This window comes from Ambystoma mexicanum, chromosome 4q, assembly GCF_040938575.1.
Source record: "Ambystoma mexicanum isolate Mex_15411 chromosome 4q, UKY_AmexF1_1, whole genome shotgun sequence".
Taxonomy (NCBI): domain Eukaryota; kingdom Metazoa; phylum Chordata; class Amphibia; order Caudata; family Ambystomatidae; genus Ambystoma; species Ambystoma mexicanum.
In genome coordinates this window covers 1122122834-1122193981 of record NC_090928.1, presented here as the reverse complement: position 1 = coordinate 1122193981, position 71148 = coordinate 1122122834, and the positions used below count along the sequence as shown (strand labels likewise).

Genomic DNA, 71148 nt, shown 5'->3' with positions numbered 1-71148 from the left:
ATGCTATGAAAAATCCCTTACAGGCTAGAGGTGTCTTGGAGCCGTAGGGGAATATGAGTGCTCGGGCTTGCTGTAGGCAAGGGGCATGGGATATGCGATTGTACACCTCTTTGCTGATCACATTTACGGTGGCCCCCGTGTCTATAAGAAATTCTGCCGCCGTTTGGCTGACTTGGATCATCAATATTAGGCTATGTTCCTTCGCCGTGGGATTTCCTAGAGCGTAGAGGTAACCTTTTTTCCGTGGTTCATCCTTGTGTCTCTCGCTTCTTCGGGCGTTGTCCTCCAATGATGCGCTTGATGCACTGTCGGATTGTGATTGTTCAACTAGGTACCTGACGTACCGGCGGGGGTTCTTCTCCTTTGCTTGGATGTTGGAGTTTTGTTATCTCTCCATTCACTTCTGTCTTCTGTCTGGGTGCTCGTCTCGATGTCTGCGACGTGCGGGGTAGTGTGTGTGGTGTGCTGCGAGGAATGGGCTCTGTTGTCCTCGCTCCTGTTCCAGAGTTGACCGTCCATTTCTTCCAGCTCCCCGCATTTTGCTGCGAAGGATGAGGCAAACCGCTTTGTAGTGGTTCTCTCCTCCGCAGGCAGAGCAAGTTTGGCCCATGGCAGGGCATTGGCCCTCATGAGGATATGTGTGTCCACACCTGTAGCAGAAGGGGTCACTGTGGTTTTTCGAAGTTCCTTCCAGTTTGTTGAGATTTTCATGTTTCGCGTGTGTGATTTTGATCTCCTCAAGACCTTCTACTTGCGCTGCCAGCGCAGCGTCCGAGCGGGCCAGGCGTAGAATTTCCTCCAGATTCCGTGGCTTCTGTAATAGTCGTCTTCTGAAGTCTGCGCGTTCACACCCTACTATGATCTGTGAGCGTAGCGTTTCATTTGAGTATTTGTTGAAGTCACAGTGTTTCATTTTTAGTCTTAGCCTCATTACAAAAGCATCCATGGTTTCGCCCTTGTTTTGTTTTGTGGTGTGGAAGATATGTCTTTCATAGTCCACGTTTGTGTGTGGCATGAAATAGTCAGTGAGGATTGTTTTTAGGTTAGCGTATGTGTCTGTCACCTTCTGGGATTTCATCCAGTACGTCTCTCACATTTGAGCCCACTGCATGGGTAAGTAGGCTGTGGTTTTGTTCATCTTCTATGGGTCGACTGCTTTAAGACATACCTCGAAGTCTCTCAACCACCTCTTCCAACGTGGTGCTAAAGTGCTGGTGTCACTGAGGTCGAAATTTGGGGGCAGTTGTGATAGTATGCTGTCAGACATTTTCTGTTGAAGCACTCGTGCAGGGGTTATTGGTACGGTTACTGACATGTTCCCCTGGGACTGCAGGTTGGGTACAGCCTCCTGGCCGGGGTGTAGGTGGGTGATTTGGTTTGCTCAGGTTCAGTCCTTTTTCCCCTATTTGGTTTATCTGGAATGTATTATATTTCTTTCACTGTCAGGTGTGAGTGGTGTGGGCTTGATTTTTCCTGTGGTTCCCTACGTGGGTGTGCGAGTGTTTCTTTAACTGTGAGGCCCAGTTGGGGGTGGATGGTTGTGTCCTTTCTAGAGGACTCACCAGCGGGAGCGTTTGTGCTCCCACCTGTTAGTGTGGGTCGTTTTCTCGGTGGGCAGGCATTTTCCCACCTTATCAGCTGGCCTCCTACGGCCGCTGTGATCTCCCGTGGGCGGGAGATGATTTCTCCGACCGCACGGAAGTGTGGAAACGGGGAGCGTGTGCACTCACTTACCTGCTGTTTGTTTTCGCCGGCAGTGCTGAACGAGAGGGCAGCTCCTCCACCGCTCGCAGAGTTGTACTTCTTGCAGGGCCCTCGGCCCTCACTGTGGTCTACCGCGTAACTCTTCGCTGGGGCCTGCGACACAGTCGCTAGCAACGCCGTTCCAGCTGGCACTGCGGGTAGCGTGTGGATTCTCATACACAACTCGTCGCCAGTGTTGTGTATTGCGTGGACCACCTTACGTTCATTCGTACCAAGAAGAGACGGACACCGGAGCTGGGGTGCAACACTTCTTTATTCTTCTTCACCATAGCTGGAACTGCTATTCCTTTCCTTTAGTTGCCCCTCCCCTTCCCACTGCCCCGTGTCCCTCCCCACGTGACATGAGGCGGTGACAACACCACAGTGTCCAAGTAAACAGAAACACTCTGTTCCCTAGTAGATAAAAGAAACCTGAGGATTGTTTATTGTCCGTGGTCTGTCTCGGAAGGTAATCTGTTCTTAACGAGCATATAGAGATCTGCCATCTCGGTTAAAGGTGTTAGTAAACTGGCAGCAGAGAAGAAGGGAACCCGAATGCTCAATGTCTGCTTTATTTCAGTGCTTTGCATTTGACAACTGGTGCAGTTTTGCTCCTATGTATAAAATCTTTCATGGCAGAGACCAACTCCCGTCAGTCGAGCTCAGTGGGCATTGATAGTACCCATGGCACTTTATAGGCAAAGGGCATTGGGGTTGAAACCTCCAAGGTTATTTTTTTTACTTTTGTCAACATTGTAGGGTGTCTGGTTATTGTGGTTGTCTTGTTTGTTTGTGAGAATTGTGTCTGTAGTGGTAGACTGCAGATACTAGGGTTTTACAGTGAGACTGCTGGAACTAGGCAGTGTTCCTAAAAAAAAAACAACTATCAACTATAAATCATATGTCATTTATGACATGCACTAATATGTCTAGTTATTCATCTAACAAGCACCTGGCACCATAGTCATTTAAAAAATGTATTAACTAGGCAGTGTTTATGCTAGTATTCGAAGAGCATTATGTGTTGTTTATTTCTCCTTTATGACTGGCATTTTCATGTGTTTCTGCTATATTTATTTATTTAATAATTATGGTATAAAACTACCCTGTCACAGGGCTGACAAGCTCACGAGTACAGTACCTTTATTACCTTTATAGAGAACATATAAGTGTATTCAGTCCACATGTAGATTATTGAAATGTGTTCTTCTCACAGAGGAATAAGGGGTCTGGAGCTGGCACCTGGCTATTGGGCCCAGTGGGGGCATGTTTGTTCATCCGACATAGATAGGGTTGAGGTACATGCCCACAGATCTCTCTAACCCGCGCATGTGCGCTGCATGGTGTGTGCCCACTCGCTGATGTACGTACAGGTCGCTGATCACTTATACATGCCCTTAGATGTTCTACATGCATGTGTCAGTGGGCACAATACAACTTACATTTCTCTCAGAATAAACGGGGTTTATCTATTACTTCAACGAAGCAGCTGGTCTGTGTCAGCTCGGAAGAGGGACCCGTTATCGGGCTCACGAGAGGCGCTCAGACTTATTGCAGCCAATCAGCGATGAGAAAGTAGGGGCCCAACACAGACGAAGAATGGGGTATACGGATGGTAGCGACTAGTTCCCATCCGAGAAAAGGACCATAGCAACGGCCCGCCCACTCTTCAACACGTGGTCTGTGATGTCATCCCTGCGATTTCCGTCGGAGCAATGAAGCGGTTCCGGGGCACTTTATTGCTCGGGATGCAGCGGGATTCGGGATTCGGGAAGCGGGAAAGCTGTGGCTGCTGGTGCAAGGGCACTGAATGGTTTCGGCTTGTAGTGGGCATTTTATTTTGAATACCGGAACGTTTCTATGAGATCCTGGAGCGTCGGACTTCGTCTGGGCAAGGCTCAGGCTGCAGGAGCAGCTGCAATCCGTGTGCTGTTGGCTGGCTGCAAATACAATTAGCATTTTCTTTCGAGATACCATGAACGTTCCTGCAAACCACCAGATTTCCACAGGGAAGCGGGAAATTGCATTTATTTTAAAAATCACGTTCAGCTATTCACCATGGAAGGTATGGAGGGCTAAGGAAAGGAACAGGGAGACAGTGGATTGTGGTGTTTAACTAATCAAAGGGGACTAATAGAGTAATTTAATCTTTCATGAGGGTGTGTTTAGGATGGGTGGTTTTAGAGGGGTCGACTGCGGCTGAGCATCTGTTGTAAGGGGAAGGAGCATCTTGTTATGAAGGGAGGATGGGGCATTATGGTATTGGTCCAGACTAGAGGGAGGGATGGGGCATCTTGGTTGGGCCTGAATGGTTGGATAGGGCACGCTGGTGTAGGTCTGGTGGGATGGGGCACATTGTTGTGGTTCTGGAGGAAGGGGGCACATTGGTGTGTGTCTGGAGTGAGGGATAGGAACATAGTGGTGTGGATCTGGGGGGAGGGATAGGGACAGTGGTATGGGTTTGCAGGGAGGGTTGGGGTACATTGGTGTGTGTCTGAGGAGGGATGGGGGACATGGGTGTGGGTCTGGAGGGTGGTATTGTTCATCTAGGTGTGGGTTGGGAGGGTGGCATGGGGCATCTTGGTGTGGCTCTAGAGGGAGGGGGTGGGGGAACATTGGTATGGGTTTGATGGGAGGGATTGAGCACATTGGTGTGGGTCTGGGGGTAGGGACTGGGCACCTGGGTGTGTTTCCGGAGGGAGAGATGGGGCACAGTGGGTCTGGAGGGTGGGATGGGTCATCTAGGTGTGGCTCTGGAGGGAGGGGGTGGGGCCACATTGGTGTGGGTTTGATGGGAGGGATGGGGCACATTGGTGTGGGCTAGGGGCAGGGATGGGGCACATGGGTATGTTTCCGAGGGAGAGATGGGGGACAGTGGATATGTTTCCGAGGGAGAGATGGGGCACAGTGGGTCTGGAGGGTGGCATGGGTCATCTAGGTGTGGGTTGGACGGGGCATCTTGGTGTGGCTTTGGATGGGGACACATTGTGGGATTGGGGGGGTGGGTCATCTAGGTGTAGGTCTGGTGGGCAGGATGGGGGCATCTTGCTGTGTGAATGGAGGGATGGTGGCATCTTGGTGGGGTCTGCAATGCATAGGGGCACGTTGGTGTTTGTCTTGTGGCACATTGGTGTGGGTTTGATGTGGGGGCTGGGCACATTTTTTTTGGGTTTGATGGGAGGGACGGGGACATTGGTCTGGGGAGGGATGGCCGCATATTGGTGTGGGTCTGGAAGGAGAGGATGGGGCACATTGGTCTGGGGCATACTAGGATGGGTGGTTTTAGAGGGGGTTGGCTGGGGCTATCTGCGTGTGATTCAGTATCGGCACATGGGCATCTGTTGCAAGGGGAAGGGGCATCTTGCTATGTTGTCGGGAGGATGCGGCATTATGGTATTGGTATAGAGGGAGGGATGGGGCATCTTGGGGTCTGGATGGATAGGGGCATGCTTGTGTGGGTCTGGCAGGAAGCGGCACATTGGTGTGGGTCTGGTGGAAGGGGCACATTGGTGTAGGGCTGGAGGGATAGGAACGTGTGGGTCTGAGCAGAGGGATAGGGACAGTAGTGTGGGTTTGGGGGACATGGGTGTGGGTCTGGAGGGAGAGATGGGGCTCAGTGTGTCTGGAGGGTGTCATGGTCATCTAGGGTTGGGAGGGTAGGATAGGGCATATTGGTGTGGCTCTGGAGGGAGTTGGTGGGGGGCACATTCGTATGGGTTTGATGGGAGGGATGAGGCACATTGGTGTGGGTCTGGGGGGATGGATGGGGCACATGGGCGGGTTTCAGAAGGGAGAGATGGGGCACAGTGGGTCTGGATGTGGCATGGGTAATCTAGGTGAGGGGAGGGTGGGATGGTGCATCTTGGTGTGGCTCTGGAGGGAGGTGGTGGGGGCACATTGGTGTGGCTCTGGAGGGAGGTGGTGGGGGCACATTGGTGTGGCTCTGGAGGGAGGTGGTGGGGGCACATTGGTGTGGCTCTGGAGGGAGGTGGTGGGGCACATTGGTTTGGATCTTGGCGGAAGGATGGTGCACATGGGTGTGTTTCTGGAGGGATAGATGGGGCACAGTGGGTCTGGTGGGTAGCATGGGTCATCTAGGTGTAGGTTAGGATGTTGGGCGGGGCATCTTGGTGTGGCTCTGGAGGGAGGTGGTGGGGCACATGGGTTTGTTTCTGGAGGGAGAGATGGGGCACAGTGTGTCTGGAGGATGGCATGGGTCATCTAGGTGTGGGTTGGGAAGTGGGACGGGGTATTTTGGTGTGGCTCTGGAGGGAGGTGATGGGGGCACATTGGTGTGGCTCTCGAGGGAGGTGGTCGGGCACATTGGTGTGGATCTTGGCGGAGGGATGGTGCACATGGGTGTGTTTCTGGAGGGAGAGATGGGGCACAGTGTGTCTGGCGGGTGGCATGGGTCATCTAGGTGTGGGTTGGGAAGTGGGACGGGGTATTTTGGTGTGGCTCTGGAGGGAGGTGGTGGGGGCACATTGGTGTGGCTCTCGAGGGAGGTGGTCGGGCACATTGGTGTGGATCTTGGCGGAAGGATGGTGCACATGGGTGTGTTTCTGGAGGGAGAGATGGGGCACAGTGGGTCTGGTGGGTAGCATGGGTCATCTAGGTGTGGGTTAGGAAGTTGGACGGGGCACATTGGTGTGGCTCTGGAGGGAGGTGATGGGGCACATTGGTGTGGATCTTGGCGGAGGGATGGTGCACATGGGTGTGTTTCTGGAGGGAGAGATGGGGGAACAGTGTGTCTGGAGGGTGGCATGGGTCATCTAGGTGTGGGTTGGGAAGTGGAGCGGGGCATTTTGGTGTGGCTCTGGAGGGAGGTGGTGGGGGCACATTGGTGTGGCTCTGGAGGGAGGTGATGGGGCACATTGGTGTGGATCTTGGCGGAGGGATGGTGCACATGGGTGTGTTTCTGGAGGGAGAGATGGGGGGGGGAACAGTGTGTCTGGTGGGTAGCATGGGTCATCTAGGTGTGGGTTAGGAAGTTGGACGGGGCATCTTGGTGTGGCTCTGGAGGGAGGTAGTGGGGGCACATGGGTGTGTTTTTGGAGGGAGAGATGGGGCACAGCGGGTCTGGAGGGTGGCATGGGTCATCTAGGTGTGGGTTGCGAAGTTTGATGGGGCATCTTGGTGTGGCTCTGGGGGGAGGTGGTGGGGGCACATTGGCGTGGATCTGGGCGGAGAGGGATGGTGCACATGCGTGTTTCTGGAGGGAGAGATGGGGCACAGTGGGTCTGGAGGGTGGCATGGGTCATCTAGGTGTGTGTTGGGAAGTAGGATGGGGCATCTTGGTGTGGCTCTGGAGGGAGGTGGTGGGGGCACATTGGTGTGGATCTGGGTGGAGGGATGGTACACATGGGTGTGTTTCTGGAGGGAGAGATGGGGCACAGTGGGTCTGGACGGTGGCATGGGTCATCTAGGTGTGGGTTGGGAAGTAGGACGGGCATCTTGGTGTGGCTCTGGAGGGAGGTGGTCGGGTCCCATTGGTGTGGCTCTGGAGGGAGGTGGTGGGGGCACATTGGTGTGTTTCTGGAGGGAGGTGGTGGGGCACATTGGTATGGCTCTGGAGGGAGGTGGATGGGGCACATGGGCGTTTTTCTGGAGGGAGAGATGGGGCACAGTGGGTCTGGAGGGTGGCATGGGTCATCTAGGTGTGGGTTGGGAAGTTGGACTGGGCATCTTGGTGTGGCTCTGTAGGGAGGTGTTGGGGGCACATTGGTGCGGGTTTGATGGGAGGGATGGGGACATTGGTCTGGGGAGGGATGACCGCATATTGGTGTGGGTCTGGAAGGAGGGGACGGGGCACATTGGTGTGGGTCTGGGCGGATGGGGGCATACTAGGATGGGTGGTTTTAGAGCGGTTTGGCTGGGGCTATCTGCATGTGATTCAGGATCGGCACATGGGCATCTGATGCAAGGGGCATCTTGCTATGTGGAGGGAGGATGGTGCATTATGGTATTGGTCTAGAGGGAGGGATGGGGCATCTTGGTGTGGTTCTGAGAGGAAGCGATGGTGCACATGGGTGTGGGTCTGTAGGGAGGGATGGGGACATTGCTTTGGGTATGAAGGGAGGCACAGGACACATTGATGTGCATCTGGAGGGAGGGATGGGGCACATTGGTGTGGGTCTGGAGGGAAGGATTGGGGCTCATTGGTCGGAGGACGGATAGGGGCATCTTTCTGTGTGGAGGGAGCACGGGCCATCATGGTATGGGTCTTGAGGAAGGGATTGTGCATCATGGAGTCTGGATCGGAGGGGGCATTGTTGATATGGAATGGGCATATGATGGGGGCATGCGAGGGAATGGTGGAGCATGTGGGCCAGGGCTGGAGCGCTCTGGTGGGAAGGAAGGGGGCATCTGGGTGTGAATGGAGGGATGGGGTATGTTTGTCTGGAGAGAAGGATGTTGGTTTATTGGAGTGGTGGGAGCATGTGTGTGTCGAAGGGATGGGGTAATCGGGTGTGGGTATAGAGAGAGGGCGAATGGCGCCATCTGAGTGTGGAGGTAGAGATGAAGCATATGGGTGTGGCTCTGAGGGGTGGAGCATCTTGGTGTAGGTATGGAGGGACGGATGTTGGTGTCTTTGTGTGGGTTCGGATGGAGGGATGGTGGCATGTAGGTCAGGAGGGAGGTGGCATTTGAATCTGGAACGTGTTTGGAAGGAGAAATGGGGCATTTGAGTGTGAATGGTTTCTGCTTGTGGGTGGGGGCATAAAGGATCATTAACAGCGGAGCAGCGGGAGGGAGAGCCGTGGGCCCGACCTCGGTTGCATCCCAGACGTGCACACCCACAGCCCGGGGCACCTCTCGCAGAGCGGTCCGGTGCGCGTGGTCAACCAGCCCCCTCTCCTCACTGAGCCCGCATCTGCGCTGGCCGGGGGGCGCACACTCCTCTCTCTGACCTGCCAGCGGCTGGGCATTGGTGGGCACACCCCGGTCACCAGGGAAGCCCTGACTGGGGGCAGCCGGGAGCCGAGGGAAACCTGACTGCTCTCGAGGGGTGCCTCCCCAGGCAGACAGGCACCCGGGCAAGCCAGGCATGAGCCATGGTGCAGCTGGCTCACTTGACGGTGGGCGCCAAGGTTCCAACCGCCCACATCTGTGTGTGAGCAATGGCCAGGCCCGCTGGCACAGTGGGTGACCTTCCCTCTTGCCCAGGTACCTGGAGCTGGGTCCTATGCGGCCGGGCTGGGGTTTGAAGACTCTAGTGGTCCCACCCGACCCCCTGTCTGTGCTGTCTCTGGCCTGCCTCGTTGTCCATCTCCCAGCCCCCCCTCCCAAAAGGGAAGGGGTCGGGGAAGGATGAGTGGATCGGGCCGTGTGGGCAGGTGGCGGAGCGGCCTACCTCCACCCCCCTGGGAAGCGCTGTGCTGCTGCAGCTGGCGGTCAGGCTGAGCACCTGGATTATTATTTTTTATTTTTTTGAAACCACAATGGTTTCGGCCGAGCTAGACAGGGAGCTGGGCTGTCCTGCCACAGCCAGCGCTGCCTCCCCCAACCTCTCCTGCACCGGCAGGGTCAGGCCGACGTCTAGGACAAAAAAAGTTGCCTGTGGCTCTTGGCGGTGGATCACTCGACTCGTGCATCGATGAAGAACGCAGCTAGCTGCGAGAATTAGTGTGAATTGCAGGACACATTGATCAACACTTCGAACGCACCATGTGGCCCTGGGTTTTTCCCGGGACTACGCCTGTCTGAGGGTCGCTTGTACATCAATCGCCCTGGGGTTCACTCCCAGGGGCGTGGCTGGGGCTGTCGCAGGGACCCCATTCCATTCATCCCCCTAAGGTCAGACCCCGATCAGCACCGTCGCTGGATCCTTGGATCTGGCGCGCAAGCTCATTGCCGACGCATCCTGGTTTCCCCAGTTTCCCCACCTCATGCTGGTTTCGGGAGGGCCAGGTGGCCGACGCGCCCCGGATGTGGTGGCAGCAGGCTTTAAAAAAGCCTGGTGCACCTTCACCCTACCCCGGGGCACCTGGTCGTGCTGTGTGTGGCTGTCTTTGGTGTCCCACGGCTGCCGGCGCAGGATGACCGTGGAGCACGGACCTTGTGACCATGTGGGCTTCGGTCACAGATTGGGACAGAATACACTTGCCTGCGCCAAGGGCTGGGGCAACCCCCCATACGGGCCCGAGGCCAGCTACCCTGAGCTTTGTGCTCCCCGACCACGGCCTCAGATCAGACATGGTGACCTGCTGAATTTAAGCATATTACTAAGCAGAGGAAAGGAACTAACCAAGATTCCCTCAGTAACGGCCAGTGAAAAGGGAAGAGCCCAGCGCCGAATCCCCATTCAGCAGCAGGCGTGGGAAATGTGGCGTACAGAAGACCGACTCCCCGGCATCACTCAGGGGGCTCAAGTCCTTCTGATCGTCTCCCCACGCAGATGGTGTTAGGCCGATAGCGGCCTCTTGCCCACCGGGATCAGGTCTTCTTGGAGTCAGGTTACTTGGGAATGCAGCCCAAAGCGTGTGGTAAACTCTGTCTAAGGCTAAATACGGGCGCGAGACTGGTGACCAGCAAGTACCGTAAGGGAAAGTTGAAGAGAGTTCAAGAGGGTGTGAAACGGTTGAGCGGTAAACTGGTGGGGTCTGTGCAGTCCACCCACAGGATTCAACACGGCAGGCAGGTTGGTCACCTGGAACGGTGGAGGCCCTTGTGGGTCTGCAGCGCGGGCACATCCAGCCCCAGCAGGGTGCATTTGGGAAGGCCCCAGGGGGCAGGTGGCTCTCTGCTCCAGCAGAGAGTGTTACAGCCCCCTGACAGCAGTTTTGCTGTGTCCACGGAGCTGAGGGAGATAGACCACCACCGGGCCCTTATCCGGCAACTGTCCTGGCCCCTCTTGGGGGTTGCTAGAGTGGCCACGGGAGACGGGGCTCCTGATGTGACTGTGGTGGACTGCCCTCAATACACCCCAACCACGTCGTGCTGCCGGGCGGGGAGGCCCACAAAGGGCGCCAGGGGTCGGTTAACCACCCGACCTGTCTGGAAACACTGACTAAGAATATAATGCCTGCCCGAGTCAGAGGGATGAATGAAACCCTGTGATGTAATGATGTTGAGGGCCGGTGCCCGGCGATTGCAGTGGCATCCTGTTGCGGTGGGCTCTCCACCGACCCGTCTCCCCCGCTCTGTCAGAGATGATGCATGAGCGTGTGTGATAGGACCCGAAAGATGGTGAACTCGGCCTGGTGGAGGTCCGTAGCGGTCCTGATGTGTAAATCGGTCATCCGACCTCGGTATAGGGGCAAAAGACTAATCGAATGATATAGTAGCTGGTTCTCTCCGAAGTTTCACTCAAGATAGCTGGCGCACAGAAACCCCAGTTTTATCTAGCAAAGCGAATGATTAGAGGTCTTGGGGCCAAAATTATCTCAACCTGCTCTCAAGCTTTAAAAGGGTATGAAGCCCGGCTTGCTGGCGTGGAGCCGGGTATTGTATGAATGTGCTCAGTGGGCAACTTTTGGTAAGCAGAACAGGCGCTGCGGGATGAACCGCACCCGGGGTTAAGGCGCATGATGCAGATGCTCATCAGTCCCCAGAAACGGTGTTGGTTGATCTAGACAGCAGGACGGTGGCCATGGTAGTCGGAATCCGCTAAGGAGTGTGTAACAACTCACCTGTCGAATCAACTAGCCCTGAAAATGGATGGCCCTGGAGCATCAGGCCCATACCAGGCCAGCGTTTAGAGAGCCGCGGGGGGCTAAGTCAGGCGAGTAGGAGGGCTGCTGCAGTACGCACAGTAGCCCGGGGCGAGGGCCCGAGTGGAGCCGCCGCAGGTGCAGATCTTGGTTGTAGTAGCAAATATTAAAACGGGAACTTTGAAGAATAAAGTGGAGAAGGGTTCCATGTGAACAGAAGTTGAACATGGGTCAGTCAGTCCTAAGGGATGGGCGAGCGCCGTTCGGAAGGGATGGGCTATGGCCTCCATTGCCGTCAGCCGATCGACAGGAAGTCGGGTTTAGATCCCCAAATCCAGAGTGGCAGGGACGGGCGCCCTTGCGGCGTCCAGTGCGGCAATGCAAATGATCCCAGAGAAGCAGGCGGGAGCCGCACCGTTTTTTTTTTTTTTTCTTTTTTTTGGGAAAAAACAATGTTTATTTTATATAACACACAATTCTTGGGACTTCCATCATCAGATTCAGCGTCAGAGTGTTACAATCAGCATTGTCCAGTCCCATGAAACTCCCTCCCCCCTAACTTGAGCCAATATGTCCATGTCATCATCCTGTGATTTTTCAGGCGGGTTTATCGTCGTCTCTTTATCCGTTTTATCATCGCTCTGATCAGACTGGGGGGGCCACTCATTTGATCCTTCGATGTCGACTCTTCCTATCATTGTGAAACAGATTTCACCAAGCATCGGATTGTTTACCCACTAATAGGGAACGTGAGGTGGATTTAGACCGTTGTGAGACAGGTTAGTTTTACCCTACTGATGATGTGTTGTTGCAATAGTAATCCTGTTCAGTACGAGAGGAACCGCAGGTTCAGACATTTGGTGTGCATGCTTGGCTGAGGAGCCAATGGGGTGAAGCTACCATCTGTGGGATTATGACTGAACGCCTCTACGCCCAAAATCCCCCCCTCCACCCCAGACCGTGATACTGCAGCGCTGTCGAGCATCAGTTAGCTTAGGACAGCTGGCCTTGGGGCTGGTGTGTAGAGCCGCTTGCCTCAGGACTTGAGTGTGGACAGAATGGGGGCCACCTCTCTCACCCATAGTGCACCGCATGTTTGTGGGAATCTGGTGCTAAATCATTAATCGACAACCTGATTCTGGTTCAGGATTTCGTAAGTAGCAGAGCAGCTACGTCGCTGCGATCTATTGGAAGTCATCCTCTGAGCCAAGCTTTTGTTGCAAGGCGGCAGCACCGCCAAGGTTCTCCATCCTTCCTCCTGGGGCATGCGGGGTACACAGGAAAATACCACCCACCACAGGGGCGCACCTGCGGGGGTGTGCGGGCTGGGCGGGGAGCACTCTTCTCACCTTTCCTGGTCAGCCTGGCAGACCAGATGGCCTTGGGCCCGGGCCTTCGAGGTGGTGCCTTAAGCCCCCGAACAGGGCAGGGGAAGAGAGGGTGCAGCCACCCCAGGGCGCGGGGTTGTAGCTAAAGCATGTGCCCCTGGAAAGTGGGGTTGGGGCAGGCCCGGCTGGCCACTGGACCACCTGGCCTGGTAGTAGGCCCAGATGGCCCAAGTTGTGGCTGGTGGACCAGATGCCCGAGTTGCGGCTGACTCCTGCATTTGTCTCCGGTCGGGTTCCGTAAGCTTAATAGTCGACGTTGAAGTGTCTCCTCGGCCCGAGAGCGCTGAGTTGGTGCCTTAAACCCAGGGCGGGGAAGAGAGGCAGCAGCTTAAGCACCCACCCCAGAGCACGCGGGGTGGTACCTTAAGCCTGTGCCCCTGGGCGGTGGGGGCAGGTACGGCCGCTGGGCCATCTGGCCCGGGGAGTAGGCCCAGATGGCCCGAGTTGTGGTTGCCACGGCTGACTCCTGCATTTGTCTACGGTTGGCATGGAAGTGCCACCTTGCGGCCTTCAGGGCAGCCATGGCGCAATTACCGGCTTTAGTTCAATGGCGTTCGTGGGTTGCTCCCGGTCCTCTGGCAAGTATCAACCAGTTGTGGTCAGGTCCAAGACGAGGTGCGTGTGTCAAGGGGCGCCCTGAGCGGGTCCCTTTCCTCCGCATGGGGGTAAATGCTCTCGCAGTGGCCGGCCCTGAGTTCCACAGTGTTTGTGGGTTAGTCCTGGAGGGAAAGGCTCTAATGTTGTGGGAGCAGCTCAGGTCAGAGCTCCAGGGTGAAAGCCCCCGGACCCAGTGGTAGTCGCATCGCTCCCCACAGGGAAAAGCTCTAAAGGGGCCCTGCTAAAGCTCCAGGGTGGCTGGCGGCGGGGGTGTCCTGGCCTTGGGTGCCTGTCTCACGTCTGGGTTGACTGTCCCCAAGCCTGGTGGTGATCGTGGGGAGCCCTGTCCCTCTCTGGAGGGTAAAGCTCTAATGTGGCGGGCGAAGCTCTAAGGCGGCCCGGGCCAGAGCTCCACGGTGACTGGGGCTGCTGCCTCCACTGGCCTTGGGTGCCAGCCTTGTGCGTGTGGGTGGAGTCCCCAAGCCTTGCGGTAGTTGCGGGGAGCCCTGGAAGGGGAAGCTCTAAATGGGCCCTGCTAAAGCTCCAGGATGGCTGGGGGGGGTGCCGGTCCCCCCCCAAGCACCCAGCCTTGGGTACCTGTCTCACATGTGGGGCGACTGTCCCTCCCCAGAGGGATAAGCTCCAGGGTGGATCAAAAACCTCTTATGTGGAGGGGGGGAGAAAAACTCTAAGGTGGCCTTGCCAGAGCTCGAGGATGACGATTGGTGTTGGCCCATGCCTTTGGGCACCTGCCGGTGCCTTGTCTTTTGTCAGGTGGGGGGGCCAAAGGCCCTTCCCATCCAGGCCCATTGGAATGCTTTGACCTACCAGATGGCCGCTCTCTGAGCCCGGCCATCTGGTTATTGGCCAGAGGAATGTCTGCAAGGACCAGGCGGCTTGGCTGCTCTGGAAGTTCTGATGGGCGTCAGTTTAAAATGTTTCTCCAGTTGGGTCTCTAAGGAGCCAGAGGCTTTTGCCGAGAGGTCCCGCTCTGTCACTCTGGGTACACAGATGACGAAACTTAGTCTCCTTCCTCCGGATTACTATAGACTGGGTGAGAGGGACCTGTCTGCGCTCCTCTTGGTTCTCGTTGCCCAACCCGGGCTCTATGGTGAAAACCCGGGCCAGCCGGGGGGCGTGCCCCACGCAATGCCCCAGCAGAGACTGGCCTGCTGGGGGTGCTCTTCCGAGCACTCCATGGGATCGATTTGGTGCACTTGGTCTGTCTAGGGTTGGACTGCTTGGCCATCCTCGGCTGTTTCAAGCAATTTGCTTCCACCCGCCTTGGGACCGTGTCATGGGTTTGCTTCCCTCGGGGAGGGCCCCCTCGTTTGGGCAGCTCTAGAGCGAAGGCTAAGCAGCCCGGCAGCTCCCCAGTGGTCAGATCAGACGGGTTCCCTCGCAAGCCACGACGCGGCCCCTCCTCCACCAAGCACGTTTCTCCAGCAGTTCGGAACACACGTTGGCTGCTGACCCCCTCTGTCACCATACCAGTGGCAGCGTGCTGGCAAACCCCACTACCGGTTCAAGTTGTGCCTGGCCTCTCCCTCCCACCCACCCTGTGGCATGGCTGAGCAGGCCCGGGCGCCTGCGTGACCAACCTGTCCACCCGACACGCACACGTCTAGGGATGCTCTTTGGCGCTCGGGTCCTGCAGACAGCCCAAGAGGGTGCGCAGGTTGGCTCTGAGGCAGTCGCGCGGCTCCTCCCGTTGCCACCCTCCATCAGGTGCGGCTACCTCATTGATCCTGCCAGTAGCATATGCGTGTCTGAAAGATTAAGCCATGCACGTGTAAGTACAAACGACTGGTACAGTGAAACTGCAAATGGCTCATTAAATCAGTTATGGTTCCATTGATCGTGCCATCTGTTACTTGGATAACTGGTAATTCTAGAGCTAATACATGCCGACGAGTGCGGACCTCCCGGGATGCATGCATTTATCAGACCAAGACCAATCCGGGCTCGCCCGGCCGCTTTGGTGACTCTAAATAACCTCAGGCCGATCGCACATCCATGTGACCGTGACGATGCATTCAGATCAACTTTCGATGGTTCTTTGGTGACCACGGGCAATGGGGAATCGGGGTTTGATTCTGGAGAGGGAGCCTGAGAAACGGCTAGAACATCAAGGAATGCAGCAGGCGCCGAAATTACCCAATCCCGACTCCGGGAGTTAGTGACGAAAAATAACAGTACAGGACTCTTTCGAGGCACTGTAATTGGAATGAGTACAATGTTTAAATCCTTTAACGAGTACCCATTGGAGGGCAAGTCTGGTGCCAGCAGCCACGGTAACTCCAGCTCCAATAGCATATATTAAAGTTGCTGCAGTTAAAAAGCTTGTAGTTGGATTTTGGGATTGAGCTGGCGGTCCGCCGTGAGGTGAGCTACCACTGCCTGTCCCAGCCCCTGCCTGAGCGTCCTGGGGGTCTGAAGCTTTTACTTTGAAAAAAGTACAGTGTTCAAAGCAGGCTGGTCACCTGAATACTTGAGCTAGGAATAATGTAATAGGACACTGGTTCTATTTTGTTTTTTTTCGGAACTGGGGCCATGATTAAGAGGGACAGCCGGGGGCATTCGTATTGTGCCGCTAGAGGTAACATTCTTGGACCAGCGCAAGACGAACCAAAGTGAAGGCATTAGCCAATAATGTTTTCATTAATCTACTGTTGTTTTTGGTTGTTGGTCTTCAGGTCTGCCACTCTGCCAAATTCCCCTAGGAGTGCGGTTAACTTCCCGAGGGAAGTGTCCATGTCTGTTAGCACGACTAGGAGGTCGTCGGCAAAGGCCATTGCCTTATGGTCTTCCCCACCGAATGTAATCTCCTTTATTCCCCTCTCCTGTCTAATTCTAGCTAGGAAGGGTTCGAGAAAGTTTGCGTACAGGAATGGTGACATGGGCAGCCCTGCTTAGTACCCCTAGTGATCCTTATCGCCTGGGAGACATGCCTATTGATAGCCAGCCTGATAAGTGGTGCCCCATAGTTGACTTTGACCAGGTGGACAAGTTCCGGGCCAAACCCCATAACCATCATCGTAGCAAACAAGAATGACCATTTGACTCGGCCAAATGCCTTCTCTGCATCTAGTGCTAACACTCCCTGCCCTCAGGACTGCCCTGTTTTGACTTCTCTATCAGGTGGGATATTCGCCTAATTTTGACAAACGTTTGTCGCCCCTTGACAAAGCCTGCTTGATCCGGGTGGATCAGGTCAGTGATTACTTTATCCATTCTAGATGTTAGAATTTTTTGGCATCAAGGTTTATTAGGGCGGTAGGCTACAGAGGGTTTGTTTCTTGTTTGGCTTAGGGAAGAGGATTACCTTGGCCTCCTCCATGGACTGGGAGATGCGGCCCGGATCGGAGAAGGAATTGAACAGGGATGCCATTAACGGGACTAATGTGGTATGGAATGCTTTATAGAATGTGGCGGGGTACCCGTCCTGGCCTAGGGCTTTATTTGGTTGTAGCGATTTGATCGCTGCACGCACCTCGTCTTAGGTAATCGTCCAATCTAAAGCGTCACGCTGGCTCTGTTCTAATCTTTTTAGCCAGCAAGATTTTAAGAAGACCTTTTGGAGGTCACTCTCCGGTGCCTCCGCAGAGTAGAGGCTTGTATAGAACTCTGTGAACGCCTGAAGGAACTCTTCTGTACGTGTGGTTTCCTGTCCCTCCACCATCTGAATGTGGCGTATTGTACGTGCCGCCTCCTTCTGCTTAACCTACCTGGCTAAGAGCCGGCCTGTCTTGTTTGCTGGAGGTAATACTTCTGCCTCAAGAATCTGAGCGATTTTACTGCTTGTTTAGCTAGAAGGATATTGATTTGCCCTTTGATATGCCTATACTCCCTCCTGATCATTACCCCCCTATCTGTCTCCGTTAACCCCTGTTCTAGGTCCACCTGGAGGGCCTTCTCCTGTTTGGCTCGAGATGCCTGCTTTGCTATGAGCACCCCCCGCATGGTTGCCTTAAAGGCGTCCCATACTACATGTTCCTGCACCTCCGGGGTCTTATTTTCCCCAAAGAAGTTGCGGATGGACTTGTGTATCTCGTAGCAAATTACTGCATCAACAGATGTCAGGGGAACCGCCACTTCCAGAGGCCCCCCCCTCCCATTGGATTTCTAGCTGCAGGGGAGTGTGGTCGGGCAGGGCTATGGTTTCCCTTTCTATGATCCGTACTTGGCAGAGCAGTGACTCCGAAATCAATATGTAATCAATTCTTGAGAATGTTCGGTGCACATGTGAGTAGTATACCCCTTGGAGTCCCCTTTTAGTTGATGCCATGTATCTGCTAATGCTATTCTGTTATGCTAGCCTGTAGTTTACTAGATGGGCCTTCAGATGTGGGTGTCCTGTCTGCGCTTCTGTCCGTGGATGGGCGCCATGCCAAGTTAAAATCCCGTCAGTATTAGCTGGCTCGTTGTTAACTGGTTTAGCTTCTCCAAAACCCCCTGCAAGTATTCTTCCTGCCCTGAGTTGGGGGCGTACACTGTGGCGATTGTGAGAGGCCACCCCCCATTGTAGCTGGACGAAGAGGAATCTACCTTCCTTGTCGACTTTTGTGCCTATTATTTCGAAGTCATGTAGGTGTCTAAATGCTATGAGGACCCCTCAAGCTTTGCTCTTGTCATTGGCCTGCAGAACCTGGGGTTATCCTCAGCTTCATTCTGTATCTGTCTTGCTTACGGATATCGGTCCCCTGGAGCGTCACAATGTCGGGTTTGGTATCCTGGAGGAGGTTCTCCAGTTTCTGTCTCTTTAGTCAGTGTGTTTAGTCCTCTAACATTGAGTTTTAGTATTTGGATCCCTACCCATACCCCGTTACGTTCTGAGAGTAACCATGTCGAAACGATCCCCCTCCGGCTGGACTCGGCTGAACTTCCCCAAGCCGTAACGTCGTCCTAGGTTGCTTGATCTCGTTCCCATCCCAGAGAATAACTGTGCAGGAAGAGCCATTCCTCTGCTCTCCCCTGTTTCCAAGATCCGTCACCCCCTAACCCCCCGTCTCCCGGAGCCGACCCTTAGGCTGACATTCCCTGTGTAACCCCACCGGGTCTTAACCCTTGTCTCGTGATTTCCCCCCCCCCTTGCTGCTGTTAAGCGGACAGCCTATTCAGCCTGGGGCTTTGGTTGCTATCCCCCCGGACCCTGCAATTCTTTGTGTCTCTGCTCTGACCCCTCTACTCTTCTCCACTCCCATGGCTTCTCTTGGTGGCTTTCATGTTCTGGCCTCCTATTAGGTCCTCCCCCTGCATCCCCTTCTTCTTCAATATTCAGGATCTTGGGTCCCTCATCCAACGTAGTGATGTGGTGTTGGCACCCTTCCCACTTGAAGACCATTCCAAAGGGGAATGTCCACCTGGATCTTATTTGGGCTTTGGTCACCGGGCCCATTTGCCTCCTCATTGATAGTATGGATTTGGCCAGGTCCTGGAAAAGTTCTGACGGCGCTGTTCACTTTTATCAGGGTTGCTTTCCTTGCCGCTTGGAGGATCCATTTGTTTCGGTCGTATCGCTGTAAAGCCATCGCCACTTCTCTTGGCCTGGCCCCGGGTCCTTCTAGCTGCGGACCTTCTATCTGAGAATTTCTCCCCCAGACATGCCCAGCAAATCTTTGAACACATGCTGCATTGTTTCCCTGAGGTCAGCATCGCTCACACTTACTGGCAGCCCCTTCACCCTGATGTTGGACCTTCCGAGCGGTTCTCCAAGTCCTTGGCTTGGTGCTCCAGGTTGTGTCGCTACCGCCTGCAGCTTCGCTAATACATCTATCTTCCGGGTGTTTTAAGTGAGTTCTTGAATTGCGTTTCATTTGTATCAATTCAACTGTCGCCTTTGATTTCCTGCAGGGATTGCGCAAGTTCTGTGTGTATTAGGCTTAATTGTGTCTGAAGGGTAGCAGTCATTTGGTCACTGAATGCCTTAAAGCACTGTTGCAGCCCCTTGCTCGTGACCTCTTGCCCCTGTGGTAGCGTCGGGGGCTCCTCCAACTGCTGCCTCTCTCACCCATGGATCCTCTTCCTCCGGGGCTTCCCCCTCATTTCTACATAGCTTTTGGAGGGTCCCTTCTGTTTTCTTGAGATCTTGGTCCTTGAGGGGCCTTTTTTGGCCTCCTTGGCCTTGTTGCGCAACATTGCCTGCTGATGGCGAGTGCCTGCCTGCACCTTACTGTAGGGGGCTTCTTCCCAGGCCTCTGAGGTTCCTCTTGACCCCGGGGTATTGGCCAGTTGTTCTGTAGGAAGGGGATGCTTTTCTCTCCCTCCTGTGCGCAGCGGGGGTCTAGCTCCCCTTTAGAGCCTGGGTTGGTTGCCCCCTGGGGGCTGTGGGGCTAATACGCTCAAAGGTGAAAGTGGTTATGGTCGCAGTGTCACACTGGCCTGGAGCCCAGGAGCTTCTTGAATTTCTTCCCGGGGGGCCCCCGTGCTCCCACCACTCCTGAGCCTCTAAGTATGCTCTTGAACCCATGGAGGTTCCTTCTCGGTTAATCTTGCATGGCAGGGTTAGTTTTCATAAGGGTGGGTGGTGGAGCGAAGCAGCGCTCTCCTGCAGAGTCAAATGCTGAGGGTTGGGGGCACGTGCCGTCCCCACCCCTCGCCCCGGGTTCCTTCCCTGGCCGTTAGCGGGGGGGATGCTGCAGGAGACTTAGTGCTGTCACCCTTCTATTACTGCAGTTTGCCTCTGATGTTGCTGAATGGTATGGGCATGGGCCTTTGCTGGGGTCCGGGTATGCTGCGGGTCTCCTGCCATAGGGGGGGTCTCCTTCCAAGTGTAGGTTATGGTGCGCTGGGGCAGATGCTTTCATAAACCTCCATGTCCGTTGTTTGGGAGAGGAGCGTCTTGTGTGCGCCTGCTTCATGGCTGCCAACTCCCTTAATTATGCCTACTTACCCTGCGCCAGCTGGGGCGCATCACAGCTCATGGGGGCCCTGTGCCGCGTGGTTCGTGGAGGCACTGCGCTGCGTGGAGCCGGGCTTGCTGTATGGGGCAGAGGCAGGCGCAGGATTTCAGGGGAATACTACCCGCTCCCTCTCATTTGTAGCTGGGTGTCCTGGCTGCGCCGGCTCTACTGTATTGCCAGTGGATCCGCGGTGGTCCGCTCGCACTCCCCAGTCTCGCCTATGTTGCCTTGGCTGAATGGGCACCCTGCGTCTTCTGCACCACCCGCGTGGGTTCTCTGATCTCCTCCGGCTTGACTGCCAGTCCCCACACAGGCATCGCTGCTGGCGGTCTCAGGTCCACTAACTCTGCCCCCAAACGCTGCAGTTGAAGTTTTCTTGGGGACCGCTCGCTTCACGGGTCGTCCCCTTTGCTTTTGCTGCCCTGGGGTCTTGTAACGCCGCTTATTGCTCCTTTTTCGGATGGCCGGGGAGGAGCGCGCTCCTCACGGTGGGGTGGTCGCGGGGGCCCTTTTGGAATGTTCTTATGAAGCTTTTTGAACCTTTGTCTGCCCTTTCTTGAGTAATCTTTCTTCCACACTTCTCAATCCATTTTTCGTCCAGGATGTGGCACAGAGGGGGTGCTGGTCTCCAACGCTGATGATGTGGCTTGGATGCACAACTCTGGCAGCGTCGGTGCTTATTACTAGACTTATCTGCCGCCTTGCTCGTCTGGGCCGGCCTTTCTGGTGCCGTACTTTCCTGGTTTTCTTTGCTTTCCTCTTACCGAACAGTCAATTTCCACCCCCCACCCCCCTTTCCACTCTGTACCATCTGCCTTGAGATGTGGATTCCCTCAGGTTTCCTCCATCTTCTAGGTTTTGTTTAACATGTACATGTAACCTCTTACCAAGCTTATCTGCTCTGACGGCTTCCACTGTTATTCTTAACAGATCACACAGATCCTGGTCCGTTTAGATCCCTCTCTTGTCGAGACAGCGACCAGATTTAGGTCCTGTCTCGAAGCTGTGGGTGCATGGATGTGTAATAGCTGCTTCAAGGGGAAAAAATGAGGAGTTGGTGGTGGGCGCTCCTTCCTCTACTGCCTTTTGGACCCCCTCTTTTTGGCCATCTTTAGGGGGTAAATATGACATCTGAGATTCCGCAGACAGAAAAGCTAAGTCTAGTATGTCAAAGGGGCCATCTTCAACTGAAAACCCCATAGCAAGGTTGTTTGTTTACTCCTTTCTCAGTTACGTGCCTCTGTGGTGTCCTTACTTGTTATGTCCTCCATGGAACACTGCAACGCCCCATTTCTGGCACAAACTGGCTACTTCTTATGGCACCTTCAGGTCCTGCAGAACTCTGCAGCCAGAGTAGCCACTTTCACACCTAGTTGTGCTCACATTACTCCATTTGTGCACCATCTTCATTGGCTACCCATGGCCAAGCCCATTCAGGTCAAGGGCTAATGTCTAGTACATCATGCCTTTTATGGAACTGGGGCAGAATGTCTACAGGCTAAATTCTGTTTGTACATTCGTGCTCGGCCACTCCGCTTGGAATGCCTGATATTAAATACTGACAAAATGCCTTGTACATATAAATCCATTATACATCCATATAAAAGTGCTGTGTGCAAATGTGTCATAAAGTCAAAGCAGAACCATATTACTTCAAGGCAAATCGTAACTATTGCAAATGCCTGACTAAAGTGCCAAGAGTATAACGGATTCAAAAAGTGCCAGGTGCGCTTGAGAAACGTGTCAAGTGTTTCTGAGTTCCTTCCACTCTAATCGCATTTTTAATTTTAGGCAGTGTGAGTTGCTTTTCATGTTATTTTAACTCACTGGGCCGCATTACGAGTTTGGAGGTAGCCATGGTGCTATTAGCGCCATGGCTGCCTCCAAACTCTGGTCCGGGTTCCTTGAATGAGGAATTACCAGGCCATTCCAACCTTGGAGGATCCGGTAATTCCTCATTCAAAAAACCCATCCCCATTTCCATTTGAGCCCCCACAGGGCTCAATGGGAATGGTCCCCGTGCGGGACCCGCAAAGGACGTCTGGTCTGACCAGACGTTCCGAGGGGGGTCCCGCAAGGGAACCTCGTAATAGGGTGGATTGGGTTTACCGGCGCTGTTAAACCCATTCCGCCCACCTTGTAATGAGGCCCACTGTCCTATAAATCCATATTTCGAGTGACATTTTTTACTTGCAAATATTCTGAGACCTTTAGTTGTCTATAGTTTACCTGTACTTATTCACACTACAGCACCATTATGAAAAGCAAATAATGTATAGATCGATAATTGCGTCACAAACCTCCGGCACTGTGTATCATCGTTCCCCTGCTGAAGGTGTGAAGTCGTAATATCTGTTGAGCCCTTACAGGAAATATTGTGACAAAAGATTGTGAACATTTGCAATAATAAAGTTTACTTTTTCTTTTATCCAATTCTTGCAGCGACTCATGTGCAGTTATGAGAACTGTTTTTCCATAAATGTTTCACTATTCGGCTTCTTTTTCCTTCCAATCCCCCAGGTAAAGCAGGTTCACTCCATATGGCTCCACCAATTTGATCTTTGGATTACACATGTATATGTATTATTTGTTGCTTTACAGTGTAAGCACTTGTCATAATAAAAACACTTCAGTTACCCAATTGTCTATTTCTTTAAGCTAATGTGTTATTTGTTTTTAACCCCTTAACTGCCAATGCCTCCCACCCCCCCGCGCGCCAAGCCCTTTTTTGGTGGTTTCGGTATGTCGCCATTCAATCCCTTGTAATGCTTTATTTACATGTGATATCTCCCTCAAATTTGGCCCCCTTTCTTCCCACATGTAGGTGATCCTAACGCCACCTAGGAATCCTAGTTTGCTGTATGGGGGTGAGAGAAAATAACCGAAAACGGAGCACATTTCGTGTTTTTTCAGACAATGCCAATAAAATTATGCACAAAGAAGCCTGTGGGTGTTTCCTTGTAAGAGCTAGGAACAAATGATTTGCTGTGCTAAATTTGCCATTTTCCAGGCTTTCAAGAACAGGTTGAGTGAAAACCAAAAAAATAAGGTTACCATCAATTTTGTGAGAGCTATGCAGGTTTACCCCCCAAACCCCCCCCCCCCCAATAGTCCATGCGGGGACGGAATGGAAGAGGAGGGTAGGAAAGCTGAAAGGGAAGACCAAGGCATACATTTCTGAAAAGTAGACAAAATTCCAAGTTTAGGAAAGGGTGATTTGTGCAGGTGAGGCAACATCTATGTAGGGAAAATGCCCATAGTTTGGGGAAAGATTTGAAAAATTACAGTTAAAAAAGGTATGTGCTGGACATGGTTGGACCTGTAAGGTAATGGCTTCTATGAATATTTAGAAAAGCAGTGCCCCGCTACATTCCCCTGACTTTTCCAGTTAGGAAATCGCATGTACCATAAGCCAAAAATTGAGCCATAGTACACAGGAATTTTATGCTGACGGCCTAAACAGACATACTTAGTATGTGTAAATAAGGAAAATAAATGTGAGGAATGGCAAGCATACCATTTTTGAAAGAGCACAGGCAGCCCTTTTGAAGGGTAGGTGACTTGAGCAGGTTACAAAAGCATACCGTGCTTAAATCGGCAACTACATGTAGTTCACATTTGGGAAATTAAAGGGTTGTGTAACAAAGTGCAATAGCAAATGTATGAAAATGTTAAACCAAGAGAAAACAACAAATGTCCTACTATCCTACATACCCACACATGTCCTGACGAAAACTGTACCTCATGTGTCGGTGCAAGTACCTCGGTGCAAATGGAAAGGGCTAAACCACTGGTAACCCAAGTGTTTCAGGAGAGCAGACTCCCGTAGGAACCCACAGAGGTCTGACTTGTGCCAATTGCCCTAGAATTTATTACCCAAAAGCCCGGCAAAGTCTGAAATTTAGGGAAAATAAACACAATTTTCAGACATTTCCAACCTGGAAACTACTGAAACATACCGCCAACACATGGCCTACCTTCCCAAAGGTGTCTGGATGAAAACAGTACCTCGTGCGGGTGTACCTACCTGGGTGAAAAAGTGTTAACCATCACCAAGTCCAACGGCACTCCCAAGGAGCACCAGCAGGGTCTCCATCCGTTCCCGGAGGGGAAATTCTGTAATGCTGCCTACCCAGAGCTCCAGGATGGTCTGCGGTGATGTCACCGGCCTTGGATGACTCTACCATGTGGGTCCACCATCCCCAAGTGCAGCAGGACTCCCAGGGATCCCCGGCAGGTTCCCCGACCTTTCTCAGAGGGAGAAGCTGTAACACAGGCCAGCCAGAACTCCAGGATAGTTTGTTCCTGGCCTTGGGCAGCTGTCTCCCATATGGAGTGACCATCTCCAAGTGCAGCGGCTGTCCCAGGGAGCACTGATAGGGTCACCTACCCTGAGGGAGTGGCACCCTTCTGGTGCTTCCTGGAACCGCTGCTGGGCTGCGGGATGGTCAACCCACATGGGAGACAGCCGCCCAAGGCTGGGCACTTTACCTGCAACCATCTTGGAGCTCTGGCTGGCCTATGTTACAGCTTTCCCCCACCAGGGAGCCCCGGCAGTGTGCCAAAACCTCCACGAAGGGAAAAGCTGTAATGTAGCCCAGCCAAAACTCAAGGACGGCTGGAGGTGATGTCCCCGGCCTTCGGCATCTGTCTCCCATGTGAGTCCACCATCCTCAAGTGCAGTGAGAGCGACCTACCCCAAAATCTGATATTTAAAAAAATGGGTACAAAACATTTGGAAAAAATGCAACTACTTCAGGTTCAATTTAAACACATAGACCCATAATTATGCCAACGGCTAAGATATTTCACACTTTGGTCCAATTAAATGGTTATAATAAATCTTGAATATGATAAATATGTAAGAGCCATGAACTGATAACTCGAGTAATAAAATAAATGAAAATAAGGCCTACTTTAACAATATACTTTCATGGAATATAAACGACTTAAAATATGAAACTGTCAATGAAAAGAATTACATATTAAGTACAACAATGAACTGAGTGACAGCATAAAAAAGGAGAGAACTGTGACCATGTTTCTAGGTGGACATATGGGAATGGAGCTACGAGACTCTGGAGGGGCCTGTACTTTGAGAAAGATAATAGCCAGTATATAAGGTATTCCCAAGGCGTATACCCTATACACTTTATCCTTTGCCAGGTACCAGTCTGTAATTCAAGACCTGGTAGAGTTTTGAAGAATGAACAACTCTGCATTAGAAGGTCAAAAGTTTTGTGGGTATCGTCTTTGATCCCACTAAAAGTACATTTGAATACACTCTGCAGGATGGACTGTGGAAAAGACCTGCTTGGGTATGCAATGAAGTTGGCATATGAGGAGGTTCAAGGTTGGCAGAGTTATTGCGCAGCTGCCTGCAGGAGGCACCATGGTGGGGTCAGGCAGCTACCATGACAGCGCTGCTTGACTTCAAGTTGGCAGCTGACAATTTATAACTGATAAGAATCACTAGATCTGAAGATGGCGAGTTACTCAGAAGAGCCAATCACTTTGTCACGTACACACAAGGAGTTGGGCACATGAATTAACACCTTTCCTTTTCCAGTATAAAAAGGGGCAGGACTATACAGGGAGGCTTTGGTAGAAGGCCTAGTATGGGAGTTTAGAAACAAGCTTTGCAGTAAAGAGCGGAGTAAAAGAGGAAGAAGGAAGGCGAAGGGAGTTGAAGGAGAGTAAGACTTGAGGTGGATGGGAGAGGAAGGTGAAGATGCGACAAAAGAAGGGAAAGTGGAGAGCAGCGTAAAAAGGGGAAAACTAGCAATGGGGGAAAAGCAGAGTTGGAAGGTGAGACACAAGAGAAAGGAAGAAATTACTTGGAGAACAGTTTAAAAGGTACAGACAAAATCGGTGTAGGAAGAGGGCCACCGATGGAGGAACATTTTTGGAAAGGTACTGAGGAAGAAAAGGAAGGTGGAGGAAGGAAGAAGTGCAGAAGGTGGACCCTGAAAATAGGGTAAATGCTGTGAACGAAAGCCTGTGTCCATTAAGTATTATGCTAGCTGGTGCCTGGTTGTACATCTTAACCTAATACCTAGCCCATCAAAAGTAGAGAGGGGTATTGGAAAGATGAGGAGGAGTGCAGTACCCTGGGTAAACCAACTTGACCATGGTTTAACTCTCAACACCAAGCTGAGTGGGCCTGTCTTCGGTTTTTGGCCCTGCCGATGCATCACATCATCAGTTTCTGGCCCCTGGAAGGGCCTATCTTTGTCTTCAAGCCCAGGAGTGCCAGCGCATCTTCAAGCCCGGGACAAACAAATGGTCTTTTTGGCCAGGAGAGCAAACAAATCTTCATGCCCAATAGGGCCAATTCGTCGTCAATCCGAGGCGGATCAACCCATGCTCATATAGAGCACTAGAGGGGGACTAACTGAAGCATTCCCACTTGGCAATACAACTCTAGTTGAGTAATATTAGAATACGGAAAGTGGCCATGGGATTAAAGTCCTCTAGAAGAAAGGGGGACTCCTTACAGTGTTAGGAATGTCAGCAGACGGAATCTTATGGGTGTGGAATGTGAACAGAGAACACTAAAAGAGAATGCAAGGCAAGTTGTATGGTGGTTGGTGTAAGGGGGAGGACAGAGAGAGTTGTTACAGCATAAAAATGAACTTAAAAGAAATTAAGTCACACATACTGGCTGTGTTCTGGTTCACTTCCTTAACAGGTGATGAGTTGCGGCAATGACAAAGAGCCTGCACTTGCCATTGAGTGTGGTTGCCCTGGCTGAACAGGTACAGGGTTAGTTGCACAGTCAAAATGGTAGCTCAGTGGGACTCTCCAGGCATGTATTGGGGATTATCTGGGCTGTGCGTGAGCCTATGAGGACACAGGAAGCACCCTAGCAGCATAGCCGTGCATGCAGACGACAGAACACGTGATCCAAGGACGCATTGTCCGGTGTTGCAAGTTGTTACCTGACAATTTTAGACATGATAAGGAGTTGACATGTCTGTTGCTTAGCTATGTAACAAGCTGAAGGCCTTCACTGCAGACACTGCGCTCCGTGCCGTGCCTGTCCCACGTGCACTGTAGCGACCGAAAGAAACACTTGCACACATAAAGAAGGGAGCATGCCGTAGCACAATTGGCTGTTACTCTTGAGAGGTGTTTTTTCATTGCACTTTAAAAGGGAGATTACAGACATTTGTCCCTGTGAACAAGGTGACAAATACCAAGAGCACAAAAATAGGGAAGCAACAGAAATGAATTCAAAGATTATGGGAAATATACCAGGCACTGGGTTATTCCTAGGTTATTAAATCGAAAGATAGATTCCAGAAGCATATGTTAGCAGTATATGGTCCTAATTATTTGAGTAAAAAGAAAGAGGCACTGTTTCTTTGTCGAGGTCGGGCTGGACAACAATTTCTTAAAACTAGCTGAATGCATCAAGATGGGCAACCAGCTTGATGTATGCATAGCTAAGATGGACAAGCATTACGAGGTGAAGGGGAATAACATTTTGGCTTGTTATCAATTTTCCATCAGACAACAGAAATGTTGTGAGACCATTGAGGAGTTTGTTACAGCACTGTGAGGGTTGGCTATAAAGTGTTGTTTTGAACATTATCAGAAAGAGGACATTCGGGACAAGTTGATGATCAACAGGAGATCAATTGGTCCCCTCGTCTAATGGGAACTAGCCCACTCACACTGAAGTAGCTATTTCCCATTAGAGAAACGGCCCTCTGACCTGGAGAGGCAGAAAAGTCGTAGGGCCATTTCTCTAATGGGAAATAGCTGCTTCAGTGTGAGTGGGCTAGTTCCCATTAGCCGAGAGGACCTTTCTACCTTTCCAGGTCGGAGGGCCGCTTCTCTAATGGGAAATAGCTGCTTCAGTGTGAGTGGCCTAGTTCCCATTAGACGAGAGGACCTTTCTGCCTCTGCAGGTCGGAGGGCCGCTTCTCTAATGGGAAATAGCTGCTTCAGTGTGAGTGGGCTAGTTCCCATTAGCCGAGAGGACCTTTCTGCCTTTCCAGGTCGGAGGGCCCTTTCTCTAATGGGAAATAGCTGCTTCAGTCTGAGTGGGCTAGTTCCCATTAGCCGAGAGGACCTTTCTGCCTCTGCAGGTCGGAGGGCCGCTTCTCTAATGGGAAATAGCTGCTTCAGTGTGAGTGGCCTAGTTCCCATTAGCCGAGAGGACCTTTCTGCCTCTGCAGGTCGGAGGGCCGCTTCTCTAATGGGAAATAGCTGCTTCAGTGTGAGTGGCCTAGTTCCCATTAGACGAGAGGACCTTTCTGCCTCTGCAGGTCGGAGGGCCGCTTCTCTAATGGGAAATAGCTGCTTCAGTGTGAGTGGGCTAGTTCCCATTAGCCGAGAGGACCTTTTTGCCTTTCCAGGTCGGAGGGCCCTTTCTCTAATGGGAAATAGCTGCTTCAGTGTGAGTGGGCTTGTTCCCATTAGACGAGAGGACCTTTCTGCCTTTCCAGGTCGGAGGGCCGTTTCTCTAATGGGAAATAGCTGCTTCAGTGTAAGTGGGCTAGTTCCCATTAGCCGAGAGGACCTTTCTACCTTTCCAGGTCGGAGGGCCCTTTCTCTAATGGGAAATAGCTGCTTCAGTCTGAGGGGGCTAGTTCCCATTAGACGAGAGGACCTTTCTGCCTCTGCAGGTCGGAGGGCCGCTTCTCTAATGGGAAATAGCTGCTTCAGTGTGAATGGGCTGGTTCCCATTAGACGAGAGGACCTTTTTGCCTTTCCAGGTCGGAGGGCCGTTACTCTAATGGGAAATAGCTGCTTCAGTGTGAATGGGCTAGTTCCCATTAGACGAGAGGACCTTTTTGCCTTTCCAGGTCGGAGGGCCGTTTCTCTAATGGGAAATAGCTGCTTCAGTGTGAGTGGGCTAGTTCCCATTAGCCGAGAGGACCTTTCTGCCTTTCCAGGTCGGAGGGCCGTTTCTCTAATGGGAAATAGCTGCTTCAGTGTGAGTGGGCTAGTTCCCATTAGCCGAGAGGACCTTTCTACCTTTCCAGGTCGAAGGGCCCTTTCTCTAATGGGAAATAGCTGTTTCAGTGTGAGTGGGCTAGTTCCCATTAGACGAGAGGACCTTTTTGCCTTTTCAGGTCGGAGGGCCGTTTCTCTAATGGGAAATAGCTGCTTCAGTCTGAGGGGGCTAGTTCCCATTAGACGAGAGGACCTTTCTGCCTCTGCAGGTCGGAGGGCCGCTTCTCTAATGGGAAATAGCTGCTTCAGTGTGAGTGGGCTAGTTCCCATTAGCCGAGAGGACCTTTTTGCCTTTCCAGGTCGGAGGGCCGCTTCTCTAATGGGAAATAGCTGCTTCAGTGTGAGTGGGCTAGTTCCCATTAGCCGAGAGGACCTTTCTGCCTTTCCAGGTCGGAGGGCCCTTTCTCTAATGGGAAATAGCTGCTTCAGTCTGAGTGGGCTAGTTCCCATTAGACGAGAGGACCTTTCTGCCTCTGCAGGTCGGAGGGCCGCTTCTCTAATGGGAAATAGCTGCTTCAGTGTGAGTGGGCTTGTTCCCATTAGACGAGAGGACCTTTCTGCCTCTGCAGGTCGGAGGGCCGCTTCTCTAATGGGAAATAGCTGCTTCAGTGTGAATGGGCTAGTTCCCATTAGCCGAGAGGACCTTTCTGCCTTTCCAGGTCGGAGGGCCGTTTCTCTAATGGGAAATAGCTGCTTCAGTGTGAGTGGGCTAGTTCCCATTAGACGAGAGGACCTTTTTGCCTTTCCAGGTCGGAGGGCCGTTTCTCTAATGGGAAATAGCTGCTTCAGTGTGAGTGGGCTAGTTCCCATTAGCCGAGAGGACCTTTCTGCCTTTCCAGGTCGGAGGGCCGTTTCTCTAATGGGAAATAGCTGCTTCAGTCTGAGTGGGCTAGTTCCCATTAGCCGAGAGGACCTTTCTGCCTTTCCAGGTCGGAGGGCCCTTTCTCTAATGGGAAATAGCTGCTTCAGTCTGAGTGGGCTAGTTCCCATTAGACGAGAGGACCTTTCTGCCTCTGCAGGTCGGAGGGACGCTTCTCTAATGGGAAATAGCTGCTTCAGTGTGAATGGGCTAGTTCCCATTAGCCGAGAGGACCTTTCTGCCTTTCCAGGTCGGAGGGCCGTTTCTCTAATGGGAAATAGCTGCTTCAGTGTGAGTGGGCTAGTTCCCATTAGCCGAGAGGACCTTTCTGCCTTTCCAGGTCGGAGGGCCGTTTCTCTAATGGGAAATAGCTGTTTCAGTGTGAGTGGGCTAGTTCCCATTAGCCGAGAGGACCTTTCTGCCTTTCCAGGTCGGAGGGCCCTTTCTCTAATGGGAAATAGCTGCTTCAGTGTGAGTGGGCTAGTTCCCATTAGACCAGAGGACCTTTTTGCCTTTCCAGGTCGGAGGGCCCTTTCTCTAATGGGAAATAGCTGCTTCAGTGTGAGTGGGCTAGTTCCCATTAGCCGAGAGGACCTTTCTGCCTTTCCAGGTCGGAGGGCCCTTTCTCTAATGGGAAATAGCTGCTTCAGTCTGAGGGGGCTAGTTCCCATTAGACGAGAGGACCTTTCTGCCTCTGCAGGTCGGAGGGCCGCTTCTCTAATGGGAAATAGCTGCTTCAGTGTGAATGGGCTAGTTCCCATTAGACGAGAGGACCTTTTTGCCTTTCCAGGTCGGAGGGCCGTTACTCTAATGGGAAATAGCTGCTTCAGTCTGAGTGGGCTAGTTCCCATTAGACGAGAGGACCTTTTTGCCTTTCCAGGTCGGAGGGCCGTTTCTCTAATGGGAAATAGCTGCTTCAGTCTGAGTGGGCTAGTTCCCATTAGCCGAGAGGACCTTTCTGCCTCTGCAGGTCGGAGGGCCGCTTCTCTAATGGGAAATAGCTGCTTCAGTGTGAGTGGCCTAGTTCCCATTAGACGAGAGGACCTTTCTGCCTCTGCAGGTCGGAGGGCCGCTTCTCTAATGGGAAATAGCTGCTTCAGTGTGAGTGGGCTAGTTCCCATTAGCCGAGAGGACCTTTTTGCCTTTCCAGGTCGGAGGGCCGTTTCTCTAATGGGAAATAGCTGCTTCAGTGTGAGTGGGCTAGTTCCCATTAGCCGAGAGGACCTTTCTGCCTTTCCAGGTCGGAGGGCCCTTTCTCTAATGGGAAATAGCTGCTTCAGTCTGAGTGGGCTAGTTCCCATTAGACGAGAGGACCTTTCTGCCTCTGCAGGTCGGAGGGCCGCTTCTCTAATGGGAAATAGCTGCTTCAGTGTGAGTGGGCTAGTTCCCATTAGCCGAGAGGACCTTTCTGCCTTTCCAGGTCGGAGGGCCCTTTCTCTAATGGGAAATAGCTGCTTTAGTCTGAGTGGGCTAGTTCCCATTAGACGAGAGGACCTTTCTGCCTCTGCAGGTCGGAGGGCCGCTTCTCTAATGGGAAATAGCTGCTTCAGTCTGAGTGGGCTAGTTCCCATTAGACGAGAGGGCCTTTCTGCCTCTGCAGGTCGGAGGGCCGCTTCTGTAATGGGGAAATAGCTGCTTCAGTGTGAATGGGCTAGTTCCCATTAGACGAGAGGACCTTTTTGCCTTTCCAGGTCGGAGGGCCCTTTCTCTAATGGGAAATAGCTGCTTCAGTCTGAGTGGGCTAGTTCCCATTAGACGAGAGGACCTTTCTGCCTGCAGGTCGGAGGGCCGCTTCTCTAATGGGAAATAGCTGCTTCAGTGTGAGTGGGCTAGTTCCCATTAGCCGAGAGGACCTTTCTGCCTTTCCAGGTCGGAGGGCCCTTTCTCTAATGGGAAATAGCTGCTTCAGTCTGAGTGGGCTAGTTCCCATTAGCCGAGAGGACCTTTCTGCCTCTGCAGGTCGGAGGGCCGCTTCTCTAATGGGAAATAGCTGCTTCAGTGTGAGTGGCCTAGTTCCCATTAGACGAGAGGACCTTTCTGCCTCTGCAGGTCGGAGGGCCGCTTCTCTAATGGGAAATAGCTGCTTCAGTGTGAGTGGGCTAGTTCCCATTAGCCGAGAGGACCTTTCTGCCTTTCCAGGTCGGAGGGCCCTTTCTCTAATGGGAAATAGCTGCTTCAGTCTGAGTGGGCTAGTTCCCATTAGCCGAGAGGACCTTTCTGCCTCTGCAGGTCGGAGGGCCGCTTCTCTAATGGGAAATAGCTGCTTCAGTGTGAGTGGCCTAGTTCCCATTAGCCGAGAGGACCTTTCTGCCTCTGCAGGTCGGAGGGCCGCTTCTCTAATGGGAAATAGCTGCTTCAGTGTGAGTGGCCTAGTTCCCATTAGACGAGAGGACCTTTCTGCCTCTGCAGGTCGGAGGGCCGCTTCTCTAATGGGAAATAGCTGCTTCAGTGTGAGTGGGCTAGTTCCCATTAGCCGAGAGGACCTTTTTGCCTTTCCAGGTCGGAGGGCCCTTTCTCTAATGGGAAATAGCTGCTTCAGTGTGAGTGGGCTTGTTCCCATTAGACGAGAGGACCTTTCTGCCTTTCCAGGTCGGAGGGCCGTTTCTCTAATGGGAAATAGCTGCTTCAGTGTAAGTGGGCTAGTTCCCATTAGCCGAGAGGACCTTTCTACCTTTCCAGGTCGGAGGGCCCTTTCTCTAATGGGAAATAGCTGCTTCAGTCTGAGGGGGCTAGTTCCCATTAGACGAGAGGACCTTTCTGCCTCTGCAGGTCGGAGGGCCGCTTCTCTAATGGGAAATAGCTGCTTCAGTGTGAATGGGCTGGTTCCCATTAGACGAGAGGACCTTTTTGCCTTTCCAGGTCGGAGGGCCGTTACTCTAATGGGAAATAGCTGCTTCAGTGTGAATGGGCTAGTTCCCATTAGACGAGAGGACCTTTTTGCCTTTCCAGGTCGGAGGGCCGTTTCTCTAATGGGAAATAGCTGCTTCAGTGTGAGTGGGCTAGTTCCCATTAGCCGAGAGGACCTTTCTGCCTTTCCAGGTCGGAGGGCCGTTTCTCTAATGGGAAATAGCTGCTTCAGTGTGAGTGGGCTAGTTCCCATTAGCCGAGAGGACCTTTCTACCTTTCCAGGTCGAAGGGCCCTTTCTCTAATGGGAAATAGCTGTTTCAGTGTGAGTGGGCTAGTTCCCATTAGACGAGAGGACCTTTTTGCCTTTTCAGGTCGGAGGGCCGTTTCTCTAATGGGAAATAGCTGCTTCAGTCTGAGGGGGCTAGTTCCCATTAGACGAGAGGACCTTTCTGCCTCTGCAGGTCGGAGGGCCGCTTCTCTAATGGGAAATAGCTGCTTCAGTGTGAGTGGGCTAGTTCCCATTAGCCGAGAGGACCTTTTTGCCTTTCCAGGTCGGAGGGCCGCTTCTCTAATGGGAAATAGCTGCTTCAGTGTGAGTGGGCTAGTTCCCATTAGCCGAGAGGACCTTTCTGCCTTTCCAGGTCGGAGGGCCCTTTCTCTAATGGGAAATAGCTGCTTCAGTCTGAGTGGGCTAGTTCCCATTAGACGAGAGGACCTTTCTGCCTCTGCAGGTCGGAGGGCCGCTTCTCTAATGGGAAATAGCTGCTTCAGTGTGAGTGGGCTTGTTCCCATTAGACGAGAGGACCTTTCTGCCTCTGCAGGTCGGAGGGCCGCTTCTCTAATGGGAAATAGCTGCTTCAGTGTGAATGGGCTAGTTCCCATTAGCCGAGAGGACCTTTCTGCCTTTCCAGGTCGGAGGGCCGTTTCTCTAATGGGAAATAGCTGCTTCAGTGTGAGTGGGCTAGTTCCCATTAGACGAGAGGACCTTTTTGCCTTTCCAGGTCGGAGGGCCGTTTCTCTAATGGGAAATAGCTGCTTCAGTGTGAGTGGGCTAGTTCCCATTAGCCGAGAGGACCTTTCTGCCTTTCCAGGTCGGAGGGCCGTTTCTCTAATGGGAAATAGCTGCTTCAGTCTGAGTGGGCTAGTTCCCATTAGCCGAGAGGACCTTTCTGCCTTTCCAGGTCGGAGGGCCCTTTCTCTAATGGGAAATAGCTGCTTCAGTCTGAGTGGGCTAGTTCCCATTAGACGAGAGGACCTTTCTGCCTCTGCAGGTCGGAGGGACGCTTCTCTAATGGGAAATAGCTGCTTCAGTGTGAATGGGCTAGTTCCCATTAGCCGAGAGGACCTTTCTGCCTTTCCAGGTCGGAGGGCCGTTTCTCTAATGGGAAATAGCTGCTTCAGTGTGAGTGGGCTAGTTCCCATTAGCCGAGAGGACCTTTCTGCCTTTCCAGGTCGGAGGGCCGTTTCTCTAATGGGAAATAGCTGCTTCAGTGTGAGTGGGCTAGTTCCCATTAGCCGAGAGGACCTTTCTGCCTTTCCAGGTCGGAGGGCCCTTTCTCTAATGGGAAATAGCTGCTTCAGTGTGAGTGGGCTAGTTCCCATTAGACCAGAGGACCTTTTTGCCTTTCCAGGTCGGAGGGCCCTTTCTCTAATGGGAAATAGCTGCTTCAGTGTGAGTGGGCTAGTTCCCATTAGCCGAGAGGACCTTTCTGCCTTTCCAGGTCGGAGGGCCCTTTCTCTAATGGGAAATAGCTGCTTCAGTCTGAGGGGGCTAGTTCCCATTAGACGAGAGGACCTTTCTGCCTCTGCAGGTCGGAGGGCCGCTTCTCTAATGGGAAATAGCTGCTTCAGTGTGAATGGGCTAGTTCCCATTAGACGAGAGGACCTTTTTGCCTTTCCAGGTCGGAGGGCCGTTACTCTAATGGGAAATAGCTGCTTCAGTCTGAGTGGGCTAGTTCCCATTAGACGAGAGGACCTTTTTGCCTTTCCAGGTCGGAGGGCCGTTTCTCTAATGGGAAATAGCTGCTTCAGTCTGAGTGGGCTAGTTCCCATTAGCCGAGAGGACCTTTCTGCCTCTGCAGGTCGGAGGGCCGCTTCTCTAATGGGAAATAGCTGCTTCAGTGTGAGTGGCCTAGTTCCCATTAGACGAGAGGACCTTTCTGCCTCTGCAGGTCGGAGGGCCGCTTCTCTAATGGGAAATAGCTGCTTCAGTGTGAGTGGGCTAGTTCCCATTAGCCGAGAGGACCTTTTTGCCTTTCCAGGTCGGAGGGCCGTTTCTCTAATGGGAAATAGCTGCTTCAGTGTGAGTGGGCTAGTTCCCATTAGCCGAGAGGACCTTTCTGCCTTTCCAGGTCGGAGGGCCCTTTCTCTAATGGGAAATAGCTGCTTCAGTCTGAGTGGGCTAGTTCCCATTAGACGAGAGGACCTTTCTGCCTCTGCAGGTCGGAGGGCCGCTTCTCTAATGGGAAATAGCTGCTTCAGTGTGAGTGGGCTAGTTCCCATTAGCCGAGAGGACCTTTCTGCCTTTCCAGGTCGGAGGGCCCTTTCTCTAATGGGAAATAGCTGCTTTAGTCTGAGTGGGCTAGTTCCCATTAGACGAGAGGACCTTTCTGCCTCTGCAGGTCGGAGGGCCGCTTCTCTAATGGGAAATAGCTGCTTCAGTCTGAGTGGGCTAGTTCCCATTAGACGAGAGGGCCTTTCTGCCTCTGCAGGTCGGAGGGCCGCTTCTGTAATGGGGAAATAGCTGCTTCAGTGTGAATGGGCTAGTTCCCATTAGACGAGAGGACCTTTTTGCCTTTCCAGGTCGGAGGGCCCTTTCTCTAATGGGAAATAGCTGCTTCAGTCTGAGTGGGCTAGTTCCCATTAGACGAGAGGACCTTTCTGCCTCTGCAGGTCGGAGGGCCGCTTCTCTAATGGGAAATAGCTGCTTCAGTGTGAGTGGGCTAGTTCCCATTAGCCGAGAGGACCTTTCTGCCTTTCCAGGTCGGAGGGCCCTTTCTCTAATGGGAAATAGCTGCTTCAGTCTGAGTGGGCTAGTTCCCATTAGCCGAGAGGACCTTTCTGCCTCTGCAGGTCGGAGGGCCGCTTCTCTAATGGGAAATAGCTGCTTCAGTGTGAGTGGCCTAGTTCCCATTAGACGAGAGGACCTTTCTGCCTCTGCAGGTCGGAGGGCCGCTTCTCTAATGGGAAATAGCTGCTTCAGTGTGAGTGGGCTAGTTCCCATTAGCCGAGAGGACCTTTCTGCCTTTCCAGGTCGGAGGGCCCTTTCTCTAATGGGAAATAGCTGCTTCAGTCTGAGTGGGCTAGTTCCCATTAGACGAGAGGACCTTTCTGCCTCTGCAGGTCGGAGGGCCGTTTCTCTAATGGGAAATAGCTGCTTCAGTCTGAGTGGGCTAGTTCCCATTAGCCGAGAGGACCTTTCTGCCTTTCCAGGTCGGAGGGACGTTTCTCTAATGGGAAATAGCTGCTTCAGTCTGAGTGGGCTAGTTCCCATTAGACGAGAGGACCTTTCTGCCTCTGCAGGTCGGAGGGCCGCTTCTCTAATGGGAAATAGCTGCTTCAGTGTGAATGGGCTAGTTCCCATTAGCCGAGAGGACCTTTCTGCCTTTCCAGGTCGGAGGGCCGTTTCTCTAATGGGAAATAGCTGCTTCAGTGTGAGTGGGCTAGTTCCCATTAGCCGAGAGGACCTTTCTGCCTTTCCAGGTCGGAGGGCCCTTTCTCTAATGGGAAATAGCTGCTTCTGTGTGAGTGGGCTAGTTCCCATTAGACGAGAGGACCTTTCTGCCTTTCCAGGTCGGAGGGCACTTTCTCTAATGGGAAATAGCTGCTTTAGTGTGAGTGGGCTAGTTCCCACTATTATGCAGGACTTGGCCACTAGGGGCAAAAAGGGCCATTTTTCTAATGGGAACTAGCCTTCTCAGTGTGAGTAGGTTAGTTCCCATTATTATGCAGGACTTGGCCACTAGGGCCAAAAAGGGCCACTTCTCTAATGGGAAATAGCAGGACTTGGCCACTAGGGGCAAAAAGGGCCATTTCTCTAATGGGAACTAGCCTTCTCTGTGTGAGTGGGCTAGTTCCCATTATTATGCAGGACTTGGCCACTAGGGGAGCAAAAAGGGCCATTTGTCTAATGGGAACTAGCTTTCTCTGTGTGAGTGGGCTAGTTCCCATTATTATGCAGAACTTGGCCACTAGGGGCAAAAAGGGCCATTTCTCTAATGGGAACTAGCCTTCTCAGTGTGAGTAGGCTAGTTCGCATTAGTATGCAGGACTTGGCCACTAGGGGAGCAAAAAGGGCCATTTCTCTAATGGGAACTAGCCTTCTCAGTTTGAGTAGGCTAGTTCCCATTATTATGCAGGACTTGGCCACTAGGGGCAAAAGGGCCATTTCTCTAATGGGAACTAGCCTTCTCTGTGTGAGTGGGCTAGTTCCCATTATTATGCAGGACTTGGCCACTAGGGGAGCAAAAAGGGCCATTTGTCTAATGGGAACTAGCCTTCTCTGTGTGAGTGGGCTAGTTCCCATTATTATGCAGGACTTAGCCACTAGGGGGCAAAAAAGGGCCATTTCTCTAATGGGAACTAGCTCACTCACACTGAAGCAGCTATTTCCCATCTGAGAAATGGCCCTAACAACCGATGGTCCGTTTCTCGGATGGGAACTAGTATCAACCGTATACGGATACCGGAAAGGTTTGGGTAACAATATTTCATCATAATGATTTCTCGAAGAGCATGCCCATTTGGCCTTCCAGGTTCACAATTAGGGACACGATGACGACTATAAGTGCATGGCAGGGAAGGAAACGTGGCCAAAGTCACGTGAAGAGGGGGGCGGGGCACGTTGTCATGGTCCGTTTCTCGGATGAGAACTAGACACCCATCCTACCAGTAGTCAGTGCTGGCACTCTGAGGCGGAAATGAATACCGGAAGCGTGCGCGCGTGTGACACGCAGCGCTGGCGGAGCGTAGGACGCGTAATGTTGTTGCGTGCCTGACGCCGTTTCGCTTCTCTTTCATTTCCTTTGATGATAGGTGACTACAGCGGCTGTGGAGCACCGTCTGTCACCTTTAGAAATGCCTTTCTATCAGACTTGGGAGGAATTCTCGAGAAAGGCTGAGAAGCTTTACCAGACCGACCCCATGAAGGTAAGAACGCCAACATCCACGAGCAGCATGAGTGCTGCAGCCGAGCACGGAGTTTTAGTCTGGAAAGCGCAGGTGATCACGACAAAAGCACACAACCGGGCGACCCACACGACCCGTTGATTTTCCTCATTGCATCCGACAAAGCACCCATTCTGCCTACCAATTTAAGCTTCCAAAACTGCTGTCATTCCAGAGTCTCATAGCAGCTTTTTTCACTAACCATCCGTGCACATATTATTGTACAGCATAGTCTATGCCGTGCACCACTCGCCATTGGTTATTTTTCACACCGCACACAAGTGCATGCCCCTTTTTCACTGCCTATCATTGGCAATTTTTCTTAATGCTCTCCTCTTTATGACTCTCAATGCCCACCATTGAAAGTATCTCCCACTACCGAACAGTAGCTGTTCATCATAGAATGCCAGCATTTCACACCGTGCACCATTGCATTCCTTGTGCATTGTTCACCGGCACGCATGCCTCATTCTTATGGCTATTAGCAAGAACTTTCCCTGCTGCCCACTGCTTTTAGCAAATTCCCCTTGCCCAACTGTCGCTAAAAGACCACATGGGCAATGTCTTGTTAACCACCAGTGACTACTTTTACGTTGCCAATCAATATCTACTTCTCTCGTTTATATACCTTTTCAGGCTGGGCTGTCTTCAAATACTGCTCGCATCTTGCATAGACACACTGACTTCTGACTAGGGACAGCTTTTTCGTTGGGTTCCTCTTCTCACACAGCCCACCTGGTTCAAGCTCATGGCACAGTCCACCAGATGTCTGCTTTATTGCGTCCTGGGGGGATAGCTCGGCGGCAACATGCTTGCCTTGGAAGCAAGACGACACGAAGCAACACAGGTTTGATCCCTGGGTCCGCGCTTAGAAACCTCTGGGTAATTAAGTGTGTTTATAAATACGCAACTAAAACAAACCATTCCTGTAACAGTGCCTCAATGCCCATGGGCTGTGTGAGCGCTTTAAAAAATGCAAAAAAAAAATGCTTATTACCTAAAACGGCCCTCATTTCTCACACTGCCAAAAAGCAACCTGAAGGTAAAGTCTGACTGGGTATGAAGAACGTTGACTAGTACAGCTCTGATCTGATTAGGTGTCTTTACTAAATTGTAGTAGATATCCATTGGGGTATAGAATATAAGCACACCTAGACTACTGGCTACTAAAATAGGTCTGGCCAGAAGCAGTCTGGTGTAACCTTATCAGCCCCTTTTGATATATAGTTGGGATGCAGAAAGTCTTTGTCGGGCGAATGAAGTGAGTTACTATTATGAAGTGTGTGGTTATACTTTTTAAACAAATTAACAAGAACAACTTAGTGCTCGTCCTGTTCTTCTATCCACTTTTAGATAGGCAGCACATAAGCGCAGCCTAAGGAAACTCAGACAGGTACGGACAGCTAGACCACCTCTATCCTCCCCTTGGCACTGTTGTCCAGTACCTAGGACGTATGCACTCCAGTCAAACCTTCTTAACTTAATTCTGATTGTGCAGTGTGTTGCACCAAACATCAGGTGTTAGCCCTTATTGTGTTACAGTATCTATGCCTCTTTTTTTCCTGTGTTGTTGTGACCCCAGTATCATTGTGTAAAAGACTGGGCTTCTATTTAAGGCATGGCAAATACAAAAAGAGTGGTGGTAGGATCTGCTGTGTGAGTGAGGTGCAGTCCTGCATTATGCGTTGCTGAGTGGACGCACGTGGTTGAACAACTGGATGAGCAAAAGGGGGCAATTCTTGGAGGCTGCCACATGCATCTTCAATACCCTTCAAACAGTTTCACAGGTGCCTGTAATGCAGTAAGCTAGACCAGTGTCATCTTGCTTGTTGAGAGCCCTTTATAAGACAGACCTTCACTGACCAAACTCATAGGTATTTGGTAGAACTAACAAGAACGCCATCTTGTAACTGTGCTGGAGGAGGAAATCCACAGAATCTCCTTGCCAGCAGGTTTCTATGCAGTTGGCCCTCTCGGGCCGATTCTGGGTAGAAAACCACAGTAGAGTCCTAAAACATGGGACTGGGGCATGTAGAAAAAACAGAATGAAGTATCCAACTCTGACATGCCCTTCTGCTTCTTCCACTCTCTTCGCCAACCCCAACAGATCAAAGTATATTCATGATTTGCATATGCAGTGACAGAACAGCCTTCTTTTTGTAAACCTGTATTTCACTTGGGGGTTGTCAAGGAATGGGTGTTTCCAGCTCAGTGCTGGCGTATGCTATGGGCCAGGTCAGCTAGATTATGCGTTTCGCCGGTGTGAGTGTCCTTTCGTGTGGTTTCTCCCCTTCCGTGTCTTGATGCTGTTCATTTGTGTGTGTATATATGTATGTGTGTGTATATATATATATATATATATATATATATATATATATATATATAAAAAATCAGGTTTTACATGTTTGTTTTGGCAGGATATTCCGCGCTTTGAGCTTCCAGCGCAATGAAAGATGTTGGTACGCTCCACCAGCAGGGGGAGCGGGTGTGTCTGTGATGTGATTTCACCTCAGTTACTGACACGCAGGTGTGAAGGACCAAGGTCAAATAAGACTCCTTGAGTGGTGGCTTCAGGGGCTCTCTCTCCTGGAAACGCGCAGTGTGTCCAGGCCCTCGGCTGGGGGGGGACGTCCCTGAAGGGCCGTTTTGTTGTGCCGGTGGCCCACTCTCCCCTTCCCAGGGTTGAGGAAGTGCGCCGGGCTGGTGGACGTGTGCAGTGTCCCTATCGTGGTTGGCAGCCATCATCCCCTTTCCTGATCTCAACTCATGAGGTAGGAATGTAATGTAATAGAATTTATAAAGCGCAACAAAGCCTGGAGGCATCAAGGCGATAGCGGGAAAAGAATCACTGAGAGGAGAGGGGAACAAAGCCCTTTAAAACAAGAAAGTTTTCAACTGCTTGCGAAAGATGGACAGGGTGTAAACTCCTAATGTGAAAGGGGAGAGTATTCCACAGAGAGGGAGCCAGTACAGAAAAAGATCTACCTCCAGCATGACAGCGGCAGAAACGTGGAACGTCCAACAAGAATTGGTTAGAAGAACAAAGTTGTCATGGGCTGATAACGAGAGAGCTCAGTCTGCAAAAACTCGGCCCCCACAGAGTGAACGGACCGTACACAGGACCTTGAATTTTCCCCCAGTTCTCACGGGTAGACAATGGAGGCGCTGGAGGAGGTTGAGGGAGAGTATCGGGGCGCCAAGAGCGAGCCTAGCTGCTGAATTCTGCAGGAGTGCTTCAGGTTGGCCAAGATAAATGCCATTACAATAATCAGTTGTACCTATGATGGCTGCAGTGACAATTTTGCACCTATCCTCAGTAGGGAGGAACGGAAGCACCTTCCTCAAAACCCTCCGCTTGCAAACACGCTCTGGCAGACCGCTGAGATCTGTGCCTCTCTAGTGCCTGAGGACATGATCTTAATCCCGAGGCTCTTCACCACAGTGCAGGGTTTCCAGCAAGGTCCCAAGCAGACCGGTCAGAACTCAGGGGTCCAGCTACCGAGATCCTGGCCAATAACCAGTATCTCGTTCATTTTCCCCATTCAGCTTTAGCCAGTTGGCTAACATCTACTGGTGCACAGCTGAGACAATCTCTCAAAAGCTTGGTGGGGTAATCCCTAGGGGCATTTAGACGAAAAAATAATCAGAATGTCGTCTGCATATATAAAGAAATGCACACCAAAAGTAGCAATGAGCTTGGCAAGTGCCACCATGTAAAGATTAAAAAGCTGAGCCCAGAGGAACTCCACAGTCCAACACCATTGAAGGCAAGGTCAAAGGGGGGAGAGACACCACCTGCTTACAATCCGCTAAAAATGATGCAAACCATTTAAAAGGCGTTCTAGAGACTCCAGCCTCCAAGAGACCTTGCAGAAGCCTTTGGTGGTCAATAGTATCAAAGGCCGCTGAGAGATCAAGTAGAATAAGAACACTCGTCTCTCCGCAGTCCTGGGCCAAAGCAATGTCATCATGAAGTGCAATCACGACTGACTCCGTACCCATCCCTGGACGGAAACTGGCCTGAAAAGGGTGGAAAACATTATTGGCCTCAAAAAAGGCTGACGGCTGAGAGGTGATGCTAGATTCCAACATCTTAGTCATGGCCGGAAGGAACGAAATGGGGTGGTAGTTTTCAGCCACTGCAGGATCGAGGGAGGGCTTCTTAAGCAATGGAGAAACCACAGAATGCTTAAGAGGGGCAGCAATAAATCCTGTAGCACAAGAGTGTTGAAGTGCCTCAGTGAGCAAAGGGACCAGGTTCATAGATGGGTCCTTCAAGGATATGTAGAGGGATGGGATCTGCGGAGGAAGCAGATTTAAGCTTCAGTAGTGCGTCCGCCACAATAGTTTTGTGACGGTCACAAAGCTGAAGGAACAAGTACTGTGGTCAGGCGAGCAACTCGCAGGTGTGACAGACAACAGAGATGGGTCGCTACACTCTAAATCTTCTCCATCTGGTCACAGTGCTCTTGAGTGCGAGCGACCGTGGAGGGAGCTAGAGCCGGAGCAGAAAGCTCTTTTGAACAGCAAGGGGCCTTCAGAATACAGTCAGCATAGTGCTGAGCTTTGGCTACTTTTATGATCGTTGATGGTGATGCTGAGCTTGCGCATAAGCCACCTTGGTGAGGGAATCTGACTACAGGAGCCATTTCTGCTCCAGGCTGCTTTAGTTCTGGAGAATTCCATGGAGCTGAGGGCACTATGCGAGTAGGGAGCAGCTGGAGAGGGGCCAAAGCATCAGCTGTCTGTTTCAGAGCAGGAGGGTCTGGTCTGGAGGGTTGCCCAGAGCATTGCCAGTGGTTAAGATTAAGTCTAAACCTTCCAGCCATCACCTCTTTGTTTTTGCTATGTCACCCCGAGTGGGACGGGTATGCCCAGACGTGGGTCCCGTGCCTGCTGGGCCTAGAGACCCAAGCTACTCCTCACTGATGAGCCCCAACAAGGGCGAAACATGTTTGGGGATGCTTGTGGTCTCGTGCAGAGGGGATGTGGCCTAGCAGTTCGGGCTGGACTGCCCCTTTTGGGGTGGGGCCAAGCCTGATTTGCATATGGTCTTTCCCTTCTGTAATGGCTTGGCAGGCGAAGAACGGTGGTCTGGAGGGTTGCCCAGAGCATTGCCAGTGGTTAAGATTAAGTCTAAACCTTCCAGCCATCACCTCTTTGTTTTTGCTGTTTCAGAGCAGAGACCAGAGCATCGCAAATATTCATACCATTGTTTCTACACCTTTGGGTGACAGCAATAACTGAGTTAGAAATGTTGTCAGTAGGAACCTTGGACCAAGGACGTGACATCGGGGGTGCAGACTTAGTTTTTGGAGAAATATAAGGGAGAAAAAAAGGATCAGAAAATGATCTGACCATAACATAGGGCGGGGATTTGAAACATGGAGATCCCTAATTTTGGAAAAATCAAATCAAGCTGGTTGCCCCCCACATGATTGGGACCATGGTTACAAAGAAAAGCTGTAATCTTCAAGAGAGGCTACACGGCTCTGCGCATGAGGGTCAGCGGATTGCAAAAGATGGAGATTAAAGTCATCCAACAAAACGTAAGTTAGGGTAGGAAAGTCCAAGATCCGCAATAACTTGCGTGAAATCAGCCACAAATTGAGCGGTGACATAGCCTGATGGGTGGTACACTGCCAAAAAGTAAGCAGCAAATTCTAAAGAAACCTGTGCTTTACTGAGGAGCAGCTCACAAGGAAGTTTATGGTCAAAGTGAACTAACTGGCCATTAAGAAACTTCTCAACAACAAAGGCAACCCCACCTCCACTTCTAGGAGGTATTCAATCTAATTGCAGGATCACATAATTAGCTGGTAAAAGCTGAACAATATCCCGACCGGGATGTTCATTAAACCATGTCTCGTTAATAGAGTATATTAGGAGCATGTGTATCTAAAATATCTCTCAAATCATCCCGGTGTGCAAGTGCAGACCGGAATGGGAATGTTTGGGGGTAGGGCAGTTTTATACAGCGTTATGCTGGTCGGTTAATACATATTGTTGATAGACCGGCTTGCCTGTGTTTGTTGATTTCGCTGTCGGGAGTGGGAGCAGGGGGAAAAGTTGTCTCTGACCCGGATTTGTAGTTTCTGTTCTGCTCCAGAGCTTCACATCAGCCCAGTAGTTTCCCCTGTCAGGGGTCCAGGGGGATGAGGAGCCAAGACTGACTGCCAGTTGGGGTCGCTGTTATAACAGTGCTTTAACCAAGTTATTACCCACCCCTGTCGTGGGCTCAACTCATGAGGGAAAAGTACTGTTTGGCCCGAGCAAGCCCGGATTCAGGATTACACAGAACCCTGTTGGTCCATATCGTGTGGCGTCAGGCAGAGTTTCTTAAGCCTACCCTTGTGTCTGGCTTAGAGAATTAGTAGGTTCTGTTAGGGCATGGAAGACTCGCTTTAGGTTATCTTCTGCCTCCTGCACCTCCCACGGGAAAGGAGTCGTGTGTGGCTGTTTAACCATTTTAGTCTGTCTGGGCTTGTTGGTCTTTGTCCTAGGTGTTTGTCTTTTGGTAGTCTGCAGCTACCATTAGTTCAGGGGTCCTGGTGCTACCTCCTGGTTATTACCAGGTCTAGGGAGGCATGTACTCGGGCAGCACAGTTGACATTGAGTTGCTTGGTGACAGTAAAGGGTAACTAGGAGGCCCATTATTTAATTATTTATTATCAGATGTCAATGAACTTGTGCTACTGAGCTACTTATTTATTTAATGTATGAAATATACCAATTCAATCACCCCTCTGCCCAGGTTACTGAATTGATGCTATTAAATTATTTATCAGATACCGATGAACTCGCGCTACCTAGCTATTTATTTTATTTATGAAATATGCCCATGCAAATACTGAATTGATGCTATTTACTTATTATCAAATGTAACGAAATGACTGCATTTATTTATGCCATTGAATGAAATGCGAGTGCCCCCTATAGGGGCACAAAGGTGTAAAGTTACTAATGCTGTTCTATGCATTAATTCATATAAAAAGGCTGTCCGAGCATTGTCACATAAATGATGCTACGTCTGTTGCTTTGTACAGGTTCTTAGATGTAGCAGTCAGTCATCCGGTCCGATGACCATAGTATCGGGTCAAATTCCACGCAGGGTACCCGGCCAATAGTAGGGGTCTGAAATAGCCCAGTACAAGGGTTTCACAAGTTATCCCCCTTGGTGTCATTTGCACATGTGTGCAGTAAGGTGTAAGTATCCAGACTCGGGTCCCATCCAGATTACTTCATTCCTTCCTGCAGAATCAAAGGGCAAAACACTTTGAACTATTGGGGGCACTGCTGAGATCCCAGGGGGCATTCACACGATTTAGAAAGAGCTCTAGTTTATCAGACAGGAGCACTGTATAATACATTGGTGGTTTATGACAGTAAAAAAAAGAAAATGGCACAGGAATGTGTTGCATTTGGTACGAGCTGAAGGGCTCAGACCAGAGGCCTGCTTCATAGTGGGCAAGGCCCCCTTACATATCACAACTGATTAAGTACTAGCTATGACTGGTCCCTTGGAACGCCTCACTAGGAAAGTGAAAAGTGTGGGGCGCATACCTGGTCAAGATACAAAATGTTATGTTGTGATGGTATTTCTCTTACAGGTAAAACCCTGCCCACTGAGATCCGAGGTGAGGAGCCTGTGATTACCTGCCCCGTCTGGACCTTAGACACTTGGCCCGGAATACCTAGGTGCCCAGAAGCTACTACATACACCAAGATGCCATAGTCATTGCTGCTGCGGTGGCTGAGGCTGTTAGAGTAACTATGGAGCTGCAATCCCGTCCCCTTTGGTTACTGCACATGGGACTTACACCCGGGACTTACACCCGGCTACAACTCTTATCAGGCACGAAGCCTTTGCCTATAGGAGATGACGGCTATGAACTATGGGCAGTTCTCACTCCGCTTATGCTACACGACTGGAAAGGGTTTGCTCAAGAGAAGAGACGACGACTAATGAAGGTACTGGGAGGACCCGCACTGCAGATGGGACAGTCCCTCAGAGCATTGAGTCCTAACTTCCCAGCAAGTGATGGGTGCACTGGAGGGAACTTTTAGCACTACAGAGCCAGGAGAGAACCTAATGATGAGGTTTCATGCCACCTCTCTGAAACTGGGAGAGAAGTTGTCAGATTACCTGGTGAGGATTGGGCAAATTTTACGCCCAGCCCACCATAGAGTAGAGACTTCCCGATTGAACCGGTGTCTATTGAACCAACTACCTGGAGGGGTCAAGGAAGCCGCTATACCGATACTGCAATGGAGGCTGCGGGGGAAACTGGATACACCGCCATCCTATGAAGAGCTACAAGGTCCTTTAGGGCCCTGGAAGAAGAAACGGGCGATATAATTGTACAGAGCCGCCCAGTACAAGGCAGGATCCCAACGCGCAACAATACAATTTCTCAGCAGAAGCAGATTGAGGAGCTGCAACAGCTAGTTGGGGGAAACTTCAGACCCAGTTGCTGATCGGGGAAAGCCTTAGTGTGAATCCAAATCGAGGTATAGATGTTTTCCCATCATCCCGAGAAAGAGCGCATTAGGTTTTTTCGAAGAGCACAAGAGAGCCCAGAGGATCTCCCACCCCCCCCCCCCCCGCAATCCTCTGCACCGTTGCCACCATGGTGATTTTGCCATCGATGTGGGGATGGTAGCCACTCAACTAGACTGTATGTATTACCAAGACCCAGATTATGCCCGAGTAGCTGCTCGCCTTATTGCTCTTAAACCCACACCAGCCCGGGCATTGCCAGGAAACGCACAGGAGGTCTGAGCGGAGGAGCAGCTAAAACATAAACTACAGGAATGAGCTCTGCGGAAACTTAACACCAGCCAATCAACAAGGACATTTCACACAAAGCTGCAGACTATCCCGTATCAAATGAAGGCTCGGGGGGGGGGGGGGGAGGGTCCAATGGCTGACCATCTCCGTCTAGTTCATGAGCTCTGTAACACCAAGGATGTGCTGTCAGCCAACTGTAATGGACTTAAGCCTGTCTCCACCGTGGCATTTCAGCTGGCCTCATTGGGCCCACCATGACCATCCCAGTTGATCTTGAGGGGCGAAGGACCACATCATTACTGAACATTGGCTCCCAGGTCACCATCATGTATGAGCCCTACTATCGTCAACATATGTTGCATCTGCCATTAGAATCGTTGGAGGGACTAAATCTTATGGGAGTGGGAGATGCCGCCTGTCAATGCCCGAGATATGCCTTTATGAAAATCCAAGTGGCTGGAGTGAACACCACCTTGGCATTGTGCACCACAAGTAACCAGAATCCAGAGGTACCCCTAGTCCTGGGCACCAACTCAGCCCTGTTTGGCACGCTAGCCAAGACGTGTATGGAGATGGCTGGTCCACAGTTTGCACAATCTTTGAGGATGCACCCGGCTTGCCAACAGGCCTACCTCCAGAAAGGCATAGAGAAGGCAGATCAACCTGACTGGCCAATGGGAGACTCAACCACCACCATCCACGGTCAAGCTGACATACCACCCGGCCAGAAGGTGATGGTGCAGGGCCACATGCGCCTACAAGAGATTGGCGATAGTCTCCCGAGGGTGAAGAACTGCCTGGAGGTCTAATGGTGCAACACACTCTGATCAGTGACCATGGCCAATTAGCGAAAAACATCAGGGTCCCTATCACTAATATTACAGACAAGATCGTGCACATCCCTGGAGGTCTGATGGTACAGTGTTACCTTGCCGACTCCGTGGCCCAGACTGATTGTACCAGAAGCGTATGTCCTCCCTTAGATATTCAAAAGCTAAAACTTTGGGGAGTCACCATTGTCGGCCGTGCTAAAGGTCTACGAGACCAGCTGTCCATGCAGGCGGATGTTTTTTCCACCAGTGACTGGGACTTAGGAGAAGCCAAGGGAGTGAAGCATCACATCTGGTTGAATGTCACCCCGTTCCGAGACAGGTCATGGAGACTAGCGCCCGCTGATGTGGACGATGTTGGGAACATCTTGCGGAATTGCTGCAGGCAGGTAGCATCCAGAAGCCCTCATGCTCCACCCACAGTGGTGGCACGAAAGAACAATGATTTGTGGCTGTGCATTGATTACAGGCGCCACAGCAGAACTGTTCCTGATCGATACACCACACTCTGGGTGGATGAGGCTCTTGACTGTCTGGTTGGGAGCAACTGGTTCTCGGTCTTGGATCTACAGAGTGAATACTACCAAATTCCCATGTTGCCTGAAGACAAAGAGAAGACTGTATTCATCTGCCCCCGGGGGTTTTACCAGTTCACCCGAATTCCAGAGGGGATATCGGGAGGTCCGGACACTTCAACGCCTGATGGAAAGAACTGGGGGTGACATGAATTTACTCGGTTCTGGTCTACCTGGATGATGTGATCATTTTTGGAAATAACTTGGAAGAACATCACCAAAGGCTACTGAAGGTTTTGGATCGACTTCCAACAGCAAGGGCTGAAGGTGTCCTTGGAACAGTGCCAGTTTTGTTGAACCAGTGTAAAGTATATTGGCCATGTGGTGTCAAATGAAGGTGTGTGGATCCCGCCAAGGTGGGAGCTCTCGAAACTTACTCTGCGGAAAATGAGAAGTTTCCTGGCGTTCTGCAATTATGGAAGGTTTGTGCCAGGTTTCGCCAACATAGCCAGACCACTCACTGAATTGACCATGGGTCATCCATCCCCACAGAAGACTGCGACTAGCGGTGGAACTCATTCCACTGCGTTGTACCATCCTAAAGAGCATTTTGGTCTACGATGGAGTGATGAGTGTGAGCAAGCCTTTGCCTGGCTTAAAAATAAAGCTCTCAAGAACAGCAGGGCGCAGTCAGACCTGTGGCCTTCGGCAGCCGTCGATTGAGTTCCTCCAAAATACACTATCCCACACCCTACACTATCCCACACCCAAGTTGGAATTCTCAGCCCTACCTTATTGAGCGACAGTTAACAGGGTTGCCAGAGTTCAGACTAAAAGGAAGGCAGCCCGAGGGATGTAAAGACTCCACCGGAATAACCTCCTACCCATAGGGGGTGATGTGAAAATGGATCTGGCGGTTACCGAAGTTCCTCTTTCACCCAGTAAGAGGATCACATGAAATCAACAGGAGTCGCTTCACGGGGAAGTCTTCCACCCTGCCAAGCCAAGTACTGTACCGTTTGTAGTCTCCAGCTCAAAAGAAAAGGATAATGATGTGGATGGTGAGCCTCCGAACCAAGAAGTGGTCCAGAGGCCCTTGGAAACTCAGGCAAGTCCCGACAAGAAGGACTAAGATGACGATTCTGAGAGCTTAACTAGAGCATACTGGCATGAAAGTGAGGATACAACTCCTGATTCCTCAGGACATATAGGACAATCTGAGAACAGGAGAGGGGTACAGGCATTTGGGAACACTGACCTTTGCTTCCCATTACAAGGGAATCACATACAGAGTTCAGACTCGGTAACTATGGACAGGCCTCTTGCATCAATAGATAAACAAGAATCTGCATCTGAAGATCATTCGGAGGCCGAGGGAGTAGGAGATCTCAACAGGAAGTCAAACCTGTCAAGATACTGAGCTATGATGCTTTTGGGGAACAATACGAGACTACCAGAAGGGGAATAACAGTTCCAGTTTCCCCATGTGCAAAGGCAACTTCACCAACGCAAGCTCCCACTACTCGGCCATGGTGGAACGTACCGTTGTCATGGAATGAGATGTTTACGTTTGTGGTGTCTTTACCGGTTTGAATAAAATGCACCCTAAGGGACAAGGGGTTTGAAGGACAGAGGGGTGAGTGTAAACCCTTATTTAATTTGGGGTTTGTCAAGGAATCTGTGTTTCCTGCTCAGTGCTGGGCTATGCTATGGGTCAGGTCCGCTAGATTAGGCATTTCTATGGTGTGAGTGTCCTTTCGTGTGGTTTCTTCTCTTTCCGGGTCTGGGTGCTGTTCATTTGTATTTACGTATCCGGTTTTACATGTCTGTTTTGGCAGGATATTCCGAGCTTTGTTGTGCTTTCATGTGATGATGGATGTTGGTACACTTCACCAGCAGGGGGAATTGGTGCGTCTGTGAGGTGATTTCACCTCAGTTCCTGATGGAGCTCCTGGGCAGAGAGACACAGGTGGGAAGGGCCGAGGTTAAATAAGACTCCTCGAGTGGCGGCTTCGGGGGCTCTCTCGCCCGGGCAAACAGGTGGTGTGTCCATGCCCTCGGCTGTGGAGGGGGATGTCCCCCAAGGGCTGTTTTGTTTGGGCCTGCAGCCCACTCTCCCCTTCCCACGGTTGAGGAAGTGTGCCGGGCTGGTGCACGTGTGCAGTGTCCCTAGCGTGGGTGGCAGTTGGCAGCCACCATCCCTTTTCCTGATCTCAACTCATGCGGTAGGAGCAGGAACGTTTGTGGTTAGGGCAGTTTTATACAGAGGTATGCTGGTAGGTTAATACATATTGTTGACAGACCGGCTTGACTGTGTTTGTCAATTTAGCTGCTGTTGCCGTCGGGAGCATGGGGAGAGTTCTCTGACCCGGCTTTGGAGTTTCTGTTCCACCCCAGCGCCTCACGTCTGCCTGGTAGTTTGTTTCTTCCCCTGTCGAGCCCGGAGGGAAGAGAGGAGCCGGGAATAACTGCCAGTTGGGTCGCTGTTATAACAACGCTCCATTTCAGTAAGTTATTCCCTTCCTCCCTCCCTTCCCTCCCCCCCCCCCCCCCGTTGTGGGTTCAACTTATGAGGGAAGAGTACTTTTGGCCCGAGGCAGCCCGGATTCAGGATTACACTGAACCCTGTTGGTCAGTATCGTGTGGCGTCGGGCAGGGTTTCTTAAGGGTACCCTTGTGTCTGGCTTGGGGGAAATGGGGGTTCCTGTTACGGCACGGGAGACTCCCTTTTGGTTGTCTTCTGCCCCCCCACCCACCCCTTAAACGGATAAGGAGTAGTGTGCGGCTATCTAAACATTTCAGGCTGTCTGGGCTTGTTGGTCTTTGTCCTAGGTGTTGTATGTCTTGTGGTAGTCAGCAACTACCATTAGTTAAGGGGTCCTGGTGCTATCTCTGGTTATTACTAGGTGAAGGGAACTCCTAAAGCAGCACGGATGACATTACGAATTGCTTGGTGACAGTAAAGGTTAACTAGGAGGCCCATTATTTTATTTATTATCAGATGTCAATGAACTCATGCTACCTAGATATATTATTTATGGAATATGCCCATTTAAACACCCCTCCTTCCAGGTTGCTGAATTGATGCTATTTACTTAACTATTATCAAATGGAATACAATGGCACTATTTATTCACGCCATGTATGAAATGCGAGCGCCCCTCTAGGGGCACAGAGGTGTAAAGTTACTAATGTTGTAAAGAGAAGCTGATCTATGCATTCATTCATTTAAAAAAAAGGCTGTCCGAGCATTGTCACATAAATGACGCTACGTCTGTTGATTTGTGCAGGTTCTTAGATGCAACAGCCAGTCTTCCGGACTGACCGACCCTAGGACCAGGTCAAATCCCACGCAGGATACCCGGCCAATACTAGGGGTCTGAAATAGGCCAGTACAAGGGTTTCACAAGTTATCCCCCTGGTGTCATTTGCACATGGATGCAGTAAGGTGTAAGTATCCAGACTCTGGTCCCATACAGGTTGCTGTTCATTCCTTCCTACAGAATCAAGGGGAGAAACGCCTTACGTTTTGAACCATGGGTGGTGACTGCTTCTCTTAATGGAGCTAGAGAACAGTCTCATGATATGCATTGCTTGTCCCTGGCGCTACCATTGGGGTTGACCTTGACAAATGATCACTGTTAATTAGAAATTCACATTCTTGTATAGGTGCAGACGTCAACAGAGCTGTGCCCTGACTAGCAATAGATTAACCCACACCTTCTAGAAAATCTTGCCAAATTTCAAAGATTTTGTCAAATGTATTCATTATATAGCTTGATTGACTTGTCTGCGGATTTGGAAAGGAACTGTATTCACTACCTCCTTGCTGTCATTTTCTCAACAATGTTTTCCTGCTGTGCCCAATATGTTTGGGGATGTGAGGGTCTCTAATTCGGATTTTTATTTTAAAAATATAAAAGCAAGCTTAATGGGCATTAGAACCCGGAAGGTCTCTCGGCCAATTGGGCAGCTCTGAAGGCAGGCATTCTCGCACTGTATTGCCAGCCTGTTGTGCCCCACAAGCAGCAGGAGCCAACCATCAATACGATAGTTAATTTCACATCCTTACTGTTCATAGCCTGTAATAATGTCATTGTATTTTCCCTTGTTCCCTTCCCTTGCCTTGAAGCGCTTTGAAACACATCGTGTATAGGCGCTATATAAATAAACTATCATATCATCTTGTTTCCTGGCATAGGATTCGAGATACCCGCACCACCTCCCTGCTCCATCCAGCACCTTCCTGTCTTGATTCCCGTTTATGCTACTTTCCCCACCCATGTCTCTTGAAGGAGCTAGGAGCAGCTCCATTCTATTCTCAGTTTACCATGGTGACCATATTCTTTTGAAGCTTATATTTTAACTTGAGAAACTGGCACCATGCTGTTTCTGCCCATAAAAATCTATCGGTGCTCATGCCCGTGTACTAACAGCCATAACCGGCACCCGGGCCCTCTTGTCAATTGTTTGCGTGGACTGTTAGTTAAATTATGCTAAATATGCTTCCAGGCTGTATACTAATATGAATAGCAACATATGGGTGTGTTTTGAATGATTGTTTGGTCTTAAAACAAGTCAGGAGGGCTCCTAAGCAGTTTTTTGCTTATGTGTTCTTGTAGTGATTTTTAAAACGTATAAACCCCATTTTCTCTTTTTTTTAAATTTTTTTTTTAAGGTCCGAGTGGTGCTAAAGTACAGACACACTGACGGTAATCTATGTATTAAAGTAACCGATGACATTGTGGTAAGTTCCATTTAATATTGATCCATAAAATAGACGCTTATTGTATTGCTTCCTTGTTAAGCTTCCATTAGTGAATATTGTATTCCTATATTGTATTCCTACATTGACACATCTCCCACACCACTGCCCCTCCTTCCTTTTGAAAAATGGTGGCTCGGTTCTGTTTTATTTTCCCTATTCTACACCTTTTTAGTTCTAGATTTACCATTTACAATTCCAAGGACTAGACATCACATTACAAATGGAATTGAGGTATTTTGGTTTGTATACTAAGGTTCAGGTTTGTCTCAAATTTGTGTTGATATGCTGACCTTGCTGGGTGCTATTGCATTGTGTTCGCAATCGGTGGTACACACCACCTCATAAATATCCAATATTATTGCAGAAAGCATGCCAGAGAACCATTAGCTGCACTCCACCTATAAATGGATTTCCTTATTTTTTCGAGCAGAGTGAATATCTTTGTAGGGCTGGGGCTTAGAGGGGGCATAACTTTGCACTGCACCAAAAGTCTGTGGTATATTGAAACATATCTGATGGCCCCCCTACGTTGGTGTCCTCCGTCCTTGACCATCAGTGCCAGTTAGTTGCATTTTGGGAACTTATTTGCAACGGAGTATGTTCTAATCAAATTTAGATTTTTTTTTTTAATTTAATGAGTCAAAATGTAGGTTTTCAAGTCTATGGTTATCCCCAGTGAAGATGGTGCTGTTGAGCCAGAGACATTACTCGTGGGTCTGCTATTTTAAGTGGCCTTGCCAATAAACGGCTAGTTACAAAATATATGCCCACTGTGTGATGCGTTTTTCATGGTCTTCTAGCTACATTAGATTGTACTGGGGTTAAATACATGCCAGGCCTCTGTTCTGTTTATGGGTGCTGTTTTAGTTACGGTAATACGCATTTATGTGCAAAGCCTATAGCGTTGGAGGGCAGTGTAAGAACTCTGGTCTGTGGCAATGTAAAAACTCCTGCAATCTGTTGCCCAAGTCGGGTATTCTGAATGAATATGTATGAGAAAGTATGGGTTATCATGCGCCTGTTATTAGTTAACAATTGCAGATCGGATGCAATAAACACATTTTGAATCTAGGCTCCATGCAAATTCCTACTACAACAACATTGGCTTAACCCGTTAAGTGCTAAGGGTGTATATTTTTGTCTTGAAATAACAGGAAATCCTTGTTAGCCCCACCTACTCTCGCACATCTTGTAGCAGGTCTTCAGCTTGCAAATATATTGGCGGATGATGCAATGTTTAGTCCAATTTAACACCCTGCAGAAAAATATTAGTACCATGTTGTCCCACCCACCACTGCCATCTCAATCTGCCTATGTGTACTTTTCTACTTTCAATGCAATAGACTACACGCGTGTATTGGCGGGGTCATGTCAATTCTTCTGTTCTACTTTGTACAGAATATTCCCAAAAAATGTACTGGAGATTGTACACAATGTACAAATCATCCCATGGTCTGCTTTTAATAGTTACACATTTTCCTGCGTCGGCTTGGATGCGTTTTTTTTTTTTTTGTTTGTTTTTTTTTCTCGTAGGCGCCCCCTCTCCCCTCCCCTGTCGCCCACTAACTGCCATGCTCTCGCAAAAATCTGCTGCTCCTCATTACTGTTCTTTCTCTATTTACCTCTGTTTGCCCCACTTCCGTTATCTGCCCTCCCGCATGTCACCATCTTGCACAGTTTTGCCAGACGCCACTATGGCCATTCCCTCGCATTCCACCCGCTTAAACATCCTCTACCCTACCCCATATTAATTGACTACAGGAACTACACCTCTGCAAAAAATATTTTCTTAATCCGTACCCTATCACCCCAAACACTTGGTTATGATTATCAGCAAAACATGGGTTTCCCTCCCTCTTGGTCCCCTCCCAACCACCATCCTGGCTGCTGTCCACTACAACTTTGCCTTTTTCTCTCATTTGAAGTGAACCAGAATCTCTGCATACCAATTGGCACGGTCTCCTGCTGGCAACCCAAATCGGCACAAAAGTTTAAAGTGCTTCTACCATCTATGCACCAGATTTTCCCGATCTCATTTTTCAGAGCGTTGTGCAATTTGTATCTATGCTTCGCTCACAAATCTAATTATACCAACAGCATTTTTTTAGGTATGCTGGACTGCCTCACGAAAACTGATCCAAAACACAGCGGCTAGATTTGAGACTAATGTTAAGGGATAACTGAACTATAGCCATTGCACAGGCCACCGGTTAAAATAAATAAATCTGCACTTTTCCTTTTGCATCACCTCCAAGGCAGAGGAGAATTTATCCAAAGCAAAATCCCACATTCCTAATCAGCTAAAAAGCTAAGATCGAAAAATTACTTTCTAATAAAAAACAGGGCATTCTGCGGTGCAAGACTGAGGTTCTACCGTCTCTGTTATGGTGCACAAACTGTGGTCCAACCTACCAAGGGAAATATGCACATTACAGGACCACCTTAATGTTACTCTTCAACACATAATCCACGGAAAGTAGCCAATACTCGTTAAGCAGCATCTCTCCAACCAACTCCCACATACGCATAGCCAAAGGCAATCTCCTACCGGCTTCTGTCCATCCAGTTCAGAACGAACTTGTGTATCGCAGAGAATGATCCCAAGAAGTAGAATGACTCTTCTGGGAAACGGCCAAAAACCTTAAAGGCTTCCCCGGTTCTTCTCAAAAACACAGCACAGGGCATTGGCCTGCTGCAACCAGAAAGCAGCTCAGCAGCCTTTGCCACAACAGAACTAGCAGTCTGGTCATGACATTGCATACAATACAGAAGTATGCAGGACCAACCACTTCTCCTAATGACTAACCCTCAATAAATATTAATAAAATAAACCATTAAGTGCTTTCTCAAAAGCTGTACGGAGGTTATAAAAAAAACAGTTAATCAACCATAAGCTAAAATGGAAAAACGGACCGTAAAAGGCAGAGATGATGGGCTTTGAGATTGACACAAAGTATGGAGAGACAGCAAAGAGTGAACATCTAAAGGTAAGGAGTTATAGTATTTCGTAGCTAGATGGGAGAAAGAGAGGAAGCGCACACATTTGTGGATTGAGGGGAGATGTAGGTTTTGAGTGAAGGGTTGGGGGTGGGGAAAAATGAAGCTGGGCTTGTCCATGGGTGGATTAGATCACAATACAAAGGAAATTAAAATGGAGGCAGGAGAAAAGATATCGATGTGGGGGGGGGGAGAAATGAGGAGCTGGCAAATAGAGTAAACAGAAGACTGATCAAAGAGGGCAGTCCAACAAAGTGGACAGAGCAACTGTAGAGGAAAGATAGGCGGTGGAGAGGTGTTTAGTGGCATTCGGTGCATGTTGTAAAGATGGGTGGCAGTAGTGGAGATTGAGAAGAATATGATCAAATGAGACCCTAAGATAATGTGTGGGGCTACTTCTAGGGAAGAGTTTGGTTTTAGACTGATTGATGTGCAAGCGGGGGCTACCCTCCTCTTTCCTCTCTGCTCAGCGCCATGATGCCCTTGTCTTTGTAGGCCAGACTTTATAAATGAAACTTAACGGTTGGCCACCAGGGGGCGCACAGATGAGCTCCTGCTCCGTGTGAGCTCTGCTTCCGTAGGTCAGTGACGTGATCTGAGCACCTACATCGCGACTCTTTCCTCACCCCCACCCCCCCCCTGGAAAATGAACAAAGAAAAGGACATCTGAAGACCCCAGCCCCCAGGTGAAACCCCGACCGAAATCGAACCAGGGAAAGGCGAGAAACCATTGTGTGGAGTTTCACGCCGCGGGATAGCTCGAAAGTAGAACTCAAATGGACCCACCCAGCAGCTCTGCTCCCGGAGACAGCGTACGTCTGGAGAAGCGGCCTGCAGTGCACCCTCCACCCCCGCCCCCTCTAAAAGCGTGGGTGCAGAGGAGTGCAGGAGATATCAACGACTGGCCCACAAGGATCCTCAGATTGTGACCTCTCACGGACTGCTGGAATTCAGGAGGCTCTGCCATTACCAAAGGTAGGCGAAAACCCCCCCGACACCCGCAGAGCAGCCGCTGCGGTGCTTGAAGACGCCATATCCTGCGGACGGACGTCGCGGACCCTGTGGGAGGAGCGAAGGGCCACAACACGGTATCACCCACCAGAGGGTCACCGGCGCCACAGCACCCGAACCGCCACAAGTGACACCCATTGCTGAGCCTAAGAGGGAAGAGGGGCTGGGGCATCCATTAAGCAAAGAGAAATCTCCTTCTTATTTGCTGCCACGCTGGACAGATCTAGAACGCCTCTACTCTTAAGTACTGTGCGCCCCCCTCAAGGGGGTAACTGAGATTTAACTGGGCAGACCTCTGCACACCACACCAGGTTTGCCCCGTGATTCACAGGAACGGCGCATACAGTGACTCCGCCAGTGCCATCAGAACCCCCAGTCAATGCCCACAAAACACATGACGCCATACACACACTGAAGAGAACGTGAAAAGGGGGAGAGACCACACCTCCTACCATCCATGTGCGCCCACACGGGACCCCACTAATGGAACCATAACTACACTGGGGCACAGCAGACCAAGATGCTTCCCCACCCCCCCCCCCCCCCCCCCCCGCCCCCAAAACAACAGAATGAAAGGAAACGCCAGATTCTCCTCGGACCCTCACCAAATTTACCTGCACAAGGTCGCCCAGAATAAAAAGCTGCGCTGAACCCCCTACAAGAAGGAACCACACCGCCTATATAGGAATCGGGAGTCCTCCCCCAAACAAAACCCTGATTACAAGAAGATTGGACGGCACGCAAAGCTAATCAAAGGGATCTATGTACCCTGCACCAGCCTACGGCCCACACAGTAGACCACATCACCGGCTAACAACCTGGAACCACTCTACAGCCATGTGGTCCAGAGGGTTGTGCCTCCTCGGACACTGTAATCACCCCATGAACACTATGGGGAAATTAGCCAGATACGCATATACTCCACCCCTATTGGTCTCAGAGAATAAAAACACAATGTCGACGGATGCCTCGGAGACAGGTGCAGCAGCTACCAAGGGCGACATCGCTGCTCTCCTGAATGAAATAAAAAAACATGGGAGCCAATCTAGACACAAAATAGACAAGATGACACAGAGCATGGACAATATTGAAGAGACTAGAAGGGGTCGAACAATCAAGCCTCTATAGATACCCTTGAAACCCAAATGGACCTTAGAATACGGGATATCGAGAAAAGGGAGGAGGCATTTCGCCTAAAAATTGATGATTTACAAAACAGAGGGAGAAGAAACAACCTACGGTTTTTCGGCATTCCGGAACATGAAGGGGAACGGAAGATGATCTCAAAAAAACATTCCACAACATCATCAAAATCCTGACAGCGGATGAAGATATTGATGAGCCCAAGACAGAGAATACACAGGACCGGTGGCCCGAGATCAGTACTTGCCAGATTCAATTGATACCAGGATAGAACCAGGATTCTGGAGAAAGCCAGATCAGGGGGCCCCCTCCCCCTTGGGGGAGCTCAGATAACTATCTTCCAAGACCTATCCTCGCTTACCTTAGCCTTGAGACATCTCTGTAATCCACTAACAAAATGGCTCAAAGAACAAGGTACTCGATACAGATGGGGATACCCCTTCTCCCTCAACTTCGAACATGGAACCAAAATAATAGTTACGTACAGAAGAGATCCAAGACTGTACAGCATAACTCCTCTGAACTGGCCCAAGGAAGGGAGACCAAGGAGAACCCAAACAGAATAGAATGAGGTGGGAACTCCAGGGACCAAGGAGAAAAAGAGTAAAGGGGTCAAGAAAGTACAGACGAGGCAACACAACAGATGGTGACAAATGAAGGAAACATTCCAAAGATCCGTATCTAAGAGACTTGAAACTGGGAGACTCAACAAGAGCGACCGTCAAGTTCTGGTTGAACCATACTTCCTCGACAAGGGCCCTGACCCCCGAAACCCCACCCCTGGTGAGGGGTGAAATAAGCAGCTGCGACTGTCCGCAAAATTACACAATATCCTTTTAAGAATGTAACTAATAGTGTTCAGGGCGGGTAGGGGGCTCAAACGTTAAAATGTTTGTATTTGCATCCAGGACCGTGAGGTAACGGTTCCCACCAGTGGTCCGACGCCGGACTGCCAGTCCGAATCGGACGCCACCAAAACCACCAAAACAAGGATGAACACCCTCGATAAAGTTAAAGGGGGAAAACGAGGACAGACTGAAGGGGGTAGCGGATCACAAACCGCTGAAGGGAGGGAGTGGGGAAGGGAGTTAAGAACATTGAAACCCAAGACGCTCGGGCACATTCAAAAGAAGACCTTGACCTCGTTGGCATCCATGGGACCCAGTGACTGAACGAAGACAACACTCCAATGGCTAATATTTGCAACACAGTAACTGACCGGCTCGGCATAATTAAGATTGGAACACTAAATGTCAAAGGACACAATTCTCCAACCAAAAGGTCGCTTGTGACCAGAGAACTCAAAAGGGCGGACATCAACATTCTTTTCCTACAGGAAACCAGATACATTAAAGGGGAAGAAAGAAGGGTTCTGTTCACCAGAACCGGCGCTGAATACTGTGGCTCAGGCCCACTCAGGAAAGCTGCCGTAGGCATTCTAATCGGCCAAGGTCTGCAATTATGAAAACGTGGGCAGGCGTAAGTGGCAGAGCAATCGTGTTGGTCGGCAAGATACAGGGCACCACCATTACACTTGCATCCATATATGCCCCCAACTCGGGTCAGTCCAGGTTCCTACAACATATAGTCCTGTCATGTTTGAAGCAGAAGGCGAAGTGATCCTAGGAGGTGACTTCAACATGTGGGCAGACCCAACACTGGACAGACAACCTGGCAATCCACAGGCGAATAACCCGACCGAAGCCGGCCGTTCAGAAGTAATAGATATGATGGACACCTACAAGCTCAGACGCATGCCGCCATATGAACTCCCACCAAACGGGCTTCACGTTCTATTCCGCACCACATGCTACATATACCAGAATTACTACATATGTCTCACACCGCACTTAACGAAGGCCGTACCCACATCAAAAAAACACCCCCTTCCCCCCCCCCCCATAACCTGGTCAGACCACGACATGGTAACGGTCAACCTCAGCCGGATGGCGCTCCCCTGCAGAAGTTCGAAATGGCTCTGTAACGAAATGCTCTGGAAGGATTTGATTTTCCGGGAACAACTTGAGAAGGACATTGGCGAATAGTTTGAACGAAACACAGACGAAGTCTCGAAAAACACGGTATGGGAAGCAGGGAAAGCCACATGGAGAGGCATACTAATCAAGGAAGGAGCGGCAAAGAAGAGACAGCGGAATCTGGTGGAAAATAGACTCAGAAATGAAATGGCTCAATTAGACCTTAACGCCCAATCCGCCAACACTGTGAGAAGGGAATAAATAGCGGAGGCGACCAGCAAGAGGGAAGAACTCCGCCAACTGGAAACTGACCAAATTGTGCGCAAACTCCAATACCTGAAGCAGAAACATTATGAGAAAGGGGACAAAGCAGACTCATTGCTCGCAGCCCGGTTCCGTGGACAATGCCAAGAAAGATGGGTAGCAAACATAGAAAATGAACACTACTCCCAAGGAAATCGCCCTGCCAACATCCCCGAAGCCTTTGCTGACTTCTATGAGAATCTTTTTACTTCAGATACCACATCAGATGAGGGGGCAATCACAGAATACATGAACAAGATAAAAATTCCAAGAAATAGCAGATACCCTAGATGCCCTCATCACTGACAAATAGAAGACGCAATTAAAACGGCTAGACGGCAGGATTTTACAAAACATTCGTAGATGCCCTCCTCCCATTTATGGTTGAGCTCTTTAACCACATCCTCCCAACCGGCTCGGCACCCAAATCCTTCTCCGAAGCACTAATTAGGGTCATCCCCAAGGAAGGCAAAGATCCTAAGCAGTGTGCTTCCTATTGCCCTATCTCCCTCCTAAATATTGACGCCAAAAATGTACACCAGGATCCTCAATGCACGACTCCCAAAGCATATGCCTGCCATAATCCACAACGACCAGGTCGGATTAATCCTCGGTAGACAGGGGGGCAGACTCCACCCTCAAGACCTTTCACCTTATACACGAAGCCAAGAAAATGCCAAACACCCCTGTATTCTCAATCAACGCAGAAAAAGTGTTCGACAGGGTTGAATGGAACTTCCTGGAGGCAATACTAAGAAAGATGGGCGTTGGTCCGACACTCCGACAAGGAATCAAAGCGGTATACACTATGCCTCGAGCATCCTTGACAGTAAACTCCAAGTACTCTCGCTGGTTCCCGCTGAGCAGAGGCAAGGATGCCCCCTTTCGGAAATATTGTTTGCCCTATCACTGAAACCATTGGTTTATTAGCTCAGGACAGACTAAGGCGTCGCAGGATTGCGGGCACACGGAAGAGAATACAAATTGGCCCTATATGCAAATGACCTCTTACTCCACGTACAAATCCTGAAGACGTCTAGTTCCCCCGTGCAATCCATCTCATTGAAGAATATGGCTCACTATCAGGATTTAAAATGAATAGAACTAAATCCATCCTTTTCCCACTACATGAACTCGCCACAAAGCAAAAACAAGAACTCGAACAATTTGGCCTCACCATCGGAGGTCCGACACTCGGATACCTGGGTGTCAACCTGACGAGGGACGTCGCTGATATATACCAAGCCAACTTCCCCCAACTTCTCACCGCACTCCACGCAGACCTTGCAAAATGGCGACCCCTGACGATCTCTTGGATGGGACGCCTGAACGCCATCAAGATGGTCGGCCTCCCACGCTTCCTGTATCCTTTCCAGGTCCTGCCGGTTACGATCCCAGAGGACTTCTTCAAACAAGTGAAAGGTGCAATTACTGGATTCCTGTGGGCAGGAAAGAAACCCAGAATACCCTATGAAACCTTCATATCACCCAAGGATCAAGGAGGGGTTGGCATCCCGACATAGACTGATACTACCAGGTGGTCCAGTTAAAAAACCTCGTCCCTCACCTAAGAGACAGGAAGGACCTGCAGTGGGTACAGCTGGACAACGATGATCTGACCCCCGCAACGCTCTCAGAATGGCTATGGGTCTCCAGACCAAAACTCACCCGGAGACTACGTGACCACCCAATACTGGGAACGATATGGAACATATGGAAGGCAGGAAAAGGAATGACCGGAGTTACCACATGGCCATTCCCACTGAGCCACTTATGGGCCCCGGGTGTCGGAGAAGAAATCCCTTAACACCCCAGATATAAAACCTGGTTCGACGTGGGATTCGAAAGGGTCGGACCGCTATAGAGAGAGGACCAGTTCATAGCAATCGCAGAGCTGGAAGAAGCCCTTCAACTGCACCCAATACCGATCTTCCTTTACCTACGCTTGAAGGGCGTCCTATCTGTTGGGGAGAATTCTCTGTTTAGGCTGAATTTCCTAACCTAGTGAGTCCCCCAGCAGCTTTGCTGGATTTTTGGGGTTTATTTTTTTTCTCCTGCCAAGAGTGAGACTTTTACCCTCACTCTTGGACATGATTTGAGTGTGTTCCTTTGACTCTAGATGTGTTTAATGGGCTATGGGGTCTTTTACTCCATAGGGCTTCATGTGTTTTTGTGTTGTTACACAGCACCCTCAGGCAGTAACACAGGGGTGTCATAGTGACCCCCAAGTATAGACTCCATACCCTGGGACTTACTAATGTCTCCCAGGGCATGTAGAGTCACCATTGACTTTACTAGTCTCAAATTCTGAACAGAACCAGTACAAACCATCATACTGTGGACGTACTGGCCAGGGCAATTCGATTGCCCTGGGGTCTGTTAGTCGAGGGGGCACAGCTCCGTCCCCCCTGATCGAGTTTTGGCTGGTGGCAGTGGATACTACTTTTTATATTCGACCGCAAATATTTTCCTATGGCATTTTCCCATTGTTCGAGGTTACCAACTTTAATTATTTAATTCCTATAGCTTCGAACATACCGCTGGTTTATTTAATATTAATTCTCCGGTTATTTTTTGCCAGACCTCTGTTCTAAAATGGCGTTTGTGTTCGCTTCTGTGACTCCAACCCAAGTTGAGCCCTTTGTTCCACTTTTTGGCAGGCATCTCCACAGAAGCCTCCAAAAGTGGTGCCACTCTGTCTGGGTACCACAGGGGGTGTGGGAGGGGGTTTAGGCACCCTGGACTGAGTTACCTTGGTAACTCAAGTCGCACTCTTGTGTGTTTGGCCCAAGTGGTGAGCCGGCCGGCTCGCCACTTAGCATGTTTGATTGACAGCTAGGCTGAGTGAATGGGGGTATGCTGCATAAAAGCAGGGCTTTGGGGACTGGAACTTTACAAGTCGCCACAGGACCTAAGAATCCGACAAGGGAGAAGCTGAGCCGACCTGCTACGACGACGCCACCGGTGGAGCCCTGCTGAACCGTCTCACCACTTTTCCCAACGACAGAGGAGACCTCCAACCCGGAGAGTCTTTTTCCTTCGACTGGTGGGGATTACCAGTCTGCTTCCTTTTTCGCTTCCTGGAGCATCTCGTGGCCGCCTTGCCTGTGCCAAGCACCCCGGCAACCGGGATACCACGTTTTACCACTACCGCGAATCAAAGGGTAGTACCTTTAACCGGAAAACTCTGCGGCTGGTTTCTTCCCTGGCAGTGCAACGACATTCAGCTTTCCTCCACGTCGAGATCTTCTCTTCTTCTGGACGACGCTGCAACTTGCACCCGCTGCCAGGAACAACTGCCCCCGCTGGAGGATCCTGTCCACATAAGGTACCGTGTTCCACCTGGCTTCCCTTGCAACCGACTGTACGGGGTAGATTTAGCCCCCGGCTTTGGAATCTGGGTTAGCCTGGGACACCCCGGCTAAACTTTTCCGAGCCTAACTAAAACCTTGCTCAACTCCCTGCAAGACTTTTTAAGCCTGTTGTCATTGTGTGATCTTGGGTGCATTTGTGTTCTGCTCTCTCCAAGAGTGGGCCCGGCCTATGGACTTTGGCTCACAAGTAACTTTTGACTTTCCTGCCTTGCTTAAGAGTTCCTAAGTATTAGTGTGGTGTATTTTCCTACATTCTGCCTTTTTCCCTCCCTTTTTCGTTAACTCATTGGAGTGCCAACTATAGTTAAGCGCTCACCTCTGTCTGGAAATAAGTGGTGTTAACTAAGACTTGTCTGATAAGGAATAAGGGATGTATATATAATAATAGTAACTGTGTTGAGAGTGATTTACAATAATAGTGCTGGAGTGTTTCAATCAGTGTGTTTTTAAATAAATAATTATATACCTTGATACCAAAGCTCTGGTCAGTGTTTGCTTGTGCTATTGTGTCTGAGTGCCTATTGTGTATACTTTGCATACTGCCTAACTCTTCATGAGGGAAGTCTGACTGCTCAGCCACATCGACCAGGTAAATCTGGGTGATACAGACTGCTACCAAGTGGGTTTACTGCTAACGCCTGTAGTCCTAAATCTTTTGCAATGTTCCCAAACGGACCTGCACAGGTTTCTGCCTAACACTATCCGAACGAGAATGGAAAACCAAGATACGCAGAGAACTTAACAGCATTCGAGAAAATTCTTAACACAGCTACCACGAATAAAGGCCTGATGGCACATCTGTACAGCGCACTGATCACCGAAAACCAGAACCCAAACCTTCGTCTGAAAGAAAAATGGAAAACGGACTTTAACAGAGAATTTGACCAACAGGTATGGGACACAATCTGCAAAACACTGTCTCGAATATCAATCGCCGCACAATACAAACTACATGCAATAAAATTACTTCAGATGGCAATATGATCCCCACAGACTATCAAATGTATCAGACCAACAGTCCACAATGCTGGAGACAATGCGGAATGAGCGCCAACTACTGGCACATGTGGTGGGACTGCCCCAAAGTCGCATATACTAGAATGAGGTACTCGGATGGATTAAACAAATAGACGGCATTGAAGGAAAACCCACTCCCCTTCTGACGTTATTCGGCCTAGAAGATGACGATGAACTAATCGGGGTAAAAGGACTAGCATCCCCGCTACTATTAGCGGCAAGAGCCGGCCTAATAATCAAATGGAAATCTCAATCCCTCCCTGCGAAAAAAGAATGGATCACCATTGCAACCAACATGTACACAATGGAAAAAATCACGGCGGCCCTCCACGGAAAAACGGCACGCCACAAAGAAATCTGCAGTGACTTTGCCACATTATATATCGCAAACCCGAGACAAAGACAACCCGTAGACTCTGAACCACCCTAAACGACACAATCACCCGAGCCCTGGACACCACTTAAACTACGGATGCCGAAGCCTGTCGCACGACATGAACATACAAAAAACAACTGAGACAATCATCACAAGGTCACCGAACATTGTTTAAATGCAAGCCAACGAACCCGATGACTGAACGCCCGTCTTCGGGGGGGGGCAATGGGGGGAATGGATAGAAAATATTTTAACCCAACAGGAAACCGAAAGTTATTTGTGACAATAGTACAACACTTGTTTAACTATAAAGTGATTCTTCTGTAACATGAACAAAGCATATGTGTACCAAATTGCATTACCCTTATGTTGATGTTTAAAAAATGTAATCTTCAAATTTAAAAATAAATGAAACTAACAAGTGGTAGGGCATCCACAATTAAATGGCTGAAAGACCAGAGATGATGGCGTGAAGTCATTAAGAGAGAATAAGAAGGAATTCAATGGCATAGAAGTGACGGGAAAAGATTAACTGCCTCAATATGTGTTGAGTGGGATAGTATTGATTGAAAAGTGCAGTGGGCGTAGGTAGTGAATCTTGAGTAACTCCATAGAGGATTAGGCGTGGAGAAGACTTACGACCAGCCAATGAGACAGTGAGGTCGGAAATGCAAGCCTGAATCCAGTGACATACAGTGCTGGAGAAGAAAGGGAGAATAGTGGGATGGTCAAACGTGTCAACGCAGCTGAAGGATCCAAAAGAATAAGGCTCAATGAGAGCTTGTTATGATGGACTGAGAGGAATTGGAATCATGAAGCATAGCAGTCTCAGTAGAATGTGCAGGATGAAAGCCAGATTGGATGGAATGGAGTAAGGAATGAGAATTCAGAAAGAAGAAATTGCTCCACCTTCATTACCACATAAATTCAAACTAGCCACTCGCTCACAGGGTTTAAAGAAACTCTTCCCAAACACAACTCGGCACCTCTTAACATCTGCTCACACACTAGCCCTTGGCCAATCGGATACCCACACAGAAGCACAACAATTTTGCTTTTTTCTTTTTCCTAACTAACCAAACTTCCCATCCTTTTTGTATATGCCAGAAGACCAAAGAGGTGGGAATGCTGCATGCTACAAATCCAAGTACCGTTGGTTCTCCAAAAAGGGAAGTTGCTTGTTATTCATGATCGACACCCCATCAGTATCCTTTCCCCTGTATGAGCACACCCTTTCTCTGATCTGTTACTTAAAACACTACCATATGATGTACCTACCATCATCGTAGCTGACCTCGCTCCAGCTCTAACTTTTTCACACTGACAAACTCACTAGTCACTCACTTGTGGGCTGCGGCCCATGACACATAATAAACCTACATGATCCCAACGCACATCCAAGGCAATTCTCCCGAACTACTGATCAGGACCAGAGCTCTCAAACATACCAAATCATTTTAGTACACTGACCTTGTTTTTCCTTTTCCACTCGCAACATCACAAACTGTTAATGGCTCTCCAGCCTGCTCCGCTGCCCTCACCCCGCAAACTGCTCGGATTTCTTCTCCAGTAAACTCTCCAAAATACCGGACACCATGTCCACCCTTCTATTCTCTCCCATTTCTCTTCCATGCTCTCCCCTGCCCACCCACTGAACGCCTCTCCATCTTTCAATTTACCAACCCATTAAGCCTTCCAAGTGACCATTGTGCACCACAAATGAGGACTTGCAATGTCATTTTGCCACCTTATTCAACCCAGCGCGCTCAACCTCCATAGTTGCTCAATGGCCCAATAACCAACATGCTGACAACCACACCTTCTCATTCTTCTGTCTGTAAAATCCTCCAGAGGACGGTCTTTAACTGCATTGTCGACTACCTCTAGCTATCAACTAACCTCCCCATCTGGATTTTGACCCGAACTCCACTGCGACTGTCTTCAAAGTCTCCAATTCTCCTACCACTCACGTTCACTAACCTCATCAGTTTTCATCCTTCTAACCTTTCCGCTGCCTTTGACACAGTGGATAATCTCTTCCCTCCTAACTTTTCCTTCTGGGCTTCAAGGGCGCCATGCTTGACTCGGTGTCCTATCTGACTGTTACTTCTCCTGGGACTCAATTGCCTCTCCTCCAAAACCACCACTTGTGGGCATTACCTGTAGAGCTTGTGTAGGACAACTCCTACACCTCCTATATACGCCACTGTCTGCATCACCTTTTTTGCAGACTATTCTCCGGGGGGCGAATGCTTGTGGTCTCATGCAGAAGGGATGTGACCTAGCAGTTGGTGCTGGGCTGACTCTCTTTCGGGTAGGCCCAATCCTAATTTACGTATGGTCTTCCCCTTTCTGTAATGGCTTGGCAGGCTGAAGAATAATGGTCCGGGGAGTTGCCCAGTGTTATGTCTGAGGTTAAGATTAATTCTAAACGTTTGCGTCCTCCCCCTCATTTGCTTCCCCCCACCCCCTTTATTCATGCATACTCTAAACTCCTAAACCAACATGCGAACCACGGTGTGGATGGATGTACGCTGACTTATGCTCAAATCTTCAAACATGCGAAGTCCCTTTTCTCCTTGGCTCCAGCGACCACCCTGCCATGCCTTCTCTAATTGCTATGCTCTGTTGCTTTGCCTTCTCACATTCCTTGCAGTCTTGAAGATCTTTGACAGCAATCTGAAACTCTGCCAGTTCATCACAACCATTGCTGCCAGACTTCACCGCTCAAACATTTGCAGAATCTGGCCACACCCTTATGCACCACTGTACAGAATCTCTCCTCTACAATCCTACTGCTTGATCTACCCCTCTACTCCTTCGACTCTACCCACCCCCCCACTGTGAGATGACCTTTTAATTTTCATAGATCCTCTTCCCCACTACTACCTACTGTCACAGTGCGAAGTGGATCTCCATGCAACATTGCTCTTCATGGTCTTGGTGCTAGTCTATAAATACTTGTCTTGCCCCCCCACTATCTCGCTGAATGTGTAGTTACGAGCTTGTCTCTAAGTTATGAGAATTAGAGTTCACAGTCCACCAACCCTCCTCTGCTGCCTCATTTGGCTTCCTCCGACACTGGACATCCATGCCATCCCTTCAGTGGAACTCTGAAAACAATGCTCAAATTCCACCTGCTAGCAATGGAAGGAGACCTACCAACTCTCCCCTACTCCTTTCTATCCCACCCACCTCTCCTGTGTTCTACCCTGTGTAATGTGTAAATACTGATCTGTGGCTGCCGCATTTTGACGATATTGGGCCATCCATTCACTATCCCTGGTATTTCTTCCCACTAGTATCGCTCACCACCCAGTATACATTGTTTCAGTCCAACGATGATCTTGGGTAAAGGCTTGCCACTAGGAGTCTGCTCTTTTATTGTCTACTTTGTAAGTAATTTCTGTTCAAAATGATACCCTGTTCATTAACGAATAGAAATTAACAAGCCGCTGACATGACTAGCTACCACACCCTCAATAGTTTTGTGTTGCAAGTTTCATTGATTCGTGGAATAAGCATTAACCAGCTGAATTACTGATGCTGTTCCTGGTGTTCGAGCATTGTATTCAAGATCTGTACGAATAGTGTGTATTACTGTTGGTAGTTAAAACCTGTTTGCCATGTTTTTTCTTTACAGTGTTTACAATATAAAACTGACCAGGCGCAAGATGTCAAGAAGATTGAGAAATTCCACAGTCAGCTAATGAGATTGATGGTAGCGAAGGAATCCCGATGTGTTGCCATGGAAACTGACTGAGCTCCTGAGAGAACCTGGATGTCAATGGTTTTGTTTTTCATCCAAAACATTTTGATCCGAGAATGTGACTGGTCAACAGGCTTCAAGTATAAGGACTGCATCGTCTAAAGAGTGTGTTTTCTTTTTTCCAGATGCCACTTCTAAAAACTAGGCAGAAAGTATGCTCTTTCAGTTGAAAGCATTATTTATTTTTTGAGATAGGGATTTAGAAATTGTGTACGTGAACTCTGGAAAATGTCACTTTGTCTAGGACGAAGGTGGGGGTTTTGTATTTTTTTTTTTTTCTGCTTTTCATTATTTTTCTTTTTTTTTTTTTGTGGCTGCTTTTAATGCTATTCTCTTCACGATTACAAATCGAAAACCCAAGATCGGCCACTTTACTTTCAACCCTTTGCCCATAAATAGTCTTTTCATTTGAAGTCTGTTTTGTATGTAATAATGTGTACTGTCACCCCCTTCCTTTATCTGACTATACCTTCGTTCTAACTGTATTAATGCCTTCAATGGTAATAGAGTAATGCATATTTTCATTGAAATAAATATAAACTAACAGTTGTGTGGTGTTTAAGAAAGGTTTATTGGTCATACAACGACCCAGTGCATTCAGATATAAGTATTCGACAAATACTTGGGTTTAGCTAAGGGTGTACTTTAAAGAACATGAAATATGACATTGTGCACTACCGCCAAAAAGGTATGTATGCCACATTAAATGTGTTGTAATTCTTAAGGTCTTTGCTGTTTGAGTATGAAGGCCTTCAAAGTTGGTTCCCTTTGGGACATCCGCATTTATTACTTTGATTCCTAATGAAATGGCAGACCTTTGATAAAATGGCAACCATTAGAAGAATCTTGTAATTTTGCTATCAAGTGTTCATAAACTGCTGAAGGAAATATACCCTTTTCAGAGATTGTTTTATGTTTAAACTTCATGAAATTTGTGTATTGGTTTGTTTTGATTAGACTAGCCATTGCAGTAGCCTACCCTATTCCCCCTCCCCCGGTATCTTAAGGGTGCACTTGGGTGAAATTTTGTTGTGTAGAAAAGACATGGGGAATATCTGATCCATGGGGGAAAAAAAAAACTTTTCAATGAGCTCAATCGGTGCCTGCAGATCAAACCACTGCCCTACACATTAACCCTCATCTTCTCCACCTTATAGCATGTAAAGTCCAACTAGCCACCTCGTCACTGAAAAACCCCTCTCGGGATCGAAATTGAGATTTAATAAGTAGGAGTTAAAAGCAGTTCCTGGGTATCCTACATTTAACCAGGAGCTAGTATGTGACGTTCTGCAAGTCTAGCTTCCAAAGTCTAGCTTCCACATATGATGCAAATATATCACTTTGTCCATTATTTCCCCTAATGCTTTGCATGTATAGATGTGTCCTAATGTTTATCGATTGTCACAAACTCGCGGAGAAAAATCCACATAGGTGTGTGTTCAGCATACATTGGCCCGGGGAGCCCAAAGTAGCTCCTGGTAGCTGTTGGTGTCAAGATAACCAGGTTCTTCTAGGCCACAAGCGGGAGCTAAATAGTTCCCTGCTCCCCTCAGTTTCGAACCCTGCCCTCTTCCCAGACTCCAAGCAACACACTACATCTCTAATACAAACCGACCATCCAGTCCCCAGGACACGCAGGCTGGCATTGCAAGCATTAGGTTTCCTTTCTGGGCACCTTCTTCCAATACATCGAACCTATAAAGCTGTCCTGCAGACAGAGCTCAGGGTACCTTTGATCCACACCATGAACAGTGTCTCAATTTTGCCTAACTAACCAAACAGTCCCAGTCTCTACCAAATGCTCCAGAGTGCCTTGAGACTATACAAACGGCAGCAGTACATTGTACATGTCCTAGTAACCCACTGGTCTTGCAGTGCATCTGTACTATAATGGCAGATGATGTGCTCTAGAAGACCAGTTTGCATTTCATTTATACACGGCATCGGAAAAAGCAACTACAGTGAGGGGGGGACACTGTACTGACAAAATCTTGTTCAAACGATTTGCCAGCTAAGATTGACCGTAACCAGGGGGCTACCATGTGTCCCAGACCCCATTAGATTGTGCAGTTCTGAAAGGGCAACACCCGCTGTAGTTTAGGATGTCATTTTGCACCTCTTAAAATCTGGCCCAGAATTATGTTAAAGTCGGTGA

At 49.9% G+C, this 71148-nt stretch overlaps 1 protein-coding gene and 1 non-coding gene across 2 annotated transcripts; both read left to right on the top strand.

The window, feature by feature from the left end:
* Nucleotides 1-9305: 9305 nt before the first annotated feature.
* On the top strand, nucleotides 9306-9456 carry LOC138468703 (5.8S ribosomal RNA). The gene has a single exon (XR_011268434.1). It is a non-coding gene; the product is annotated as a 5.8S ribosomal RNA (ribosomal RNA).
* Nucleotides 9457-37767: 28311 nt separating this feature from the next.
* SRP9 (signal recognition particle 9) lies at nucleotides 37768-69542 on the top strand. Its single transcript, XM_069608700.1, has 3 exons — nucleotides 37768-38105; nucleotides 52938-53006; nucleotides 68868-69542. The coding sequence occupies exons 1-3, from the start codon at nucleotides 38034-38036 to the stop codon at nucleotides 68985-68987; spliced, it is 261 nt and encodes an 86-aa protein (XP_069464801.1). The 5' UTR covers nucleotides 37768-38033; the 3' UTR covers nucleotides 68988-69542.
* Nucleotides 69543-71148: the final 1606 nt, after the last annotated feature.

Bases quoted from the DNA above. Each gene is read 5' to 3' on its own strand.
- SRP9 (XM_069608700.1), top strand. From the start codon at position 38,034: ATGCCTTTCTATCAGACTTGGGAGGAATTCTCGAGAAAGGCTGAGAAG. The intron at 38,106-52,937 runs GTAAGAACGCCA...TTTTTTTTTAAG, and splicing joins ACCAGACCGACCCCATGAAG to GTCCGAGTGGTGCTAAAGTA. The intron at 53,007-68,867 runs GTAAGTTCCATT...TTTTCTTTACAG, and splicing joins AAGTAACCGATGACATTGTG to TGTTTACAATATAAAACTGA.